We start from the raw sequence: 63,838 nt of genomic DNA, 5'->3' as shown, positions 1-63,838 counted from the left end.
AATATAAAACGCATTTCTTATTTATTACATTAAGAGCTTGGTGACTGTAGACAATGCTCTGCAGACAAATTCCAGCAGAAAGAGGCATACCCCTGAGTATGTTGCAAAATAATTTGGACAGTGTAGAGACCAAGGCAAATGAGGTTATTTACAACATTAGTGTGAGAATGGCTCATGAGTTTGGTGTACATTTAGGGTTCTTTAAATTTATAATTTTAAAAGATGAGATGAAGGGTGATAAACTGATTGTCAATATCTTAGCTTTTCTTTGTTGAGTACAAATACCTGACTTTCTGTCTGTTGTTTACTTTCCCTCAATCAATGGAAAGCAGCACTAAAGAAAAGGAGGTAAAATGCAATGTTTGAAATGTCATTCATGCCACAAACCTGCTCTTTTGCTGCACACAAAGCTGCAACCTCTGTTTTCTTCATCTAGCCCTGGACTCTCATGAATCCTGCTTCAACACTGAGTCTTCATCTTCCCTGAAGGTGGCTCCTTGATTTGCCATCTCCAGGCTTATTCTGCCAAATGAAAGCATGCTTACAGCTTGTGTGGATGCTGGGGCTCTCTGGGATTGTCTCCTCACCTCCAGGCTCTAAGGGCTGGTTATGAGGGGTGTCTTTCAACCAGCAACCAGCTTTCTTCTCCTCAAATACAGCTGATGCTGCCATAATCCCAAACCAGCTTCACTGTCAGAGCAGCAGTGACTACAGATGGCAGCTCGGTGTGTGTCAGGACGTGTTGGGGCTTGAGGTGGAATTACATTGGCTTAGTGCAACACACAAACCAAGGTGCACAATGTCCCAGCAAGGCTGAAGGAGAAGCTCCTGGTGCCTCCAAAGCCTGCCCTGGCCCCTTTGGTCAGTAGATGTCCCCCTGTGCTCTCCCCACCAACTCAGCCCATGGCTGAGACTCTTCAACAGCTCTGTAATAACCCGAGAGAGAAATTGGGAAAGAAATCTGAGGGTTTACACCCTTAGATAATTTTTACCCTCCAAAAGACAGCTGTGGTCTTCACATCAACCTTAGCAATGCCTGTACTCCAAATATTACATAATGTTCAAATTTGATCTCTTGATTGCAGATTTGGACAAAGAGGTAGCAGGACCCCAACAATGTAAAGGACAATTTAAAGATACTCTGCCTTTTTATAAGTTAATGAATAATGATTCTGATAATAATTAAAATTCTAGTTTAATTTTCCCAGAGTGTATCTTGGCCTGTAAGTGTCTGTAAATACTTGAATCCCCTTTCAAGCAGCATACAAAGCCCTTCATGCTGGCAGCAGAAGACCAGAGAGTGCAGGCTATGTGTGGAGATTTCTGCCAAGGCAAACTGTGCTCCCAGACAATGATAGCAAATGTGAAAGTTTTGACAAACAAACAAACAGAAAAATAGAGGTCAAAGTCCTGAATCCCAGCATATGAACTGCTAAGCATCTTCTGACATGGGAGGGTCAGTGCACATATGGTCAAAGTTGAATGTTGCACCAAGACTGTAAAGGTTGCACAGGGAAAGAGACAAAGAGGCTCAGTCTTCATTTCCATACAAAAAGAAAAATGGGTTTTGACTGTGAGAGGAAGCAGCAGTTAGTTGGGATAACTAACTATTAATAGTTATTAACCATAACTATGACTTGGCCTTCCCAGGCCATCCTTGGCCTCTCCCTTGCTCTGGGAGATGACATTCTCCTTTACCTGTCTTGCCTCTTCCAGGTCTCCTCCTTGACTGCACAATGATAATTTTCCAGGTGCAGAGGTTTGATGTGCTGAGTTAAAACCCAAATCTGGAAACTGGGGGAAATTGGAGAGACTGAAGTTGAATTCTCCACAGCATTTGTTGAAAGTAATAGGCAAAATCCACTTGTCTCATTGGTACTGAGTGATCAGCCCTGCTATGAGTTTAAAGGGAAGATCTTTCCCAGAAACAGCAGGATGATGATTCTTTAGTGTGATACTGTAATTTGTCAAAAATGAAACATTAAAGTAATGTAGGGATTGAGAAACTCACAAAATCAGCAATGTTTTGCAATGGAGTGAAGAGTCACATTAGAGCTGAGGAGGCTTGTTTGCTCATGCCAACTTTTTCTTGAACTATTTTCAGTTCTCATAAGGTTGTAACCACAAAAAAAGACATTTTAGCCTATCAAATCCATTTACTGAGATATGACATGTGGAATAGTATTGCTTATAGACAAAATTTAGTGGGACAAGTTCAAAATCTGCTCTGAAGCACATGTGTAAATCTGCCCAGGTAAATTCCCCTTCTCCCAAATCTAGCAGGGAAAGGACCACAGGTAACATCTTTTAGAAAGACAGCAGGCAGATGTGGAGCCCTATCTTTAACTTCTAGAATATAAGGAGAACTCTATAATTAAGAGGCTGTTTGGGCAGCAATTCCTGCTGCTCATCACTGCTCTGTGAGGGATCTGGTCTGTCCCAGCGAGGTGCTATGCACAGGTTGGACCCCAGAGCTCTTGGTCCTCTGGGCACCAATGTTTGCAATGTGTTGCTTTATTCCAGTTGCTCTCTTGTGCTCATTTGCAAAGGATGCATGCTGTGGACACTGGCAAGATGTACATATGGAAAGAAAGTCACTAAGATGATGATGATGATTATTATTATTATTATTATTACCTATTATAATAATATAAGGTAAACTAATAGCATAGATGAAGGTTCTAGCTTTGTACTGTTGAAGGTTCTAGTTCTACAAACCTTCTACTGTTGAGGGTTTGTACACTGTGTTCAGCTTTTACTTCTATGAGTAGTTTTAGAGGAACAAAACACCCCGAGTTTGCAGTGTAGGGCTGAGGTAATTTCCCCAGTGATTCACACTGTTGTTAGGTAATTTGTGCGCCAGGAATGGGAAGGCAGAGAGGCTGTGAGAAGCAGGAGTAGTGGGCAGAGTGAACAAATTCAGGAGTGAATGTGTTAAACGTTTTCATCAGAAACACACACAAAAAAAGGGCGGATTGTGGATCCGCAAGAAAAGTTTATAAAAAAGAGTAGGAAAGACAGAACACAGTTCGCTTTAATGTTCGGAAGGCTGTGATCGCTGTGGGCACAGCCCACTGCCGCGGGACCTCCGTCACAGCCCGCGATAAATCCACTTCCCCCGAGCGGGGCAGGCGCCTCCTCGCCGGGACCGAGACCCGCGGCTGCTCTGGGGCAGGACAGCCATGTCCACGGGCAAGATCTGCTGCCTGGTGCTGCTGGCCCTGGCCGTGCTGGCGGGGGCCGTGACGCTCGTGGTCATCCTGAGCCAGCCCCGGTGCGCTGCCCAGCAGTACCGGCACGGCGCCGTGGCTGCCGACACCGAGACATGCTCCCTCATCGGCCGGTAGGTGCACGGAGCTCGGTGTGGGGCTCCCTCATGGGCCGGTAGGTGCACGGAGCTCGGTGTGGGGCTCCCTCATCGGCCGGTAGGTGCACGGAGCTCCGAGGCGTGGGCTCCCTCATGGGCCGGTAGACGCACGGAGCTCCGAGGCGTGGGCTCCCTCATGGGCCGGTAGACGCACGGAGCTCCGAGGCATGGGCTCCCTCATGGGCCGGTAGGTGCGCGGAGCTCCGAGGCGTGGGGCTCCCTCATGGGCCGGTAGGCGCACGGAGCTCGGTGTGGGGCTCCCTCATGGGCCGGTAGGCGCACGGAGCTCGGTGTGGGGCTCCCTCATGGGCCGATAGGGGCACGGAGCTCGGTGTGGAGCTCCCTCATGGGCCGATAGGGGCACGGAGCTCGGTGTGGGGCTCCCTCATGGGCCGGTAGGTGCACGGAGCTCGGAGCTCGGTGTGGGGCTCCCTCATGGGCCGGTAGGCGCACGGAGCTCCGAGGCGGGGGCTCCCTCATGGGCCGGTAGGCGCACGGAGCTCCGAGGCGGGGGCTCCCTCATGGGCCGGTAGGCGCACGGAGCTCCGAGGCGGGGGCTCACGGACGGGACCCGCACTCAGACAGGTCCCGCTCCGGTGCCGCTCCAGCCGGGAGAGCAGACGGCGCCTCTGCCTCCGCGGATGATGTTCACTGTCATTGCAGTGTTCCAAAAATCTGCAAACCCTTGGCCTTTTGGAAGGTATAAATATTTGTAGTATGCAAGTATAATGCTGGTTTTAAGTGGAGAAGGGAGAAATTTACTTTTCGTGGCGTGGTAGATCTGTCGGATAAAGGACTTAGAGGAGCTTGCAGAGAGATGCAGCCAGGCTTCAACAGAGATGGGGAAGGGAAGGCAGGGACAAAAGGTATCCCTTCCTTTTGGGGGTCTGTTTCTGGACTGAAGCCTGCAGTAAGTGTGTCTGCTATGAAGAAAAAAGCAAAGAGCAGATTTAGATTTAGCAGATTTTCTACAGTCAAGACAGTAGAAGTATAAAAGACATATTTACACCACTTGGAAAGAAAGATGTAAGCTAAAAAATTTCTCAAGATGTCCATGTTGTACACCTTCAGTTTGTGTAAAACTTGTCTCTCAAGCATTTTGACTTCCATGTGATTATTTTACTATTGTTTCAATTACTAAATATCCATGAAAGCAGAAGGATGGAAGTTTACATGTGATGCTGGATGCTCCATGATGGATGCTGTGTGCTTTGCCTCATGGCTGGGGGACTGAAATGAGACATGGTGCCATCATATCACACTTTGCCATGTCTCACCTTTGATTCTGGCAGTGATGTACAGCATTTGTGAGCAGCTGGAGAAAATATACAGTGGCTGCACATCTGTCAAGCAGTGAGATGGGGTTTTTATGTGAAGCCACATGTTCTTCAGAAAGCAGAAGTACTTTTAAAATCACTATTAATGGAAAAAGAGGAAAAGACATAATTGGATTGCCCAAAGAATCTGCTGGGGAAAACCATTGCATTTGTTTTTGCAGCTTTTGTAAGCTTTAACTTGATGTAGTTTGTAATCAGCTGGAAGACGTTGAAGTGAGAGGCACGGAAATCTGCGGCCGGTGAAGAACTGAGCAGCTTTGTCTCGTTGGCTGCTGCTGCTGGGCTCTCCCTGGCTTCCTTCCCTTCTCTCAGCAAGGAGCTCCCCAGGCTTCCCCAGCCTCCACCACAGCTGCAGCTCCAGCCTTGCTGACAGGTCTGTGCTGTCCCTCCACTCCGATGGACCAACTTGAATTTCCTACAAACAGTCTGCCAATGATCCCCACAAAATCCTGCCCTTGCTCCACCTTCCCAGCTCATTTTCCCTTCCTTTTGCATCTGCACATCAGGTCCTGCTCTCTCCTCCAGCCCTGCCGAGCTTCTGGGATGTTCCCAGCCACGGCTGCTCTCCTCCTGTGCCGGGGCTCTGCCCTGCTCACCCTGTGCCTGGTCAGCCCTATTCCCCTGCTGCTGCATGAGTGCTGCTGCTCTTCCTGGTATCCTTTGCCTCCAGCCATTCTTGGAAATCTTTGTGCTCATTTCATGCTGTCCTTAGACTCAGAATGAGACAAACTCCTGTGTTCTCCCAGCTTCTTCTGTGCATGTCCTTGTAAAAAAATCATAATAAAAGTAAAATTGTTCATAAAAATGTTCCTCTGCAAGAGAGCTTGGGACCAGAAGATTTATATTATATTTGCCATTTTCCTTGTAGTCATATTTCTTTCTCCATCCCACTGGCCCACAGTGGTGGCTTCGTTTTTCTCTCTAGGAAGCTCACTGTGTGCTCTGCACTGCTCTGCATGTGATCCTGTTCATTTTCTCCCAGACATTTCTGTGCTGTTACACCTGTATGTCACTTTTTAAGCTGTCAGCTCTTAGCACATGATGCTCTTTAGTGCTCTCAGCACTATATTAGTTCTCAGAGCAAACTGCCAGGTGGGAAAATGATGTTCTTTCACTGGTGAGAATCCCTCAGCACAGGGGCTCTGGCAGGGCTCAGCCTCTCAGAGCCATCAGCTCTGCTCTGTGACCTCCTGTGTGACTCTGCAGGGTGACTCAGGCTCCCTGATGGGAGCACCATGAGATGATAAAAACACAGCTCCTTCCTGCCTCATCTTTGCTGAATAAGATTTTAGGAATTTTGTCACAGCAAGAGCAATAAAATCCAATTTCTGAGAGCAGTCCTGGCCATTAGGCCCTGCTGTCCCCACCTGTGAACTGGCAGTTCATGTGACACTTCAGCAACAAGGTGAGAGCAGGGCAAAGCCAACAAAGCCAAGCAGCCCTAGATGCCAGTCCCCAGATACCCTACAGAGCTGGTTTGTCCCTGCTCTTCCTCACTGACCTTGCAGTCCCTCTCTCCTGCTGTGACCCCACAGCCTCCCCTTTCATCCTGCAAATCCCCCAAAGCTCACAGGAATCCGTGTGGGGGATGCTCACAGAACTGGTCTGGTGCCTAAAGCCTTGGAATCTAAAAGCAGCCCCTAATCTCTGACTTACTCACAGATTTTTTTTCTTTAATTAAAAAATCTTGTTTATTTTCAAGATAAACTCAAACAACATGCTCTGTGAGTTGTCAGGAATGAAATGACATGATACTCTGTTGGTTTGAGATTCTTTTCCATTTGGGAGTCTTTGTGTGTTCCTAATAGAATTGTCAGTTGAACTCACTGAGAATAACTGAACTAAGTCTCTTGCTCGAGGAGGAATCTTGTATTTCAATGAGTGGGATAGTGGGCTGGGGAAAACTCCTCAGGGCTCATGTGTTTTCCAGCTCTGGAGATTGTGTTCAGGCACTCTGGATTTCTGAAATCTTTATGGAACTCTTTGGGTCCCTGCAGAAAGTGAGCAGTCTCAGTGAGCCTTCAGCCTGTCACCATCCATGTTGGCAGCTCCTGAGCTAAACTTTCCCTTAGCCATCAGTGCCCAGCTCTCAGTGCTCAGCAAGGTTGGGTTTCTTGCTCTGTTTGTTCTGCTGGAAATTGGGGGCTGAAATCAGCCTTGTACAGCTGCCTGGTCCAGAGACTAAAACCCTGCCCTGGGAGAAAACTTGTCCCTGAATGAAGTGAAATGCTTTGCTGAAGAGGCACGGGAGGCTAAAAGGAGAACCAGAGCAGTTTTTACCCAAGGATTTGGATTTGGTACCACAGCCCACCTCACTAATTTCTCCTCATGTCAAGAGCCCTGAGGAGACAGTAAGAGGAACTCAAACCTCACCTCCAGCTCTCAACTCTTGTTCCCTCCTGGAAGAGGCTCTTTTCATCAAGCATGCAAAAAAATCTCTACATTCCCTACCAGTGTGTGCTGTTTGAGCTCTGCCATCCACTGCTCTGCATTCCTTTGTTTCCCAAATTAGCAGAAGCAAGAGCCAGCATAAGGTCAGGGACACATTTAGGACAAATGTTCATTCCCAGTGATGGGATTCACTGCAGAAGGAGAGCTGACCTAGCCTGGCCCAGCAGCCATCTCTGATCCCACTCCTCCAGTGCAGCCTCACACAAACCCTGGGAACCAGCCTTTGAAATCAGCACCCCGGGGGGACAGGGTGTGGGGAGGCTGAGAATGGTGAGACTTGCACAGTCAGAAAACGTCTGCAGCCCTGAGAAACTCAGCTCTAACCAGAGAATCTGATGCAAAAAAATCCTTTTCAGTGATGGCCCAGCAGATTTCTGAAGAATGTTTGCATCCCAAAGGATTTGGTTTCCCTTCTTGTGCATTTTAAATTTGGTAACTGGCGTTTTTTCACAGAAGCAGTTATTGCTTTTGCTCTTCATAAATCCTATGGAGGCAGCTGCTGTGTAATGGGTGGTGTCCCAGTCCCCAGCCTTCTTTAGCAGAAAAAACGCCATCGTTTAATTAATTATTAAATTTAATACATTAGCATTTCCAGTGTGTTTAAAGGGGCTTCAGGGCTCCCTCTAGCCTAGGGCAGAGCAGAGGTCTGGTCTGCAGTCCAGCACAGCCCATCTTTGCTGTGAGCAAAGTGCCACCATTCACCCTTTCCAGGGAAGGTGAGTCCCTGTTTGCTGCTACTGGAATGGGATTTGGTTGTTAACACCCTCTTCTGCTCCTTCTCATAAGGAAACTCCATTAATGACTAAACCCCAATGCTAATTGTCAGGAAGGATATGGGACAAAACATTGTTTATCAGATCTTGTCAGCTGCAGCACTCTGGGGTATCTCTAGGGAGACCTGGTGAGGTGCCACAACTTGATGAAGGGCTTTGCATTATAACTGAGCTCGTTGCAACAGAGATCCATCTGAAGGGAGCCAAGTAATGGGACATAAATCCAGATGTGGTTTTGCTATATGTAATGGCCCTAAATTCCCCAGGGCAGGTCTGTGACTGGAAATGAGTGAGCCATGCACAGGGAGGTACATGTGACACGCCAAGAGCCAGCTCTGTATTTTCTGTTGAATTTCAGTCTCTGGAGAGGCTGGAGGGAAAGGCATCAAGGCTGGAGGCCAGTGTGAATGTGCTGTGAATTTGGGTGAGAATGGTGCTTTTCAGGCTTTGGAAATGTCCCTGATGTTCCATGTTAAGGTCTTAATACATTGCACTGAAATGTGCACTATACCATCTCCAAGCTTCTTTTCAAAGCTGTTTTTCCCTGCCAGAACCATGCCCCTCCCTGTCAGAACCAGATCCATGCCTTTCCCTCTCAGAACCATGCATTTCCCAGCCAGAACTATGCATTTCCCTGTCAGATCCATGCCTTTCCCTGTCACCAGGCTTTGTACATGTGTTCCCTCACAGGCCACTCTCCAGGGGCTCTGGGGAACACTGTCTCGGCTCAGTGCAGCAGTCCTTCTTCCCTCTTTTTCCTTAAATTTTCTAATTTTTTCCATCTTTCTAACACTTCTGGCTCTTCTGCAGAGGTGACTGAGTTTTTTAGGAAGCCCTTGTGTCAGCAATTGTTGAAGACTGCAATGCAAGATGTTTTCCATTACCATCTGTATGGCAGATTATCTTTGTCAAGTGGGCAGTTTGCCTTATCTCTCTCTTTGAGTGATCACATTCACACCTCCCTCATGAGGGGACATTGCTGATAACAGCTATTGAGTGTCACTGCATGGCTGGTAAGAACTACAGCATCCCATTGGGAGATGTGAGCCCAGAGGGAGGAGCCAAGTATTCCTACCCAGATATAATCCAGAGGTTCTGAGACACCAGCACGGCTTCTGCACTGGATTCCCCAGAGGAACAGCAGCTGCCTCTTCTCCCACTGGATCTTCAGAGGAAGAATACATCCTTCTCTACAGATCCCCCTGCTCCAACAGAACCACCCCTGACACTGCAGGAGGGCTGAGCCACAATTCCAATGGCACTGCCACCAACACCCTGACCCACAGGGTGTCAGGTTGGGTTCTGACTCTGTCACTGTTGTTCTACTATACTGCATTGTTTATTTTATCCTTTGATTTTTTTTCCCTTTCACTATTAAAGAACTGTTATTTCCTGCTCCCATATTTTTGCCTGAGTGCCCCCATAATTTAAAATTTATAGCAATTCAGAGGGGTGGGGAGGATTTACATTCTCCATTTCAGGGGAGGCTCCTGCCTTCCTTAGCAGACTCCTGTCTTTCCAAACAAAGACAGCCATTAACAGCTTGGGTTCAGAAAAGCACCTCCCAGGGACATTGGTGTGGTGAGTCCATCCCCTGCTGCAAGGGCTGGATGGGTGACCCTGAGCCTCAGTCTCCATGGTCAGATGTTTTTTTACAGCCATGTAAACTCCCATCCTTCTGCTTTCATGGACATAGGCATTTAATCATTGAAAGAACAGTAAAATAATCACATGGGAGTCAAAATGTTTGAGAGACAGGTTTTACACAAACTGAAGGTGTACAACCTGAACATCCTGAGAACTTTTTTAACCTACATCTTTCTTTCCAAGTGGTGCAAATATGTCTTTTATACTTATACTGTCTTGACTGAATTTCAATTAAATCTGCTCTTTGCTTTTTTTACAGCCAGGGAGCTCCCAGGAGGCCAAAAGCCGTGCCGAAAGAGACAGCTTGATATTCCCTACTATTTCTTTTCTTCCCACTCGTCCACATGTCATTTCCTTGCAGGCATGGTTCTGAGGCACTTGGGGAAACAAAGGAAAGCCACATCAGCCTGCCTGCTGGCAGCATCCTGTTCCTGAGCCAGCAGGTCACAGCTATTCCGTGGATGGAAAATAAACATCAGCCTCTGTGTGTGCTGTGTTCCCATGCAAACCCTGGGATCAGCTGCACTGCAGCCACTGAACTGCTCCAGTCTCCCCTCTGGCTTTGCCTTATCTGAGCAATGACCCAGTGAAGCAGTCAGGAGCCTTCCTAGCAAACCCCAGTGCTGGCTGTGCAGGAAATGCCACCCCATTTCCACTGCAAGGAAATGATGGCTTTCAGATGTTCTTGAGGGAAGCATTTGTTGAGACAGTTTCTGTAACAGAACCACCTCATTGCTGTCAGCAGCAAGAGGCTGCCTTAATGTGTGCCTTGGTAGAAGCAGTTGAGGGTTCGTTTCCTGTTTGGTTGGTTTTTTTTTTTTTTTGGTTGGTTGGTTTTTTGGGGATTTTTCAGCTTTTTTTTTTTTTGTTTCTTTGTTGGTTTTATCTTTGGAAATACAGGGAGCAGGCTGGGCCATTTTTGTGCTAATAAGCCCAGAAGTCACATTGTGGGAACAATGAAAAGCTAATTGACAGGAGTTTTCTCAGGAGTTTGCTTCACATGGCCCCAGTGTTCCCACTTCAGTGCTCCTGTCCAGTTGACCAGCATGTGCCTTTATGAGGAATGGCATTTGGGAAGCTAGAGATCAGTTGGTTGGTTCCTAGTATGTGGGAAGCCCATTTCTGTGCTCAGAGCATCCTTCTCCATGTCTTGCTGTCCCTTTCAGCCCACAGCATTTGTGAGCAGCTGCAGTTCTCTCTCTCCCATAACTCTTTCCCCAGAGCAAGTCCAGCCTGCCAGAAGGTCTGGCCCTGGCTGCTCTTTCCTCCTGTAGACCCTCCTTTCTTTCCCTCTAATTGTTCTTTTTATCCAGCTGAGGAAGGTGCCCCTCACGCCCCACACTGCATTTCTCCAGCTGCTCTCCTCAGCTTGCAGGGGTCCCAAGGAGGCATTTCCATGTGGTTCCTCCATCCTGACATTCCTGGATTTTAACAGTGTCTTTTTTCTTCCCTTCCCACCACAGGGACATCCTGAAAAGTGGAGGCTCAGCTGTGGATGCTGCCATTGCAGGCTTGATCTGCACTTCAGTGATGAACCCCCAGAGCTCAGGCCTGGGTGGTGGGGTCGTTTTTACCATCTATAATGCCAGCACAGGTATGGCCTCTCCATGGTGCCCTGTCCCTCTGCAGATACACAAATCAGAATCCTGCCTGCTCTCTCAGAGCAATATTTTGAATATAAAAGCTACATCACAAAGCACACTTGTGCTCTTAATCCAAAGCATCCAGCACAGGGAGCTCTGATTGTCATTTCACAGCAAGAAATGTGTGTGTGGAGGAAAGAGCTTTGATAGAAAATGAGCTGAGTTTGCCCCTCCTTGCCCCTCCAAGGCAATCCCAAAGTCACACAATCCCTGCAGGCAGGTGTGAGTGGCTGAGAGAAGCAGGCAGGCAGGGGTTTGTGCTGGCTGTGTTGGGCTGGCAGTGCCAGCTGAGCCCCTGGGATGGCACCTGAGGGGTTTGTGCTGCCCCAGCAGCTCTGGCAGTGCCTGCTGGCCCTGGGGCTGTCTCACCAGAGCTGCTGTGACTCCCCATGCAGTGCTGACACCTCCTGTCCCAGGAGATGCATCTCCACTTCAGAAATCTAAACCTGGCAAGGTTCAGTGTCTGCTGGGGAGCCTTTCTGTGCTTGGCTTAAACTCCACTGTTGTTTGGTTGCTTTTATGTCTTCAACGTGGGAGTTTTTAAGTCTTGGCTTCCAAAAACCCCCAGAGCTTATATATCTAATAGTAATATCAACAATAAGCACTGTAACAATATAATCATTTTAAAATCCCTGCCAAGTAGTTTCATCGAGTCACAAATCTGGCATTGTTTGGGTGTATCTTATGCAAGAGCCTAATTTGGCAGACCACCTATGTTTTTTTTCTTTTTTTCCTTTTGGCAGACCACCTATATTTTTTTTCTTTTTCCTTTTTGGCAGACCACCTATATTTTTCTCCTTTTTTCCTTTTGGCAGAGCCATGGAACTTTGTTTCCTGACAACAATCCTCCTGTGCTGCCTGAGTTATGCTGCTGCACAGAGCTGAGGCTCTGAGTGCACCAGGGAGCACTGTGGGCTCCTGCAGCACAGCTGGCTCTGGGACTGTGACAGGGACAAATACAAGGCAGAGAAGGAGTAAAGTGATAGGCTAGACCTGAAATATGAGTGCCTGCAAGTGGGGGTTTGGGTTTGTTTTTGTCCTTTCAAGCTCCCTGATACATAGAGGGCTTCAAAATATGGCTTCAGATATGAGACTTGCCTCATCATCATTTGGTAAATGGCCCTCCCAGGAGCATGAGGCTCACATTATGCCTCTGACATGTCTTATCTGTAGAAGAAGTGCAGGAGGCAGCATATCCCAGCCCATATCCCAGCCATGATCCCCGGGGGGAGCCTTCACTGCCTGGAGACAAGCCCTGGCCTTATCCCTGTACTTTCAGTACCTTTGGTGGGCACTGCTTGGTTTGCTCTAAATAAAAGCACAGGAGTGAAGGACAAGTTGTGCTGACAGCTGACTCCGCAGGTGCACTTGGCACACCTGGCAAAAGGCTCCAGAGCAGCTCAACTCTGGACCAGCAGCACGTGCAGTGATGATTGAATGGTGATGTTCACCTGCTGCAGGAGGACAACATGATGTATTTCCCTTCTCTTCTTTCCAGGGACAGTGGAGGTGATCAACGCCCGTGAGACAGCCCCACGAGTGTTTCCTCTCAACCTCTTGTCTGGCTGTGGTGTTGGCTTCCACATTGGTAAGGACAGAGCTCCTGTGTGCACAGAGCTCAGGGTGGGGAGCTGAGCACCTCACTGGCTTGATCTGCAGTTCTGTCTAGTTTAACACCCTCTGCCTGGACTGCTTTTTGCAAAAGTAACAAAAAAGATTAGGGCCATAAACACAAAAAGTTCCTGGCAACCTGACCAGCCAGGCAATGGGGAGCCAGCATGAGGAGAAATCACAAGGTAACTTCCCTCTCTAGGAAGTCTGCAGTTCAAGACTGGATTTCCCAAGGCTCTCATTCCCCAGAAGTTCTTACAGAGAAAAATAAGATCAATAGCTTTTGGGGAAAAAAGGAATCAATCTTGTGTGCTTGCCATGTCCACAGATGGGGGAAACATGCTGGCACAAAGGGGTTGGGTTGCTGGGCTCAGGCACTCTTGCTTTAGCAGCACATCTTGGATCTTTCCACATTTCTTGCTGTGTTCATTCTCCTTCCCTGGAATGTTGTCTTTTGGGGTGTATCCTAGATTCTGGAGATGTTCTTACCCTTGGAAGAGCCTGAAAAGGAATCAGGAGCAACTCTGGTTGGAAGGGACAGCTGCAGCTCTGCTCAGAGCAGGGTGATGTCAGGTGTTGCTCAGGCTGCCCAGGGTTAAAGAAGGAGCATGTCAGACATGTGACAGCTTGTCTTGTCTCATTTTAAAATTTCCCCAGGGATGTAGAATTTCACTGCTTTCCTTGTTCTGATGTTTGCCCAGGCCCCACCCCAATGGAGTGCCATTTCTCCAGTGCCCAGCTGTCACCTCCCTTGCTGCAGCCCCTGCCTGTTGCCTGTTATGTTTTCAGCACACCTCAGGCCTGGCTCCAGCCTCTCCACACCCCTGCTGCTCAGTAACAGAGAAATACATGAACAGGAAAAGGCAATGAACAAACCCAGCCTGCTTTTGCCTCTACCAGCTCAGACTTGGACTGGAGAGCTTTCAGAGAGGTGGGACCCCCAAACCAGGGTTGTGTGGGTGCTGTATGAGTGTGACAGTGCTGCTGTGCTCCCCAGGTCCCCGCTGGATTGGTGTCCCTGGAGAGCTCCGGGGCTATGAGGAAGCCCACAAGCGCCACGGCCGCCTGCCATGGAAAGCCCTGTTTGAGCCAACCATCAAGCTGCTTTCAGAGCCACTGGTCATTTCTCCAGTTCTGGAAAAAATTCTCAATCACTCAGCCTTCTCTGGACCAGGGAAAAGCCTGTGGTAAGAGCCATGGATGGCACTGCAGGGTGAGGGCCACTGTTCCCTCAGCTTCAGATGATTTCTCTGACATTGGAAAGTCCACAGCATGCATAACCCAGATCAGCTCCTGGGAGGAAAAAAATGTCATTGGCTTGGGCAAGAACAAGCTCATGCTGTAAAAGTGATGTGTTGGGATCTCTAGCTGGTCAGAGTGATTCCGAGAAAAGTTCCAAAGTCTCTTTTCCCAGCCCGGTGCTTGAAGAAGGAGTCAGGGCTCTTCATTTCTTGGTCTCAAGGTTGTTCATTGTTTCTTATCTATAAAAAAATTTCTCCTGCCCTGCTGAGGTCCATCCAGCAGGACAGTTCCAGGCACTCTGCCTGCCCCCAGGCTGTGTTATGTCTTTATACTAAAAACTACATGTACAATGTTTACAATTCCTTCCCAATACCTATCACCTATGTTAGACAGTGAGCTTCTACTCTAAACCAATCTGTGAGTGCCAACATCACAGCAGAAGATGGAGGCCAAGAAGAAGAAGGAGAAAGGCTGGACACACCCAGTTCCCTCCATCTTGCCCCCATACCAAAAACCCTAAAATCTACATCTCCATGTTGTGATAACTTCACTAATATTCTACTTAAACTGTTGTGGCTTGCTGATCTTTATCTAAGGTTGGTAATTTGCTCCACGGGTCATAATCAAACCCACAGGTGTTTTGGGCTCTGTGCCAGGGTCCCTGAGCCCCCTGGCAGGGGTCCTGGACAGCCAGAGGGGTGTCCTGGGTGCTGACAGTGATGGATGTTCTTGTTGAACAGCCCGCTGCTGTGTGCTGGTGGCAGATTCCTGAATCTCGGCGAGTCATTCCGGTGGCCAGCGCTGCAGCGAACGCTGCGAGCCGTGGCGGAACAGGGAGCTGCTGCGTTCTATGAGGGAGAGATTGGGAGGGCCCTGGTGGAGGACATCAGCAAGGCTGGTGAGTAACAGCTACAGGGAGTCCTGACACACATAAAAACTGGCCTTTCTCCCAGCCATTGGGTCACAGTGAGCCTGGACCAGGGGAAAGCCAACCCGTGCCATTTGTTTGTCACTTGGGGTGGTGCCTGACATGGGAAGAGGCCACCTTTCCCTAATTCCTGTAACTTAGGCCCAGAAGCAGGGCTGAGACCACCCCCTGTCTGGCCTTTGCCCACTGTGTTTGCCCCTCTGATTCCTTTAGGCTTTGTGACATGCTGGGTTTGGCAGCACATGAGGATGTGTGAGGGCAGTGCTGTGCTGGGTGGGAGGAATTTGAGCTCCTCACAAGCTTTACCAAGGCTCTGATGTAGGCAGATCTAAGTTTCTGTGCTAATGGCAGCTCCTGGGTCTCTCTCTGTTGAAGGGTCCAGTCTCTCACTGGAGGATCTTCGGGTGTACAAAGCACAGGTGTCCTCAGCTCTGAACATCACCCTGAACAACCACACCAAAGTGTTTGCTCCAGGACCACCCATGGGAGGTGCAGTGCTCATGTTCATCCTCAAGGTATTGGAAGGTAAATTCCTAATGGAAAGGGGTCAGCAACGGGTTTTCAGAGAGTGTTGCTCCAGAGTGATAAAATGCAACAGGCAGAAATGGAGTTTTTGAGCCAGAATGGGTCCCAAAGCAGCAGTGTGATCATGCTATGCAGCAGGAGGATGAACTGGTTCACTTGTACAGTGGGTCAGCATCACCACAGCTGCTGCAGAGGCCAAAGGATGCAAGGCTTTCCCAAAGCTTCAAAACAAATTGAAGTCACAGTGGAAGTTGGTACTTGGTTGTTTCTGCATCTACATCCTGCTAAAGCAGAGGGGAAACTTGATAAGAACTGGGACGGGAAGAGGAGGCTCCTTTCAACCTTTGTTTTTTTTACACTTCTTGAAAAAACAATGTCTCTGGTCCATTAACAAAATTATTCCATCCTGCTCCACAGAGTATAAATTCCATAAAACATCACTGGCAACACCTGAGGAGAAGATAGAAACCTATCACTACATTGCAGAGGCCCTGAAGTTTGGCAACATGCTGAGACCCCACATGAGTGACCCAGCCTTCTCTGAAGCCCAGGTGAGCTCCATGGTGTGTGGGTACAGTGCTACAGCACTGAGCAATGCTCTGACATGCTCCTTTGTTGGGGAAGGTGAAACAGGAAAGCCTTATAAATATGATTGTCTGGCAAAAGATTTTGAGAATATAGAAACTATAAGTGAGATTGAAATGAAAGCAAGCTTTGAGATCCCTCAGTTACTGAACAACTGGAAAACAGTGGTGTGGCCAGCTGAAGGTGATCCCCTTTTGATGGAACAACACCCTCTGCTTGCAGACAGGCCCAAGGGTCAGAGCAGACCCTACAGCTTGGCAGAAGGGCCCAAAGAGGAGTTTTTAGGGTTTAAAATGTAGCACAGTATGGTGATGTAATGATTCTTACAGGCTGTATGGAAATGCTATAGGATTTGTATCTTGCACTAGATTGGTTAGTGAGAATCAGAATATTCAACACAGAAGAAGATTTATTGTATTGTAACCAGAACTTAGCCCTCTTACCCCTTTTATTCTCTTACCCTTTTACTCTCTCACCCTCCCATCCTCTCTGCCCCTCTCTTCTCTCAGCCCTGCCCCAGCTGTGTTTGGCAGCTCCCAGCAGGGCCCTGCACCCAGGCCCTTTGCAATGAACCCCAAGTTCCTGACCTGGCCTCAGAGATCTCTCGTTTCTGTCCATCCCGACCATCCCACCCCCTGACACTCCTACACTCCTTCTGTGCAGCCTGGAAGGAATGAAAATCCTTAGAGCTGCTGCTGAAGAGCAATGCAGCTGATTTTGCCAAGGCAGGGCAGGATCAGGATCAGGATCAGGATCAGGATCAGGATCAGGATCAGGATCAGGATCAGGATCAGGCTGTTACTCTGCAGCTTCAGCTGCAGGCAGGCACTCACTTGCCTGACAAAGGCTGTGCACAGGTTGAGGTGCCCTGGTGCTGAGCTTGGTCCATTTTCTGGGATGAGAGTGGCCTGGGACTGAATGCTGCCACCCCAAGCTCTGACTTGGGGCCTGTGCTTTGGTGCCCAGCTCAGTGTCCTTGCTGTGCTGGCAGGTGCCTGTGGAGACCCTGCTGTCTGAGCAGTTTGCTGAGTCTGCCAGGCAGAGGATAGATGCTCGTGGTGACCACCAGCTGAGCCACTACAGCCTGCTGGAGCCCCTCCTCAGGGAGCAGCACAGGAGCCTGGGCACGAGCCACATCTCCGTGCTGGCTGCAGACGGCAGCGCCGTGTCGGCCACCAGCACCATCAACTACCCGTGAGTAACCGGGCCGGGGACACTCACACAGGCTGGGCACCTGGGAGGGCTCGCTGGCAAAGCAAAACCTCTGGGCTTCACTGGTTTAGGCAGCTTCTGAGCTGGGGGTGTTTTGTGGAGAGGGCCAAAAACTCCACAACTTTGTGGAAGTTGTGAAGCTGGTATGTTTATTACAGCGCTGGATGCATGTGGAGATGACTCTCCTTAAAAGACATGTGTACTTCTGGGAACTTCAGGTCCCTTTTTATCCCCCTCTGTAGCAGACTCCATAGAGCTTACTAGAGCTCCACAGAGGATTGAGACTTAACAGTAGGAGCTGCTGAGTCATGATGAGACAGCAAAATAAGCTCCTGTCTCTGACCCCCCGCCCCATAGCTCATCTCTGTAACCCCATAGGCCACTTTTGCCCTACCCCTTACTATTGGACAAGTTTGGATGCCCCTACACCCTATAAAAAGGAGCTGTTTTAGCCCATCTGACAGAAGAGCTGTCACTGGACCCTTCACAGACTCCCCAAGAAACCATCACTGTGGAACCGCCAGGACCTCTCCTTGTCCTCTCTCGCATCTGCTGCAGCCTCAGCCAAGGGCTCCCTACCTAGCAAGCAAAGAGCTGAAATCCTGGGAGAGCTGATATCACTAAAGAGCTGAAATCAATGAGCTTGCTAAGGGTAACCACAGCTGTGAGCTGACTGGGTACTCGGGCACTCTGTCTCCCAGAGGGACTGAGTTATCCAGACTATCCTGCATCGCTGAGTGATAAGGCCAAGATCAAGGTCTTATCACCCCTCTCAAATAAATATGCATACAGTTTCACAATAGGTTCATACATATTCATTTTTACAAATTTCGCGTCACATTTGCTGCTAGTTCTTCTTTATCAGAGAGAATTCCTAGGTCAGGTTGAGCTGCGCTCACAGCAGTCTCTCTGTCTCTCTCTATCACCCTCTGTCTCCCCCCCTTATCTCTGTTCTTCACTGAATCAGTTTCCCTGAGCCTAGGCTTTGCACTCAGGCTACATAGCTATGTTTTCTAACCACAGACTCAAAGATGTGTATTTCACCTAAATCAAAATGGATTTCTATTCTGGAGAATTTCTACTCTGTCTCAGGAGTGCCTTTTTCATGTGACAGCCAAGATCCATGAGCATCAGCTCCAAGGGCTGCCATAATTCAGGAGGATGCAAGAAATTGCTGAGGCTCTTGCTGAATTTCTGTGGCACCTGTAACAGGAAACTCATCTCTGTCACCAGCAGCAGCACAAATTCCTTTTGGACACCCTCACTGGGACACTTGCAGGCTGGGAGGAGACACAAGTTACTCACAGGATGCCATGTGCAGTAAATGTCATTCACAACAGGAGAACCCTGGGCACTAAAAGGCTTCATCTTTCCTCCCTGCAGGTTTGGCTCCCTTGTGTATTCCAACCAAACTGGGATCATTTTAAATAATGAACTTGCTGACTTCTGCATAGCAAACAGAAGCATTAAACCAGGTGAGCATCCTCATCCTCAGAATAAAGCACAGGGCCAGGGGATGGACACACAGGCTGTGTGCGAGTGGGCAGGTGTCACAGACATGTTTTATAAAATGTCCTTTCCTTAGGATTTTTCCTCCTGAGAAGCTGAGAGGCCTCAGGAACAAAATGTAAACAATGATTATCTGCTGCTGTGGAATGCAACAGGTGCATCTGGGATTGGTTCATGTGGTTATTTCTAATTAATGGCCAATCACAGTCCAGCTGTCTTGGGCTGTCTGAGAGTCACAAGATTATATTATCATTTCCATTTTCTTTCCTTTGCTTTCAAGCCTCCTGATGAAATCCTTTCTTCTATTCTTTTAGTATAGTTTTAATATAATATATATCATAAAATAATAAATCAACCTTCTGAAACATGGAGTCAGATCCTCATCTCTTCCCTCATCCTGGGACCCCTGTGAGCACCACCACAGGCAGGAACAACCTGTAAACTTACACTTGTAAGTTTACACTCTTTCCTTTCCTACATCTGGATGAGAGCAAGTTTATTTCAGACTAAAAGAGGATAAAGCCCTGTAGTGAGTCTGTGTCTACTCAAATATCTCCTTGTATGGAAATACAGGAGTTTTGGCTTCTAGCCAGAGAAATCAGAGGTTAAAAAAAAAAAAAAAGCTGAAGCTGATCACTGGCTGAAGGGAAGGGAAGAAGTGGAGAAACTACTGCTAAAAGAAGCCTGGTGATATTTTAGGCTCATGTCTGATTCTGAGTACAGAGCTGTGCAGGCTTGCACTGAGCTCTGTGCGCTCTGTTGGTGCAGACATGGCTCTGTGCCATCAGCTGTCCCTGCTGGGAGAGGACACCAGTGCTGCTGGGGCAGGATTTCTGCTGAGGGCTCCTCATCTGGTTGGATGAGCTGCAGCAGGTCCTGAATACTTGTAGGATGCCCTGTCCTGCATCAAGAGAAGCTTGTTTAGCTTGTGCCAAAAGGTCCCATTTTCTTGGGAGATGGGCTTTCAGTACAAGGAAAATTTTCTGGAAATCTTGAGCATCTTGAGGAAGGAGCAGCTTTTTTTTGTGTGGGAGACAAAATAAAGGCAAGGTAGAAGAACCTGTGCTCCTCCTACCCTGTTCAGAGCCACATGGAAAGAATAATATCTCTGCTTCTGCTCTAGGAGAGAAGCCTCCCTCAGCAATGGTGCCTTCCATCCTCCTCTCCAAGTCAGGGGACATGCTGGTGATTGGAGGAGCTGGGGGGAGCTGGATTATCAGTGCCACCACCATGGTAAGTGAAACCCACAGCAAGCTGCCAGGTTTTCCAGCCCTCCCAGATTTCTAACCACGGTCAGTCCCTACTCACCTCTCCTTGCATCTTGACTCCTCGGTGCTTTTGTTAATTTGCACTTTAGAAGTCACTAAAAGTTGAGACTGTAGGCCAGGGAAAGCATTCTGGGAAGTATTACATGCTCATCCTGTTCTTTTACTTCCCCCAAAAGTCACCACAAAAGGAGGACACCAGGCTGGCAGGACTGTGGGTCTGCCTCAGTGCAGCCTGGCTTGGACAGGCCAGGTTCCATGTCCAGCTGGGCAGTGTGGGATTTGTTTTATTTTGTTGCAGGCAATTATAAACAAGCTGTGGTTTGGTTATGACTTGGAACACGCCATTTCAGCTCCTGTCATGCACACCCAGGGGGACAGTGTCCTGTTTGAGGACTCTTTCAGCCAGGTGAGTGGCCTTGGTGGGGAGCAGATTGCTTTGTAACTCTCCTGGGTAATCTTTATCTTGCCTCTGGCTCACCTCCTTCTTGTTTAAACCTCAATTCCTCAGCCAGGCTCCACACACACATCCTCCTGTTTCACACCTGGCAATGTTGAGATCCCAGGCCCCTGCCCCACTCACTCCATTTCCTCTTCTCTCCCCCCACAGGAGGTTAAGACTGGCCTGCTGGGAAGAGGACATAAAGAGAAGCAAGATAAACTTGCAATGAATGTTGTACAGGGAATTTCCAAGGAAGGAAAGTGCATCTCTGCTTACTCTGATAAAAGGAAGCTGGGGAAGTCTGCTGGGTATTAGTGTGAAATGGCATCACCATCCACAAAGCCACAGGAGATCCAGAACATGCTTTGCTTGGATTTGCCACTAATTCCCATCAGGATGTCTCCTGGAGCATGGGCACAGCCTGGGATTGCCTGCAGGTCACCCCAGGCAATACAAGGAGAGGTCAGCCAGCCTTGTTTAGAGCTACACCTTTCATTATGTGATGCACATAGAACACATTTCTTGAGCACATCAGTTACTCAGGAGGAGAGAATACAAAGTGTGAAAGGAAAACTGGTCCAAACCCCACTGAGATCACTGTGAAACGGCCCAGCTGCGTCTTCCATTCCTGATGGAATCTCAGTTTCTTTCAGGCTGTTCCACAATAAGCCTATTGCTGGGGCTCAGCAATGTGAAATACAGAAGTATTTTAGCCACGAACAAGGAGCATCTGTAGGGTCAGGATTTTAAAATCTGAAGCATTCAGGCTTAGAGCATGGATTTGGAGAGGGAAGAGATCAAAATTCCACACTCTCCCTCTGTTTTCCCATCCAAAGAAGCCCAGCTTTCCCCAAGTGGCAGATGAAATCACACCATGGCACAAGCGCTGCCCTGCCTGCTGCTCTCTGCCCTGGGGTGCAAAGCTCCCCCAAGCACAAGCTCAGGGGAACTGCACCAACACCTCCTCCAGCCTGCACACTCTGAGACAGCCTCCCATGGGGGCATGTGTGATTTCCCTGCTCCTGGGACCAACAGCTTCAGCTGAGCTCCCCGGAGGTGCCTCTCCCTGTGGTGAGATGGGTCTGTGCCAGCTCCCCCTCCTCAACACTGGTACATCAGCTTAGGGAAGGCAGGTCAGGAGGGCAGTGGAAATGCTGCTTTTGGAAGCTTTAGAACTTCCTCCAAATTGCAAAGTGTACATGATCAGGAGATGTCATTTGCAGCCCTGAGCCCAGCCTGGCCCTGAGCTCAGCCTTCTCACCAGGACTGCTGAGAAGTGATGCAGCATTATCAGGCATTAGCAGAATTCTCCCATATCCTCCATGCTCCAAATCCCTGTTTACCACAGCCTGTTGTCTCTAGTGTTCCCTTCAGACCACACAGAGGGCATTGTAGGACTCTAAGAACTATCACAGAAAAGGAAAACTTTTGGAGAAGACCTGAACACAAAAGGTCCTGGATTTTGCACTTGGATGCAAAAGGTCTTTTGCAGTTAATCCATAGCCTTGCCCTGCTCAAAATTGCCAAGAGAATCAAACATTCGTGAAAATAAAGCCTAAAACTCAGAAAACCCCCAAAGTTCTTCAAATATACAAGGTCAAATTCCCAGAATCCTCCAAAATTCGATTTTCTGAAAGCTCCTGAGCCTGATTGCCCTATGGGCACAGTGCTGTGAAACTGTGAAACCAGAGCCAGGCACCAGCAGAGCCTCCCCCTCACACACAGAGCCCATGGGACTCCCTGGTCTCCAACAAATAGAATCCCTCTGTAAACATAAAACAAGCACACACCATTAAAAAACACAAATTAAAACAAGACCAGCCAGATTTTACACCAGTGTTTTTACCCTCAAAGCCTGTCCAAAAAAGCCATCCATTTACTGAAATCCCAGCCTTCACTTGCATTTTAGTGATGGTGGGAGTGAGGCTGCCCAGAGCCAGACGTGTGTTTTCCTTCACAAGTTGTACCCCAAGGACTGCAGCACTGCCCTGCTGCAGCAGGGGATGATTGATGAGTTACCAGGTCCTGACCACAAGCTGGAAATCGAGTTACTCATGGACAGAGCCAGCTCCATGCACTGCCCTGCTCCCTCCTTGGCCAAGTGGAATTCATCTTAAATCCCCCAGCTCAGGAAGGGCTGCTGGAGGGTTCTCCATTAGAATGGTTTCTCCATCAGAGCTGCTCACTCATTGTGGAAGTGGCCTGGCAGCCTGAGAGGCAGCATCACAGTGCTGTGAATGGGAAAGGAAACAGCCCCAAATGCTGGGGGGCAGTTTTTATGTTCACTTTGGCTATGACCAGCAAAGAAACCAAATCTATCTAATTTGGTGAAGTTTTCTGCCTTGATGAACGCCCCTGTCCCAGCTGGCAGCTCTGGGGTGCACGGTGGTGGTGTCAGGAATAGCAGCTGACAGGGGAAGCCCTGACAGGGCCAGACACGTCTGCAGCAGCCCCAGACACAGCCCAGACAGGATGCTGGCTCTGGCGAGATCCGGGGGTATTTCCAGCTAACCCCACTGAGCTGGGAGTTTACAGGCAGCAGCTGAGAGTGGCACTGCTGGAGACAGGGACAGCACCCCCAGCTTGCCTGCTGGGCCACCTTCAGCACCCTCTGGTCCCTCTCCATCATGTTCCACTGCAGAAAACCCAAGTCACCAAGTAACAAAGTCTTCCTTTACCTTTGCTTCTGACACAGCTTAGGGTGAAGCACCCTGCAGCACTCCAGCCTGTCACCTTTCCAGTGCAGCAATATCACAGCTTCTTCCCACCACAAAGACATGGAAATATTATCTTTAGTCCAGCACTCACTGCAGTTTAACTGCTTTGCTATTAACTTTGCAAGTGAGCCACTGAAGCAGTTTAAAAACCCGTGACAGATGTAATTTGCAAGACAGAAGGGAATAGGAGTGCAGATGTCTCAGCACAGCAGAGACTTCCAGAATACCTGGTGAAGCTGAGACTGTACCTGCTCTGGCACCTCTGCTCTTACCCTGCCACCTCCTCACTGCTGCTGAAATCTGTGTGGATCGAGAGCCTCTCAGTTTGGTCTCTCCACATTCCTGCTCCTCCCAACAAAAGAGCATTATTTTTGTACTGAAAGCAACATACATGGACTTTTAAAGCATCATTGTACAGAGGCTGCTCTATTTTCTAATGAAGTCTTTGAGTTATATTTTAATAAAGTGTTTTTAAACCTGTTTGGGATTTTCTCCTCTAAACCTGTTGCCTACCCCATCACACAAGCACAGGAGGACTCCATGCAGGTGTTTCTCCAGTTATGGAGAAACACCTCAGATGCTGCTGGAGAAGCTGAGGGATGGTGCAGCTTGTGCCACTTGTCTCTCACAGCTGAGTTTTGTTCCCTGGCAGAGGCTGGGTGGGTGCCAAAAGAAACTTGTACTAATGTCAGACTGAAGAACAGGGGCAAGAGGTGAACCCTCCAGCTCACGATCTGAATTGCCTTTTAATGGCACAGCTTCCTTTCACATCAGCTGGAATCAGCCATGAATGTGTCCTGTTGCAGGCAGCCCTCACCAACACTCTGTGTGCCCCCAGGAGCAGAGTCAGCATTCAAGAGGTGGGACATGGAATGATGAGGGACCTCAGGGACCATCTTGTTCTGCCCCTGTCATGGGCAGGCATGTCACTCACCAAACCCTGTCACTCACCAAACCCAGTTGCTCCAAGCGCCATCCAACCTGTCCTTGAGCATTTCCAGGCAGGCACAGCCAGGGTTTCTCCGGATAAACCTCTGCCAGGGCCTCACTGCTGTCATAATCAAGAATATAATCTTAATATGTACCCTAAATGTACTCTCTTTCAGTTTAAAGGCATTCCCTCTTGTCCTAGCCTGAAGATTTTCCCTGCATCCCATAAGCTGAGCAGTTTGGAGGTGCAGTTGGAGTTTTACAGCAGGAACCACTGCCTGACATCTGGCTGCTGATGCACAGGGTGAGTAGTGGGATGTGGTCTCCAAGCAGGTGGCAGAAGTGCCTGCTCTGTGTACAGATATGTCCAAATGAGATGCAGATAGCTACAGCTTGCACAAGTATCCACAGCTTTTTAAAAACATAGGGAGTGAGTGCAAGCTGTGGCTCAGTTTAACAAATCCTTCCTCTGCAGCTGTAGCCCAGTTTAATAATTCCTTCTTCTTCCTTCCTTTGCTTTTCCTACTGCTAAAAAACAACCAAACAAAGCAACTTCTGCAGAGTCAAGAATTCAAATGCATTTTGTAAGAACAGTTGTAACTAGGAGTGTTTTAAGCTTTCCACAGGGGAAGCTTTTAAACACAGGTTATGAATAATAGGGGAATTTTCTGACTAGCAAGAGGAAATTCAGGAACATAAGAACAAGTGCTGCACCACAAACTGTTAGATGCAGCCCAGCAGCAGCCACTCAGACCTGTACCAGAAATCAGGATTGTCATCAGGTACTTCCCAGAAATCAGTTCCCTTCCTATTTTAGACTAACTGTAGTGAATGTAAGATTCCAATAAGCTTATTTTGCTGTGTAGTGATTTTCTTTATTTCCCAGGTCACACCTAGCCAAGAAAGAATTCAGCTAGTCCCAATTCCAAAGGCAGCCTGACACTGGGGAGCACCAGAAGTGAAATTACAAGAAGTGGAAAAGTGAAAGTCCTAGTTTGGCAATAAGGGGACAGAGGCTTGGCCCCAGACTGGTCTCTTGAGGGAACAAAAGGGAACACAGTGAGTAGAGGTCATTTACAGTCACTGTCTTTGCTGCACCTAAAGCAGCACCACCAGTAAGAGCTCAGGAAAAGGAGCCAGAGCACACCCAGGACACGTTTGGTAAAAGCTTTGGGTCAAATGATATAAGCAAACCTGTATGTCAAAGTCATGACTCTGATTTATGCATCATCTGGCTCTCACTTTATTCTGTGAGACTGGGCTCTCCTCAGCTCCAGACACTTCTAGGAAAGAGGCTGCATGATGCCTAAAACTTCAGACTTTCATTTTCTTTTCTGTATTTTAAGGTTCTTACGAACTGACAGGAAGTTTCCACAAGCCAAATAGATGAGAGAACTTACAGCCACTTGTGTATCAAGGATTTCAAGAACACCACTAGAGCATGACAACCCCTGGATCATTTGGGTTTGGTCTTGGCTAAGTTGATGTGATGTGATGTATTGCTCCCGCACCAAACCCCCTCATGGAGGTACAAACACTCTCAGCTGCTCCATAACAGACAAGGATTTCTGAGAGCTCCTTAAAAGTCTGGTTAACAGTAACTTACCTTTAAACAAGAGTAGCTGCATGGTGTCCTTTTTTAGAAATTTAATTTCCTCAAACTCTGATATTTCATGCCTGCAGTATGACATCATAAAATGCAAAGTGCAGAAAAACAAGCTTGTATTGGATGTTTAACTATTGTTGCTTACTCATGACTTGATCAAAGCAGTGAAGAAAAAACAAAAGTCTCAGAAGAGCTTCTTTCACACAGACTCTCACCATCCCTTTTTGCAGCAACTGTGCAGGCAAGGAAAATGTGTGACTCCGTATTTATTTATTTTAGTTGTGCTCAGAGTTTTACAGGTAGCATCTTCCCTTTAGACCTTCTCAACAGAAATATAAAAAAGTTTGAAGCCATTTTCCCATTTCCCCCCTCATCTCCAAAAATCAACTGGGTGAAATGCAGAAACATCTTTTGTTAACAGAGTGGTGAGTTTGGCTTGTCCCAGTCTAGAGCTGGGCTTCCTGCTATGGCACAGACCTATTAGTTTGTAACTTAGAAAACCCAGCCCCAGAGTCCTGTAACTCCCACCTGCTCAACAGGAAACAAATATCTTCTCTAGCAGTGACAGGGACACCGTGCAGGGGAAACGCTTCCTGCAGCTTGAGTGAGCAACTGGGCACCCAATCTGTCTTCGTGGGATGGAGAGGAGGCAGGGAACAAACTCTTCGAGGCAGAACAGACTCTTCAAGTAAGCACTGCACGTCCTGGTGGACGCGCCTGTCCTAGCAGACGGCTGTGGCATGAGGCACTTCGGTCATGGCTGTAGAGAACTGTCCCAGTTCCACCAACAGAATCACAGGTAAATGCGTTCTCTTTCCTGTGAGAAGTCCCTGAGTTGCAGATCTAAAGGATCTTCCCCCCAAACACACCTTGGTGTCACTAGAGCAGGAGCAGAGCAGGTCAGTAGCCCGCAGGGAATCCGCCTTTGCGCGAGTCGGAGGCGGCGGCCCAGCCGCGCTCGGTGCGCAGGATGGCCTGGACCACCGCGCCGCTGCTGATCCGCGCCGTGTCGTGCCTCCTCTTCCTCAGCTGCTGCTCGATGCCCTGCAACGACAGCGGGGTCAGCGCACAGGGAAATGCACCTGCTGCAGCCTGCAATGCACAGCACACAGGGAAATGCACCTGCTGCACCCTGAAATGCACAGCTGGGTGAGAAAACTGCACCTGCTGCAGCCTGCAATGCACAGCACACAGGGAAATGCACCTGCTGCACCCTGCAATGCACAGCGGGGTCAGCACATGGGGAAATGCACCTGCTTCAGCCTGCAATGCACAGCACACAGGGAAATGCACCTGCTGCACCCTGAAATGCACAGCTGTGTGAGAAAACTGCACCGGCTGCAGCCTGCAATGCACAGCTGTGTGAGAAAACTGCACCTGCCCAATGCCCTGCAATGCACAGCTGTGTGAGAAAACTGCACCTGCTGCAGCCCTGCAATGCACAGCACACAGGGAAATGCACCTGCTGCACCCTGAAATGCGCAGCTGGGTGAGCACACAGGGAAACTGCACCTGCTCAATGCCCTGCAATGCACAGCTGGGTGAGCACACAGGGAAACTGCACCTGCTCAATGCCCTGCAATGACAGCTGGGTGAGCAAACTGCACCTGCTGCACCCTGCAATGCACAGCTCTGTGAGCACACGGGGAAAATGCACCTGCTGCACCCTGCAATGCACTGCTGGGTGAGCACTGTTCGATGCCCTGCAATGCACAGCTGGGTCAGCACACGGGGAAAATGCCCCTGCTGCACCCTGCAATGAATGCACCTGCTGCAGCCTGCAATGCACAGCTCTGTGAGCACAAAGGGAAACTGCACCTGCAGGAAACTGCACCTGCAATGCACAGCTGCATGAGCACAAAGGGACACCGCACCTGCTGCATCCTGCAATGCACAGCTGGGTGAACAAACTGCGCCTGCTGCAGTCTGCAATGTGTGCTGTGTGAGCAAACAGCACCTGCTTAATGCCCTGCAATGCACAGCTGTGTGAGCAAAATGCACCTGCTGCAGCTCTGCACCCTGCATCCCCCACAACCAGCCAGGTGCTCAGGGCCTGTGTTGCACAGGGCTGTGTTGTTCCTCCTCTTCCCTTTGCCCTACTTTTGAAGGAGTGGAATTCAGAATTTGATATGTGTGGTGCTCAGTGTGGGTTACCAACACTATTCTTGGTCACAGATATTCACACACTAACAGCCAGGACTGATGGATCCTGTCTGGCAGTGGTGGAGAAGACAGGACTTGTAGAGAGCAGGGCATCCTCCTCAGTGCTGGCAGATTCCAGCTCTTACCTTCATAAGAAACTTATTAACAGAGGAACTTCTGCAGAGTTTGATAAGAAAACTGCATTATGTAGGACTGTTTTCCCAAATAGAGAGGCACAGAGATATGAGATTGGTACACAGAGGCAGATACAGAGGCATGAGAGATGTCCAAAGCCTGTGCCTGCCTCAGGCCTCTGGGGATGTGCAGGTGCTCAGGGTGAATGAAGCTGCCAGCTCAGGTGAGGGGTCTGGAGAGCAAGGTAGACCTTGCCATCAGCTCTCCAGCTGACAGTGCTGTGCTGACATCTCTACTGTGAATTATTTTCAAGCCTGTTCCCAGGTCCCTCTGGGCCTTCCAGATTCATCATGAGGTTACACAACAGGACAAGAGCTCCCTGAGACTGACTGGATTGAGACTGCTGGATGGCCTGGGCCCTGATGTGATTTGCTGCTTTGCAATTCCTTTGTGCCAAGCATCACTGCAAGCAGATGCTCAGTGTCAGACACAAGTCCCTCTTCAATGCACTGGCTTCACCCCTGTGTGACTGAGACTGAAGGTGCACTTTGCACAGCTCATTGTGACCCAGCACCAGACCTGTACCAACTTTACTGCTGCTCACCTGGGAACATTTGGCCAAACCTGATGGTTTTCCACAGTGCCTGCCCTCCCAGCACCAGGGGCCCAGCTCATACAAGTTCATGTATGGCTCTGGTGAGACCAACCTCCTCTATTTGCTGCTCCAGCTCTGTGATGTTGGGAAACAGCTGATCGTGAATTCTGGGCTCCTCCACTGCGTTCTTCACATCATAACCAAACCAGAGGGAATTCATGATTGTCTGTGAGAAGCAAAAAGCCTCAATGTTAATTACTGTGTTCAGAGAAGTCTGACAGGCAGAGGTGCCTCAAGGATGCTCACCAGAGCACACCAAAGGCACCATTTCTGGGTTATGTGGCTTTCAGAGGTTCTTCTCTTGGCCAAGCAAAACACAGGTACATTGCAGCTTGTATATGTTCAGGGAGATTCCCACATGAAGAAGCCATGAGTGACTAAAATGAACACAGCAAAAGGATCAGATCCCTGAGCCATGGTGGCTGGGTTTATGCTGCTGGAGCCAAGCACACAGCAGTCACCTCAGCAAACACACCTACAGCTTCCTGCTATTGTACAAACAGTTCCCCTGGGCCTGGCTCCTCTCTACAGCACTGAACTGCAGGCTGGAGCTGCTGGGAGGTGAGAACACTCAGAGTCCAGGGCTTAGGAACTTGTTTGTAGTGGTTTTTACAGAATTCTCCTCTACCTCAGCCAAAAGGCCAGATCCAGCCTGGTGCTGCTGCCACAGCAGCTCACAGAGGCCCGGCCTGTCAGGCCTGACACCATGCCTGAACTGAGTTCTTACTTAGTTTCTCTGTAGGACTTTGATCCAAAGTTTGGGATGTTGGATGGGAACAACTCTAAACTAGGTAAATAGGGAGATGGAGATGCAGAGAACAGAACTCAAAGCAAATCCTGTGCAAGTGGTAAGAACAACTTGCCAGCGAAAACGTCACTAAAGGAGGCACTGGAGTCACTCAAGGGGGCAATTTAATGGCAGACCTTTGTAGCCCTGGCAGGAGTTGGTGTTGGAGGTCTGGCCCTCAGAATGCCAGGCAGGAATCTCCTTTGCAAGCCCTTGGCCCCAGCAGGGAGCCACAGCCATGATCCTGTCACAGGTGCAGACAGGTGTCCCCCCAAATGCCGCCTCTCCCATTTTGCCCCATTTGCCCACACCCTCACGTACCAGTGCTGTTGCTGTCGTTATTTTTGTTCCTCCAGAAGCACCGACCACCATCCTCACCTGTTTCATTTTATCCACCAAAATGGAGGGGCACATAGAGGACATGGGCTGTTTACCTGGTGGGGACACAGAGGCAGCACAGAGGCTCAGCTTTCTGCCTGCAGCTCACAATTTCCAGCTCTTGCTCCACATCTAAGACCAGAGGCTCAGTATTCACCTTCCTGACTCAGCTCATGTCCTGCTCAGCCCTTGGGGATCCCACCATCCCCTGCACTCATTTCCTTCTTGACTCTCTCCCATCCCTGTCCCCTGCAGGTCCCATGACACAGATGCTGCAGTGTGAGCATGCACAATGCAGCCAAAAGGTTGGGTCAGGAATGCAGTTTACAGCTACCTGGAGCTATGAAATTTGCTGGAGAAGGAGGGATCCCAAATCCATTGATGATGTAAGGTGAGCTGAAGTCATCCATTTCGTCATTAAATATGATTCCACTCACGTTGGATCGTACATCAGAGCCAAAGCTGGGGAAAACAAATTGTCAAAGTCAGGTCAAACCCACAGCAAATCCAGGCAGAGCTTCAGCTGAATTTACTGCAATGTGAAACCTGGGATTTGATTGGAGTAACGCTCCACTCCCTCCCATTGTAAAGGACATTCTGTCACCCCTAGGGGGAAGGAAGCAGTTAATACTGTGAGTACACAGCTTCACACAGAGGAAAGGCAGCCCAGAGCCATTCCTACACCTCCCCTGAGAGGATCCCGTGGGGAAAACCAGCACAGCACCTCAGGACAACTACTGCCCCTTCCAGGTGGGCAGCACTGCCCTCCATTCAGCGGCAGCACATTTGGGAATGACTGGGGCTTTGCTTAGATGTGTCAAGCTGGAGACATTTTCTATGGATAAAAATAAGCTTCACACCCTGGCTCCAGGCCATATGTGTGAACACAGCTCTTTCTGACAGCACTCACAGCCAAACACTGCGCTCCCAGGCCAGCTGCATTAGCTCAAATTCCCTCCAAAAGCCTGGGAAATCAGAACCAGCAGCAATAGCTGTGCTCATGAGAAGATCCAGATGCAGCCAGTGTTGTGGTGGGATTCAACAAGAGAGAGGACACAAGCACTGAGAGAAGCCTCAGTGTTGAGCACTGACTGCAGGCTCAGCAGAAGCACCCATCCCCAGCAGTGCTGACCCACAGCCCGCCCCAGAGGGGACACTCAGAGGTGTTTGACACCCAGAACCAGCGCTAGGAGGATGGCAAAGGCCTACAGGGAAGGAATGTCTGAGCTCCTACTATTGGTTGATGGTGCTGGTGGCGGACACAGCACTGCCATCGTCAGCCACAACGGAGACGTGGGATGTACCGGCATTGTCTCCAGTGTAGTACACGGGCTCGTAGTAGCCCACGGGGTGCGAGGTGCTGTCTGTGATCTTCCTCCGCAGATTGTCCGCAAACAGCTCGGATGTCATGTTCCTGATTGCCTGCCAGAGAAACCCAGGGCAGCCACTCAGCACGTTGAGGCACGTCCCCGTGTGAAAAATGCATGTATTTTATGGTTTGATTTTGGCAAATATTAAAATGAATATTATATGTGTTGTTTTAGAAAGTAATGCTGTATTAACTCTCTTAAGTACTGTGTTAAATATAGTTTCAGGTTATAAAAATTGTTAAAATAGAAATGATGCTATGTAGGATACTTTTTTTAAAGAAAGGACTTGCAGTGAGATAGCAGCCCCAGGACACCTGAATCGTTCAGGGAAAAAGAATTTATTGCTCTCTTATCAGAAGAAACGAACTTCTTCCCACCTCAAAGGTGCTGTTAGGATTAGAACGAAGACATTGATGATGATCAGACAGAATCGTGTGTTTAAATGGAATTTATGCATCATGTATAAAGTTTATGAATATGCAACAGCCTGTTGCTTTTAAGGGTTAATCCTCTGTTAACGGGGGTCCTTTTTCATGCACATGCTGCCCAGAAAAAGGTACCTAGACATCTGTAACTCTTTGTCTCTATTGTCTCATATTGTCCTAATTAAAATTGTCCAAATTATTATTACTCTAATTATATTACTATTTTTATATAACCATTTTATTACTATGAAACTTTTAAAATTTTAAAAACAAGTGATTGGCGTTTTTCACACTCATGAGAAAAAATTATCCCATACTTTACACCACACAACAGTGGCAAATCCCAGCAGTGAGGCTACAGGTTCCCCCCAAGGGTCTTCCTGTGGTGGTGTTCACTGGGGTTCCAGCACAAGGGAAGAGATGAGAATCTTGACTCTGTGTTTCAGAAGGCTGATTTATTAATTTATGATATATATAATATTAAAAGAAAGTGATATATTAAAACAATACTAAAAGAATAGAAGAAAAGGATTTCATCAGAAGACTAGCAAGGAAAAGAAAGGAATGATAACAAAAGCTCGTGACTCTCAGAGAGTCTGAGCCAGCTGACTGTGATTGGCCATTAATTAGAAACAACCACATGAGACCAATCACAGATGCACCTGTTGCATTCCACAGCAGCAGATAATCATTGTTAACATTTCGTTTCTGAGCCCTCTCAGCTTCTTAGGAGAAAAAATCCTGGCAAAAGGATTTTTCATAAAATATCATGGTGACAGTCTTCCTTCTTGGAAGATGGACACTGTAGCAAAAGATCATTTTAAGCTGTCACAGGAGCAGCTGTTAAAGTCACCCCTTTGTGTAGAAGTTGATCAGCATCCATTATTGCAGTGCTATGGAAAGCTGCCTCCACACTGCTGTGAGGGAAGCAGGGCTACCCTTGCTGCAGGGACAAGAGGAATGGGATGGGGCAGAGGACAAGGACAAAGCAAGGTCTGACCTGAGTTTTGTAAGTTGAAAAATTGTGTTCATCAGACTGGGCTGCCTCAGAGTGTGCTGCTTGTTGCAGGCACAGCAGTAAAGCCCAAAGTGCAAAGTTGGGACAAGCAGTCTTATCCCTTCCCACCTGCTGCAGCATTTTACTACAGGCAAGCCTCTGGTTAGAGAGCCACAAGGATGCTGGGAATATGGTGAATAAGGCTTCAAACACTATAAAAGCAGGCAGAGTTAGACCTAAATGTACTCCAGCTTTCCTGGTGAATTGAGGAGTTTGCTTTTCCTTCCAGCAGGAAGGTTGCCTCCATTTATAGCCCTGACAGCTCAGCCATGAGCCACAGAGGACATCACTTTCTGACTCAGAGCTGTTTCTGTGCCTGTCACAGCAAGGGGCACAGAGCATGCCTGACAAAGTGGAGTCACCAAAAAACTTTCAGCCATGTTCCAGTCACATTTGGTGTTGCAGAAAGAAAAGGTTTTTGCCAGGTACCTCTGTAATGTTGACAAATCTGGGGTCTCCCAGCAGAGTCCTCTTGGCGTAGGCGAAGCGAAACGCCTCCACGATGCGGTGGTAGGTCAGACCCTTCTCCTCCACGGTTCTGATGCTGGCAGCAGAGAAATTATATCCTGGAAACAGAGCACAAACAAGTGTGAACACAAAGCACAGGGTCCATGGATTGCTAATGCACCTGTGCCAAATGTAGAACCTCTAAGCCCAGATGCAGTCACTGGACTGTCCTCATCTCCACATGGAGAGCTCAGGAGCTCTGGTAGTTCTGAGCACTGTGGGAGTCACCAGCAGAATTTGTACTTGCAGAGGTGATTTCCAAAGAAGTCTCAAGTAAATGTTAGGTTCCACCCATACAAGTATCAGGAAAGCTCCCCCATCTGGAAAATATTTTTCCTCTTGCACCTGTATTTCAGGTAGGAAGGCAAGATCCCTGAGTTTACAGCAGAACAGGAATGTTTCTGCACCTCTGATCTCTCCTGGGCTCTCAGACCTCTCACCTGCTGGAGGCCTAGCCCCCAAAAAACCTTGCTCCCCCAAAAAAGGTGATGTCTTTGGAGCTCCCCCAGCTCCTGCTGCCTGTGGGGCACTGCTCTGTGGCACTGTCACCTTTCAATATGTTCAGAATGAGGGCCAGGACTGGGCCACTCAGGGGGGCACTGGGTGTGTAGAGGGTGAACTCCCCGAGCTGGATCTGTATGGGGTCCTCGATCACTGTGGCATTGTAGTCCCGCAGGTCTTCCAATGTGACAATTCCCCCTGGAAAGAGAAGGGAAATGGAGATGTGGGTTTGTGTCATCTCTGGTGGGAAGGGGAGGTCATGCTCCACCACCATGAATCACAGCGTGGACAAATCCAAAAGGCAACAAGGTGAGGAAAGCAAAGATGTGTGCCCAGGAGATTTACTCCTTGATAGATCCATCTCATGCTCAGATAGCCTAAGCACAAAGTTGGGCTGATTTACAGCAGCCACAACTCTGGTGATCCATCTTTTTTTTACAAAGGACACCAGGAGTGTCAGGCTACTACAAAATGTCCTTATGAATTCTGTTTACAGGAGGAAAATGCACTTTTGGGTGCAGATGCTTTGTGGCACCCCAGAGGTAGAATAATTTGAATATTCTTTCTTATCTGAAGGGGGAAGAGAGTGAGTAATTATCCACCACAAATGAAGCCAGTAATTACTCACAGGGAGCTCACCAAGCCCAGTGCTGGCTGGTGGGGATGGGATACTGCCACCATCTAGTGGCACCGAGGGATCAAACAGCTCAGAGCTCACAGGACCACCACGGATGGAACATTTTAGGCACAAACTCGAGGCATTCAGGCTCTGTGAACAGCCTGAACTGCACAGACTTGGGAGGCTCTGTGGCCCAGCAATGCACAGCAAACACTCTCGATTTTTGAGTTTCAAACACATCTGTTAAAGTGCCTCTTTTGGGTGTCCTGCTGCCACAGATCTCAGAGGCAGCATTTCAGGGCTGGTCTCTCCCCAGGTTCTGCAATCACTGGCTGCTCCTGGGGCTCTGAGCAGTGTGCTGCTTGGGAAGGGTGTCCTGGCCCTCACCTGCATTGTGGATGTCAGCAATGATCTGCTTTGCCAGGCTTCCTGTGTAAAAGGCATCTGCTCCTTCATTGGCTATGGTGGCGTAGGTCTCGGCTAGTTTGGGCATCTTGATGGTTTCACCCTCCTGCAGGATTTTCCCTCCTTTGCAGAACACTTCACTAGCAGAGAAAGGAGATGGGGAAGATCAGATATGAGGGTTAAGCTCAGAACTATGTGTGTCAGTGGCAGCTGAAGCAGCATGAGTGTTCATGCTTGGTGCTTCTTGGAGAGAAGGAAACTGCCTGAGCCATGGGCTCCTCAGATCCTGGCACTGGGACACAGAATTGAACAGTGTTTTCTGACCTGCAATTCCACATGCTCAGTGTGCTCCATGGAGCCTGCAGCAGGGATTTTCACCATGGCACCACCCTCCCTGCCCACCCCAGGGGCCAACAAGTGCCTCAAGATGCCCAGGAGGGGCCACAGTCCTTGCACTCAGCAGTGCAGTTCAGAGCACAGCCTGTTAAGCTATGAGGTTCACAGATTCCAGTAAATGCAGAAGTGTTTCAGTCCCTGTCTGATAGATCACTTTAAGGTAGATTGTTTTCTCTCTAGCTTCCCATGAAGGATCATGATTGTGCTGCTGTGGACCTGCCTGATTGAAGGACAGGAGGCAGGCCAGGGTGTACATTATCAATTAGATAGGAAACAAACCTGCAGCTGGCAGAGGTTTTAGGAAAAGAGAGAATTAAGCATGTTTTCCATGAGGGCTGTGCATAAACAGTAAGGGTTTGACTGTAAGAAGTGAGGAGTGTTTAAAACCCTCCATGCTCAAAGTCTTTGCCAAAAGTGGATGGTCAGAGGCACTGCTTGAGGAAGGCTGATTGCAGAGTAAGAGATGATCCCAATTCCCACTGCCTGACAGCAGATGAGATGTTCAAGGAGACTGCAATTACTCCAAATGCAGGCAGGATCAGCTTGGCGCACTCACAGCATGAGGAAAAGCAGGGATTCAGAAAATCCATTGCCATTGGGCAGGCTGACCCCAGCACGTACTCCAATTCCACCTTGCTCAGACAAATGGGCTTCAGGAGCAGAATTTCTCCCCCTTTAAAGGTCAGGACTGAACATTCCCCATGATTTAGCACCTTTAGGTATCTGCAGTGACCCCAGCAGGCACAGTGAGTGTGGTTTACTGCAGGGTACACTCCTCATGGACACTGCACTGCACAAACACAGGGAATTTGCAGATTGGATGCAGCCACCCCAAATTTCTCTGCATAGAACAGCAACTGCTCTACCTACCACAGCAAGGGATTGCTTTCAATTGCCTCCTCTTTTGATTTGATGGCTGCAGCAAGGCCTTTCCCAACAGGGAATCCTTCTCTGGCCAGCTTGATGCTGGGCAGGAACAGATCTTTCCATGCCAGTTTGCCATGCCGTTTGTGAGCCAGCTCATAGCCACGGATTTCTCCTGGAACAGCAATTGACAGTCCCCCTGGAGCAGAAAAGGAATGGGGTAAGTCTCCCACAGCAAGAAAAGAAAGTGTTTGATGGAGCAGGAGGTAGGGCAGGCATCTCTGCCAGCCCTGGTTTAGGCAGGGCTTGTGTGACCTGCTCAACTTGTGAGAATTAACAGAATTAACAGAATAATTTGATCTGACATTTGTGCCTACGTATTCTGAACCGCCGAAACCCCTCTGTGCTCTTGCTGGTAACTCCAGTTTTGGGGTCATTTCCCTCTGTAGGTTCTGTATCAGAGCAAAGCTGCTCAGAACACAGGAGCTGTCATGGGAGAGGACACAGACTGTCATGTACTGGAACCAAAACTTTGTTACAGCATTGTAGCTACAGCTGGAACAGGCTGATGCCACATCCCACAGTGATGTTGCAGTTTGCTTCAATCCCATTTTCTCTTGCATCTCCTGGAAGTTCAATACACTGCTCAAACCCCCTCCAAGATGCTTGCTTAGAAGACTGACCATGAAGAGGACTAGTTAGTATTTCTTTCTATTTCTTATTAGAAAATACTTTCCTGAAAGGAAACTTCTCTGGACATCCCAAGCCTGATGGGGCTTGTGGTTGAAGCCACCACAACAAGTAATTTAGGGAGAACACCTGAACTGACAAAACCCAAGGTGATCCACGCAAAGATTAATTCAAAGAAGTGGAAAGCAAAGATGGCACATGTGGAACAGGTCACACTCAGTGCTTTGCATTCACCTGCTTTTTCAAGAAGTGAAAAGCAGAAAGTGATGCCGTCCCTGACTAGTTTAAAGGGCATTGGTTTTAGCTTCTTTGTCAGGACAGAGTTTGCAAATTGTGCAAGAGGATATTTCTAGGTGAGAAATCCTGTAGGTAGGCAAGAACCAACCATAAGGAATGTTCTCAATGCAGATGTGCTGGTAGCAGGGAATGCTGAAGCATGCCATACCTTTCAGAGAGAGCTGTGTGTTGTTCCCAAACATGTCCTCTGATGCTTTCTTTGGAGCCACTTCTCTTGCATTAATGATTTCCACTTTTCCTTTAATGACAGAGCAAGGAAGATGATGTTTAGCTCTGGACTCTGCACACAGCCATGGTCTCTGCTGGAGGACTCTGACCAACGTGAGCCAGGTCCTTGGCAATTATTTTTGCCATTCCCCCAGAGGCTGTGAGCATCATCCACCTTCTCCAGGTAGGGTAAATCACTTAGATAAAGCTGTCCAGCTGTTCCAGGTGTGTGAGGCCGTGTCCCTTACCTGTGCTGCTGTAGATGGTGAAGAAGAGGCCCCCTCCAATGCCCATGCTGTGAGCATTCATGAGCCCCACGCACAGCAGGGCTGCGATCGCGGCGTCCACCGCCGACCCTCCCTGCTTGAGGATGTCCCTGTGAGCAGGAGGGAAGGGGACATGAGACAGTGCCTCAGCTCCCTGTCAGCACTGCATGGCACATCCTCTGAGGCACATCTGTCCACTCCCAGCCCATGGGTTCCTCAGGAAGCTCTGAGCTTCTGTCACCAGGGAGAACAGACCCTCAGTGGTCAGTGTGGCCTCGTCAGAGACACATCCAAACCAGCCTGAGAACAGCGAGAGGTGACAGAGTACACCTGGGGACAGACATTCCACACACATTCATTACACTGTCATGAGAAATTACAGCTTGCTCAGGAGCCTTGAACCTGCAGCACTTGAGACTAGAACTGAAGGATACCTCAATAAATGTTTTTATTTAAAGGAGGTAGAAAGAAAATTCTTGATCTCACTGATTGTGGATCCAAGGAATCTTTGCCTGCTCTGTTGTCTGTGAGCAGCTGCAGTAAAGCTGGTCAAGCATGGTAAAAGCCTGGGGTTTATTAGGATCTCCTCTTTCTACAGGTAGATTAGGGATTGATTATCCATGCTTGATGGATGTTCATGGGCTGGGCAACTGCAGGGATTGCACCTGAACGTTGGGGCAGCAGCAGTTGTGTCTCATGGCAGAGCTGTCAGAGCCAATGAGAGGCAGGGCACAGTGAGTTGGTTGGCACAGATATATTATATGAAAAATCCTTTCATTAGGATTTTTTCTCCTGAGAAGCTGAGAAGCCTCAGAATAAAATAAAACCAATAATTATCTGCTGCTGTGAAATGAAACAGGTGCATCTTTGATTGGTCCATGTGAGTTGTTTCTACTTGTTGACCAAACACAGGTCCAGCTGTGTTGGGACTCTGCTCAGTCACGAGATTTTATTATCATCCCATTTTTCCTTGCCAGCCTTCCGATGAAATCCTATTCTTCTATTCTTTAGTATAGTTTCAATATATCATTTTCTTTTAATATAATAAATTTTCTTCTAAAATTTTAATACAATTTAATTTAATTATATATAAAATATAATTATATAAAAATATAATTATATAAAAATATAATTATATATAAAATATAATTATATATAAAAATATAATTATAATTATAATTATATAATTTAATATAATAAATTTTCTTTTAAAATAATAAATCAGCCTTCTGGGACATGGATTCTCAGAAGATTCTCATCTCTCCCCTCGTGCTGGGACCCCAGTGCACCCCCTCCCCCAGTGGGTACCTGCCAACGATGGAGCAGGGCCCCGCGTCGGTGGCCACGGCCGCCCTCCTGTAGGTGTGGGGGTCCCCTGAGCGCAGCCCAAAGAACAGCCCCAGGAACAGCACCAGCCCCAGCAGGGCTACAGCCACCACTGCCACCACCACACAGCGCATCTTCATCTTCCTGTGGGGAGAGACACGATGGTCAGCCCTGCTGCCACCTCCTTTGGTACCCTCAAACCATCAGCTATCACCCTTACAGCAGGCAGGAAACAGCACAGAAACCTCCAGATGCACAGGGGAGAAGGGAAATCCAAGGAGCAGAACACAACTGCTGCCAGTCATGGCTGACACCATCTTCAGGACAAAAAAAAATTTAAAAATTAAAAAATTTAACTTCACATAATCTGCTTTTAAATGCCAGGTCTGTGGAGGAGTCTCTGTCTGGAAGAGACTAAGAATACACTGCTTGTATTGTATTGCTAAGAACCAGTGCAAAACACATCTAGGTCATTAGGAATCAGCCTTGGCTGAAGCCACAGTGTGAGCACAGCACCCATTCCTGCCTGGGCCCTTGGCCAGAGCACCTTCCCAGTGATCCCCAGAGGGCCATGGCCAGTGCTCAGGTCCCCACGTGCCCAGTCCTGCTCTCAGCTGCTCATCTGAGAGTGAGCACAGAGCCCAAGGAGCTCTCTGGGCACACACAGGGATGAGCAGAGAGCCACTGAGGGGATGGACACTCACCGCCACCCTGCTGGGACAGGCACTTCAGCAAATACAGCTGCTACAGCTACTCTTTGATCCATTTTCTTTTCCATTACAAGACCACTCCAGCAAAACAGACCCAAATTAATCATACTGCTCTCAGAGACCACCTCCCCCCTTTGTACTGCAGCTCTGGGTTTTTACCACAGCTCCAGCACAACAGCCAGGATGTCCTTTACCTTACCAGAGCCTCTGCCATGCTCAGGGCAAAGCCAGTCCATGGAACTGTGGTGGAGAGCAGATGCACCAGCCCCAGTGTGGGTGCCCAGCAGCCCAAGGCAGAGTGAGCTCAGCAGGCAGAGCAGCCCTGAGTGCCCAGCAGCAGGCACACACTCAGCATCAGGCAGCAGGGAGTGTGCCAGCACTGAGCTAAATAAAGGAAACAGGCCAGGCCAGCCAAACCAAAACTTTTCTTAGAGGGGGTGATTAGCAAGCAGCCCCCCCAGCCTCACCCCCTGCCCTAAACCAGGGGATTTGGGCACATTTGCTGTGCAAGCCCTGTGTCTGTGAGTCTCAGCCTGAGCACTACAGATGCCCATCTCCATCCAGGTAAAGCAGCTGTAAATCTTCTGTATGTGCTGCTCTGTAAACAAGTGTCAGCTGAGGGTAGTAAAAGGAAATGGATGAAACCTCTTTCCAGGTTCTAGAACTCAATTTACACTCAAGCACTTTTAAAAGAGACCAGTGGTGTGTTTGCAGAGCAATGACTGTGCAGGGAAACAGAGGAGCCATTATGTCCCCAACAATAGCTCACACACAGCCTCAGAGTTTAAAGACAGTTTTGTTTGTTGGCAGAGGTATTTCAGCTTCAGCACTGGCAGTCTCCTCCAAGCTACACAAGAAATGCCATGGGATCTTTTATCTGTGTCCCAGCTCAGCAGAAGGTACTTTGTTTGGTCTGAAGGCTGCTCTGTGCTGGGCTGTCCTTCAAGCCCTGTAGTGCTGATTTAACCCCTGGGCTCCTGGCTGGGGCTCTCCAGAGCTTCACTGCCTCCTCAGGGAAGTTGTTCTGACAGCAGGAGAGAAAGGAAATTCCAGGTGCTGCCTCTGCTCTCAGCTCCTCCCTGGAATGGGATCACACCTGTGAGCATCCCACAGACCCAGGAGAGCTCCATGCTGTGTCCTGCTGCCTGCTGAGTGCACACACCTTGGAAAGGGCCCTCCAACCAACTTCATGTGAGCCAGGCACAGCTCCTGGCCTGCCAGGCATGAGGATAATGCACCTCTGGGCAGCAGCACACAGACACAGGCTGCCCTGCAGACTCTGACCCTGAGCTGCACCGCCCCGTGCCTCTGTAACTCCAGGGAATGCTCTTGAGGAAGGTCCATCTGTACAATCTGTCACACTGATCCTGCCCAGGAAGCAGCACATGGATGGGCTCCACACCTGCAGGTTTCTCCTCTCCAGCAATGAGCAGAGAGCAAGCCCGGCTGGGGATAATCCTCTCCACCTCTGCAGCCAGCTCAGCTCCCATGAGCTGCTCAGCCCATCCCAGCCTGACCCCAGAGGGGAGCACACCCCAACCATGGCCCAGCAGAGCCCAGTGTGTGCTTGGTTTGATGTACAGAAATCAGGAGAGGGATCAGGAGCCTGCAGACACCCTCTGCTAACACAGCTCTCTGTGCTCCTTGTGCCCTGGGCAGGCACACTGCAGGAATTTGGAGCAATGGTCTGTCTGAACCTTGCCTCTGAGCTGAGTCCCCATTATGGTTTATTAATGGCAGTGGAGCAGCAGCTGCAGGGCTCCACCTGAGCAGGCTCCCCAGTCTGCTGAGGCTGCCTTTAACCTCCCATCCCTGCCAAATCCAGCTGCTTGGAAGCCTGGTTCCAGTCACAGAGTGCTTTGGCAGCAGCAGCAGAAGGTCTCCAGGAGCCAGGGGCTATAAAGCAATTAAAAGCAATACAATTATTTCTCACTGTTATAAAGGTCCACCAGCAAGTGCTAGCCATGGAATTTACAGAGCAGCCTGCTTGCTTTACCTGCACTGGGAGAGGGAGAGGACCAGGCAGCAGCAGGGCTGTGCTTGTACCAGCAGCACCACTGATGTGCCCCAACATGCACAGCCTTATTTAAACACGACACTGGGCTTGAATTGAAGTACCCCAGTGCAACAGGGGGTGGCTAGCTAGTGACAGGCAGGAGAGGCAGGCCCTGACATCCCTGCCAGGAGGGCTGGGGTGTTCTGTAGGGATGAGGAACCTGCCATGGTCAGGGAACGCGCCAGGGGAATTGGAAGAGGAGAAGGAGAGCAGTGGGGGGAGAGCAGTGGGGATGGAACTGTGGGATACCAGGGCATGGCAAAGGACCCCAGGCACGATCAGGCACTGCTTTATTCCCAAATGAAGCAGTAAATGAAGCATCCACTGACAACACTGAAAACTTTAACCACAAACTCAATCCCAACAGGTTTCTGCTTTAAACCATCTTGCAAGAGCTCCACACCCCTGCACCATCCTGAGAGCTCCCTGTGCTCCCCTCACAGCCCAGCAGCCACAATTGGCCATTTGAGATATCCTCCCCTGCTTTCCCCAAGAAATGCAAGGGGAGTTTGGACATCTGGACTCTTGTCACAGGACACAGGCCATGCTCTGGTGACACATCACAAATTGTGACATTCCATCAGGAGATGTTTGAATTGAGCTCTTACACAGTCTGCAGCTCCACCAGTGAGAAGGGAACTCAAACAGAGGTTCAGCCAAGCCATGAAGGAGCCCAAAGAGGCTCCTAAATTCAGACCCAGGCACTGCTCCCACCTGAAGCAGGAGGGCAAAGCAGTCCCTGGACTAAAAGAGCAACTCCATTTAACTCAGTTAAAGCCTTCCTCACTGACGGTGCCTCCGTGCTGGCTCCTGCCCGGGGGCCAGCAGCCCCTCTTGGTTAATGCCAGCATTGCAGAATCTGTGGGACACAGCTTGCAGGAGAGAGGCCTCAGTGGGGATCAGTGCTCCCTGCTCATTGCTGAGATAACCAGCATTGAAAAGAACTGAGCACTGAGTCTGTGAGTGGGGGGGATGCTCAGCTGGGCCCAGGTGCTGCTCAGGAGAGCTCCTGTGGCTCAAAGAGAGCTCTTGTGATCTCAGTTTGTGACTCCTCCACAGGCACAGGCTTTGCTGAAGCCCCATGGCATGTATTGTTCTGCCCAATGCAGATCAAACTCTGAGTTCACTGAGAGAGAGGCAATAATTTCCTCTTGAGGCAACTTTTTCCTCAAAAATCCCTCATGTCTCCCTGCAGAAATTTTAGTATCAAATCCAACATTTTTTAAGACACTTCAGCATAAGCTATGAAGTGAAAAAAAAAGAAAGGTGGAATAAACACAGAATTCCCCATTTCCCGTGGTTTTCACAGTGTTTCCTAGTTGAGGACCTCCCAGAAATCCACAACTGGTGAACTCAATCTCAAAAGTACAAGTTATTAAAGTAGTACAGAATGAGTTTTTATAAACCCCATTAAAAACATTATTGTTATGGTCACTCCCAATTTAAAGTCAAAATGCTTCATCAAAATAGCTCGGTTCTCCCAGCTTTGCAAAAGATGTTTTCAGGTGCTCTTTTGCCATTAAACTGGAAGTTGTTTACTAGACCTGGACTCATTCAGACTGGTTAGTCTGGTCCCATCATTCTCTTTTGGCAAGCTTTCATCTGCTTCCTAAAAAAATTCCCATTTTCACACATTCTGTTGAATAAGAAACCCCACACAGCAATTTCAGGCTGAGGGGAATGGCTCAATGAAGGTAATTCCTGTTTCCCCCTTACCTCTCAAGAGTATTTGCAAGTTGATCCTGTCCTTTTGCACAGACCTGTGTGCACTGACCTCCTCTGAATGTCCTTTTAAAGGAAGTGAACCCTTTTCCAGGAGCAAAACATCCTTGTAGGAGAAGCAGTAACCACTTCTCTTCCTCAAAAGCTCTCCAAAACTTGTATTTGGTATTTGTACTGCCCTGCTCACAGAGATGAACCCATTGGAACTCATTATGTTTGAATTCACAGTTCCAGAGGAATGCAGAAGTAATCATTGACTAGGTGAAGAGTCAAGAGCCCACACCTCTCAAAATGCATATTTTAGGATCCACGAAGATTGTTTATCAACAGCAGAATCATTCTGTGCTCCTGGATTTGGTGACTGTGTGGTACAAATATTTTTCCTCACCTCACTCCTAGCTCTGAAGTTCTGATTAAGCAAGTGAGGAAATAGAATGGACTCAAGCTGCACCAGGGAAGGTTTAGATTGGATTAGGAAAAAATTTAGGAATTTGGATTAGGAAAAACCTAAAAAGTTTTAGATTGGTTAGGAAAAAATTCTTCACTGAAATGGTGGTCTGGCTGCCCCAGAAAGTTGTAGAGCAACCACCTCTGGAGGGCTTTAAAAACTTGTGCATATGGCACTTGGGGACATGGATTGGTGGTGATTTGGCAGTGCTGGGTTAATGGTTGGACTCAATGATCTTAAAGGCCTTTTCCAGCCTAAATGGCTCTGTGATTCTAAACACATGGTTGTCTCCCCATGGCCAGGCACCCTCACACCACGACAGACTGGATTTGGCGTCTGTCTGTCCCTTCAGCTCAAACCCAGCACTGCCAGACTGAGCTGTGACTACCCCTGGCGGCAATAACCTGTCTGCAGGGGTGCCAGGGCACCTGCTCAGCTCCACAGCTGCCTCTCAGCCAGCACAGCCACCCCACCTTCAGCTGGCACCACACCAGTGCTCCAGCTGCAAGGAGAAATGCAATGCCTGTTCTGCCCGGCCTGCTGCCACTGCAGCACCCGCTGGCAGGCAGCACGGCAGGGCGGGAGAAACCTGCCCTCCACCACTAAATCTCACTGAGGGTTTAAGCAGCAATCCTCCATGTCTGTTTGTGGCAAGTCTGGAGGCACAGCTGCAGCTTCAAGGCTGCAGCTCCAAGGCTGCAGCTCCAAGGCTGCAGTGCAACACAAAACCCAGGCTGAAGAAAGGAGCTGTACAAACTCTCCTTGGATTTATGGACTCATCTACTAAAACTTAGGCCACTGAGTCTGTCCAGAAACCCCAGAACCTCCCCTGAGCACAAACTCAGTGCCCATGCAGAAATGCTGAATGCCTAACCAGAATTAACACAAATCACAACTTGGGCACACTGAGGATGCAAGCCCACACGTCTTCCAGCCAGAAGGCTCTCTGCAGAGCCAGCATGAGGCAAAGTCTGCCTGGATGGCATTCAGCACAGAGATGCTGTCTCTGGACCCACAGGGGTCAGGAAAGGTGTGAATGCCCCAATTCCAGACCAGCCCAGTCCCCCTGCCCCACTCCAGCCTTTGACACCCCACATCTCCCCTTGCTGCACAGCTCTGCTACACTGACTCATTAACAAAGTCTGGCCAAGCTCCAAGATTAAAAGCTTTAGGGTGATATTTTCCCTGCCTAAAAATACATCATCTTTTCTATAATAGCCGCAAAATGAAGTTCTGTTTAACATTTACATGTGGAAAAATCAGTACTAAAAACCATGAGCATTTCAGCCCCGAGATATTTGGAAGGAATATAGTCTGTGCCCATTTTTCAAAGGTGACCTTCAAATACTCCTTTCAAGACATTGTATGAAGAGAACAGGCCCCTTCAGTTATATTGCTATTATCCAAGAGGTCTTGAGCAAAAAATGGAAAATTTCTGGAAAGTAGATCCTGGCACAGAAAGTACTCTGCAGGCTCAGAAGGATTTGATGTATCTGCTGTTCCTACCAGCCAGTCTGAGCTACACATCAGAGTCCAGGCCACATTCAGCTGTTCATACACACTCCTCTCACTGTGTCTGATTTATTGATCTGAGACTCGTGGTGCTCCACAGAAAAGATTGTGACAGGAGCACCCAAATATCCTCTGCTAAAGCAGACAGTGTGGAAAGGTGTCTGGTCTCTGCCCCAAACAAATCAACCTGCACTTTTAGCCTGTCACACCTTTAATATTAACAGGGGAATTTAAGATGCAGTCCACTGAGCAGAACCCTTTTCTTAATTTACTGACCCTGCAGGTGTGATGGTACCAGGTTTTATTCTTAATATTTTCATAGCTCTAAAGTTGCTACATCCCTGAAGTGGGTCTAGGTCAGACAAGAATCTCCCTGTCACATTTGTCTCAGAGGGTGCAAGGTGACAAGGAAAGGCTGTAAGAAAGCCCAGCTCTAAATCATATTTATCCCACTGTAATATTTCACCCTCACAGCTGAAAGGCAGGGCTTATGTCAGTGACCCAACAAAATGAGGCAAATTCTGCCCTTCTCCAAGGACAATGCAGTGCCATGTTCTCACCAGCACAGAGCTGAACGAGTTGGATGCTCCTCAGCAGGTTACTCTTTCACTTTTATGCACAAGTGGAGTTGAAGATGGGGTCAGAGAAAGTTGTGAAACCTGAAGTCAGTGCCTGCAGTTCCAAAGGGTGAACTCTGCTATGTAAGGCTGTGCTATGCTCATTATTTCAGCAACCTTATTTCAGCTGTACACAATATTTGGCAGCTATCAAGCATCTCTGTCTAGGCACTAATTTAATAGAGAGCCCTGTTATAATTCAGCCTTACAAGTTTCAAGCTGCAAAGCCACACCTTGAGCAGTAATGCCATGTTTAATGCAGGTGCATTGCTGACTTGCTTTTCTCAACCCATTACAAATAAAGAAAAAAAAAAATCTCCTGAAGGACTTTCCACCTCCTTCCAAGTGGTCACCTTCATGGCATGGTCACCTTTAATTTCCCAAAAATTAGCAAGTGCTGTTACATTGAAACTTGAGCAACAAATTCATCTTTCAGAACAGGAAGCAATGCCTTCACACCTCTTGTTACAGAACTTGCAGACACTGAAAAGCATCAGGCAACCCGAGACACTTCTGGGGAATTTTTCTTTTTGTTTCTTTCCCCCCACCCTTGTTGATTTTTTCTGTAGGAATTACATGAAGCAACCCCAGCAATGACTCAGAAAGCACAGACCAGGTCAACAGTTTAGACTCCTACTTTTTATGGCAGAACAAGCAACCCAAAGCCTGCATTTCCCAATGTTTTTACATCCCAATGCATTATTGGGATAGATGCTGTTACAAGATTTTGCACCTCTTGTTGCAGGTTAGCTATTTTTCCCATGAGGAAATCTGGAGCAGTGTTGCAATCCAATACTACCTGAACATGAGCATCAAAAATAGCACCTTGAGTGCCCACTAACACTGAGCTTTTCATAAGCACACGAGGCTTCTTCCTACTAAATAACACATCCCTTTTTGACCTCTTACTCTACTCTACCATGTGGAAGCTAACTGCCAGCTGTATGGGTAGCAGACAATTCCAATTTAGGCTAAATATGACCCAAGAAACACTGATTCAAAAAAGAGATCACAGCTGAAAATGCCTTGGAAAAGTCACCAAGGGAGACTTAGAGAAAAGGTACTTTAAGAATGGAAAACATGCCCAGTGTGCAAAAGGTTGAATTGACCAAGAGCAGGGACACAAAAGTTGCCTTACAGAGCTGAAAATACACGAGCAGATGTTTGTCTACAGCCCAAGCACCTCCTTCCCCTCCAGTGAGAGCTGCTTTCACTGGAACTCACCTGCTGAAATGGAGCCACCCACTAAACCCCACATGCTTTCATTTCAGTGACTTTTTTCCCATTATCACCCACAGGTGCACACTTTTCCCCGGGACAAAGGTAAGCAAGGGGAAGATAACCGGTACACAGGGAGGTTTATTAACCTGTTCTTGGCAGCCACACTGGTTAACCAGTTCTGGTTACATCCTTCTGAGCCAGGGGCAGCTGCAGCAGCACTGCTGGGACAGAGTGAACCACTGGGGCTGTGAACCACTGGGGCTCCTCAGTGCTTGGAGGTCTCTGTTGCAGAAGAAGCCCTTCTGCTTCTTTCTCCCTTCCACAAAAGGATGGCTGTCCTCTGTCCAAAGTTCTGCCTTCTTTTCTCATTTTTCCTCAATCTTCTCTCTCTGCTGTCTCAACTCAATCTTATTCATTAATTTTACGTCAAGATCTGCAGTTTCCAAAACCTACATCAATCTGTGCCATTTATCCAACAGCTCTATAAAGCCCTTTAATCTTTGCAAAGCCCTTCTGCCAGGCCACCAAAGGGGCTGCAGAAATGTGTTCTTGCAGCTGGCAGAGCTGCCTTTCCCCCAGCAGCCAGCACTGAGCTCAGCTGCACAATCCCACGCAGCTTCCCCTCAACCAAATAAAAAGGGACAGGGCTGATGGAGGCAGGAGAAAGAAAAGGTAATGACACAGGGAAAGAAGAAAACCTAAACCAGTGAAGGGAAAAGCAGAGAAAGCAGGAACAAAGGGGGACAAAATAAATGAAGATAAGAGGACAGAAAAGGTGAAAGAACAGAAAAAGGGGGAGCTGAAGGGCAAAAAATGAACTATGCCCTCTCTCTCTAGGCTAGTGGTTTTCCCCAGTCTTGCCTGACTGCAGCACTTGGACCTGTCCTGCACATGCACATTGAAACTCTCAGATCACAGGTGAAGTTTAGACTTTCTTGGTGCTCTGCAGAAGGGTTTGTGTAATTTTTATGTAAGGTTTATGTAATGTTATACCTGCCATGGCAGATAACTGTGTATTTTATAGAATGTAGAGCATCTGGATGGGTGGGTGAGGCCACCAAAACCCCTGGATTCCAGTTATAATAAATGAACTCAAGGCTGAATTCACTGAAGAGGTTTCAGAGACTTCAGCTGAAGCTGGAAAAGAGCTGCTTTCAACTGAAAAAAACCCTGTAGCTACCTGCTTAAATTCACCTGTTTTTGCTAAACCAAGACTCTACAGGCAGGTGAATACCTTAATGAGCACAGAGCTGGTTTGAATGGCTTTGCCTCTCCTGACCTCCCTCCTGTTTGCTGTGGACACCTGGATCAGGAAATGCAGCCCAGCACTGGGACCTCGAGAGAAAAACCCTCTGGTCCTGGGGAGCCCACCCTGACATGTGAGAGGGGATCCAGCCCAGAGCAGGAGCAGGTCTTTGTTTCCTGAACACACATAGGAGAGGGCCATTCTTTTCATCTGGTAATGAGCAGAGAGTGTCCCAGGTCTTCATGTGTCTAAATATTCATTTGCCTGGGCAGAATCTGCTCATTTTCATACAAATACAGTTACCCTTGATAGTTCTTTGCAACAGATATTTTTTTTTTCTTACAAAGAATTTAATGTGAACTGCTTGATTTATTTCAGAGTATTCCTTCCTCCTTCACGGGCCAGTTTCCACACACAGAAATGATGCCCTGACTGCTCTGCACCAGGAGCTATGCTCTCCCCCACAGCATTGCCCTTCCACCCTCAGCATCATCCCACTGTCCCTGCAGCTTTTCTGGTTCTGCACCTGCCTCCTGGCCTTTCCCCAGGTACCAGGTAAGAAACCTGCCAGTGCTGGACCTCCCACACCAACAGGGCTTACACTTGTCAGGAAGCACAGAATGATAGGGAAAGAAGAGGAATCCAAGATCTGTGGATTTCAGCCACTTCTTAGACCTTGACTCCTCTGATGAGCACCACCTGCCAGAGGGACATGGACTGAAGTAAGAATTTCTCATCTTTAGGGACCCCATGAAATCTGCCTTCCCATGTTTGTGTAGCTCTGACCTCTCTGGTTGTTTTGGGAGCCTTTCCTGCGTCAGCTTGCCAAAACAGCATTTCTCTTATCAGCAATCCTTGTCATTTATGCCACCTGCAAAACTAGGGTCAAATTGACACTCAGGCCAATGACCCTGCACCAACCTTTCTACAGACCTTTATAACCCAAAAAGGAGCATCAGCTTGGGTGGAAGATAGTACCTTCAAAGGTACTATCAGCTTGGGTGATGGATAGTACCTTCAAAGGGTTGGATGGGCCATGCAGAGGTGAAATGTCTTCCCCAGTGATGGGACTGAGATCCCAGCTCACCAGACTTCCAGGTCCTTGCTCTCATCTCAGCCTGTCAGAAGGCCCAATCCTTGAAGCCACGAGTCCATCAGACCCTGCCAAGCCACAGCAGCTCCTCACAGGGTGGCCCAGCAGCTGCTCAGGGAGCTTGGACAGAGACCCTGCTGCCTTTGCTGCCTTTGCTAACTGAGCCAAGCCAAAAGCAACACAGCAGATCAGGTCCTGTCCATCCTTGCAAGGGACAAACACTTGCTCTCCAAACCTGAGCCTGCAGGCTTGTGAAATAAAGGCAGCCTTTAATGAAATAGGATTAATGAGCTGGAGAGGTACGCAATAAAGGGGAAGAAACAACTCCTCTATTTCACGCCCCAGTCCAACCAATATGCAGATGCCAAGATAAAACCAGCTGTTTACTCACTACTTTAAAAGCTCTGCAGCTCACCTTCAGCCAGTGACATCAAAGGAAGGCTCTTCTGCCTGGTTCTTCTGCCCCTTATTCCTCAAGAGTTCCCAGGAGCCAAAAACAGGACCGGTCACACAGAGCTGAGAGGCAGCAAGGCTTCATATATGGGAGTGGTCAGGAGGGGAGGGTGATGTAATGAAGCCCTATCTTTGAGCAGTAAAGGCTTGCCACCCTTCCCCCTCCCTGTCCCTGGAGGATTGCTGCCTCACAGGGCAAGATGAGAACAGAGTGGTCCAGCGCCTTCCGTGCTGAACTTTCTCACGGCAAAGGGAACAGTGCGCAGGGTGGGGAGCAAAGATCAGACTTGAATGGAGACAATACTTTGATATTAGGTAGTCCCAGGAGTGAATCTGTGCTGGCAGAGTTGTTTCTTTTCTTCACGCATCAAACAATTCTCTGCCAAGTTGCTGGTTTTCCCTGGCAAAAGTCCTGACAGGGAGGACATTGTCTGCATATGGTGACCCCATACCCATCCTGACAGAGAAAATCCCATTCCTACACTCTTCCAAGGTGGCTGATGGTGGAGCACTGCCCAGCTCCATGGCCAAAAGGGCTGAGAGATTTATAGAGGAGAAGAAACGTGCATCCTATAAATGGTGGTGTCTTGGACACTGACTTGAGAGGCACATCCTCCCCTTCTCCAACAGAGGAAATCTTGAACCCTGTGAATGGAGAGGAAATCTCTCAAGGATGTGCCACTGCTGTCCAAAGGGAAAATAGTCATTTTTGACTTCCTTCATTTCAGTTTTGTTGACCACTCACTGTTGGAATGTTGGGGGACACAAGACAAATGATGGACTTCAGACCTCGTTAAGATAAGAGATTTGATAACAGAATGCCTTGGCAAAAGCAAACGGAACTTTTAAAATTAGACCTGGATTGCAAGAAGATTAAATCAGACAGGTTTACCAGGAAAAGAAAATCCCATTAAACTCTGCAAGCAAGAGATGTTGTTATATGCATAAGTTTGTGTATGTGATTTTAACCAATCATTGCAGTGCACATTACCAGTCTCCCTGCAATAGTACATTGTGTACATAGTGTATCCCAGAATGAAATTGGATTCTGATCACCAAGTCAGCCTCCCCATCTCTCTCCACCACCACCAACTCACTGCACGGCTTGTTTGACCATGAAGAGCCACTCAGGCATTAGGATGAGTCTTGTCTAATTCAAAGGTTGGGTAGGTCAGTGATTGCTGAATAAACAACCAGCAATCAGTTGGGTAGGTCTGTGATTGCTGTATAAAGGGAGAGTCCAGGGCTAACAAGAAGTTTCTGTGTGCTCTCAGATGAGGCAATTGGGAAAGGTAGGAGCCAGTCCAGGCTTTCACAAAGTGGAATTCACAGAGTTACTCTCCTTTACCAGGGACTGCACCAAGATCCACAGGATCAGGCAACAGCAGCCAAACAAACGCCACCAGTTCCGAGAACCAAAACCTCATTCTGACAGGAGCCTCTGAGGGTAATTCTCAGATTTGGGTGGGGAAGGCAGATCTGGGAATGAAGAAGATCTGGGAATGACCCTTGCCAGAAGGGCTGCTTGTGCAATGCTCAGTGAACTGAACTGGAGCAGAGCTGTGCCTTTACCTGTTCACAGGTCACTTTTACAGCCAGAGATGTCCCCTGTGCACACAACACTGTGCCATGTCAAGCAAAGGAGCCCCTTACAGCCCTGCAAGGAGCACATCACAGTCTGGGTCTCTCTTACCCCCTGGAATGGGTCTGCTTTGGTGGTGTCAAGGGACTTGAAAGCAGATACACAACTGAGAACCCCTTTTAACTGCAGCCAAAGAATGCTGCCAAAGAGATTTTTTCAGATCCAGGACAAAATAACTCTCTCTTACAGATGTAAGATGTGCTCTACTATATTTGCACTCTCCTGCAAATTACATAATCTCAATAAACTACTCCATCTTGCTCTGTTGTTTTGGGGAGGGCCTGGCTTTGGAGCTATTGGCAATGAAACATAAATAATTAACATTGAGGTGTTCTGCTATCATTATCCAAACAGGAATCTGACCCTTTTCAGTACAACCTCAACTGCAGCAGACCCCATCCATCCCATGGAAAGCCCCCCACTTGCTCAAGGTGCAGCATGGTTTTTACACCATTGTTTGGAGACAACCTAAACACGCTGGGCGGGTGACAAAGTAAACTCTACCCAAACTGTGAACATAAAGAGGAAGAACAGAGTCAGAATAGGTCTCTTCCCTTATTTTTCCAATGATTCTCATGGTAAGAGACAGAGACACAGGGGAGACTGTGCAAAGCTGCTCCAAAATATGAACCTCCAGTACTTGCTGCACCTACAAGATCTCCAAACTCTATAACCAGTCCAGACTGCTGAATTCTTATCACCATCACCACAAAAAAATTCACTACTTAACAGCATTTTAAGGCTACTCTCAGGGCCAGGGAGCCTTACAAGCCCACATGATAAAAGCATTCATATCCCCACTTCAGAGGCAGGAAAACAGAGACAATCTTGCCCAGGGCTTCAGAGCAGGTCAGTGCCTGGGCTGGAATAAGGAATCTTTCCCCAGATCCCTTAACCATGTTCCTAGACATCGCCTCTCTTCCCTGTCAATGCCTGATATTTACAGTAAATCCAGAGGCAGCTGAAGTGAGAGCGGAGCTGACACCGATCTGCTCCATGGGATGTTGGGCTCAGTATTCCTCATGGCTTTGGGCTCTCCTCCACTGGAAACAGGAAATTAATGAAAGGTGAAGGCAGCACCCTCCATCTCCTTGGGAAAAATGACAGATTAGATTGCAACAGAGGTGCTGGGGGAAGGACAAAGTGTTTGTACTTAATGGAAAACTTGCAGATTGTTACAGAAAGTTTCTGGGTAACTAATCACTGTTAAAGTCTAACCCAAGCAAGAGGGCTCTAAAACCAGAAGAACACAGACTTCAGCAGCAAGAGCCAAGGTCCACTTTCCATTCTGCTTAAGGATCAATAGGACTTGGAGATGTGAGGCTCGGAAGTTATTCCTGGACATGAATGAACACTGACCCACAGAGATCTGAGTGTGCAGCCCACCCAAACTTTGCCTTGTGGGAGCTGTGCTCCTCGGGAAGCCCCACAGCTCCTTGTTCCTTTCTCAGGAATTTCTGCTGAAGGATCAGCTCCACTGCTCTTGGAGCAACAAATGAAACCTCTCAGCATCAAATCCAGCACGTCCTGGTAAGGCAGAATCTGTCCTGGGCTCCCTCAGTGTGGCAAGATTTCACTGGGACCCCTGGCAGGGTCAGGGTGGAGCCTCTCAGGGAGGGATGGGCACAGCAGCAGCGCAGCCATCCCCAAACCTGCCCTCCCCCCTTGTCACCCTGCTGCCCCAGCACTGCAGGGCCACTGGCTCACACAGGGCTGGGAATCAACCCAGCCAAGAGCCTCTGGTGGCTGTGAGGGAAGGAATCCCACTGAGGCCCTGGGAAGCTGTGGATAAAGCTCTGGTGTGCACTGAGTGGCTATGCACATCCTGGCTGCACTACTGCCAGGCTTCAGAGGGCAAACCTGCCTTGGGAATGAGCACCCAAAGCAAGAGTCCCATGGATCTTTACACTGGGAGCCCTTTCCCTGCTGTGGGCAGGTGAGGAGGGTGCTCAGCAGACACACAAACAGCTCAAACAGCACTGCACAGCAAAGGTGCACACCATGCAAGACAGCTCACGCCCTAAATAAAAATCTGGACATACAACTCTTTTATTCCTGTGGTTGTCAGCACTTCAAACTCTCTGGGTTTGCTCTCCATCCTCAGGAAATAAATGAATTTTTTCTTTCTAAAGAAGTCACTCACTGCAGATCCAATTCTGCCCTGGTGCTCCAGGCTCACATTTAGCCCAGCTAAGGCTTGGGCAATACAGTTCATGTCTGGGTGGCCATTTGCAACCCACCAGTTTTGACCTTAGGACAGAAATGCAGAGCACAGGTCAGTGTTGGTGCACACCACGAGCCACAGCCCACCTGTGGGACAGGCTCCTCTCACAGCCACCACAGCAAAGCACTGGGCATGTTCAGCTTCACCAGCCCAGGGCTGCACGCTGAAACCACTGTGATGTGCAAAAGGGCATCACAAAGTTCCTACAAAAGGAGATTCCTGTCTTGACTGGCCTGAATGCAGAAATCTGGCAGATCTAGTGCTTGCAGCACCTCCTTCTTTGGGCAGAGCATAACACAAGGCAGAGGAAAGGACAGGTGCTCAAACACCAACCAGTCTCCTGTCCCCTCATGCTGCCAGGAGAACAGGGCTCACCCCTCAAGTACAGATCAGAGAAAAGAATCCCTGCCTGCTTCACCTCCTGCCTGTCCCAGTCTCCTCCAGGGTTTGTTTGTTTAGGTGCTGCCAAGGGCACCAGAAATGGCCATTTGCTTATGAGAGATCACAATACAAACCTCTGCCTCAAAGCACTTGGAACATGAGCTGGAAAGTGTGAGGGGGCCAGCTGGGCTGGAGGCAGAGCCTGCACCAGAACAGCTCTGGGAACACACCCTGGGCTTTGGGAGGGGCACACAGGCTGCAGGGCTGGACACACAGGGGATGGACACACAGGGGATGGACTCACAGGGGATGGACACACAGCCCTGCACAGGGGCTCAGCAGCTCTCCCCCTCTCTCTCCCCCACACAGGGGCTGCTCAGCCCCTCTGTGCTGGCATGGGGCACATCCTGGTGCTTTCCCACAGCTGTTCCCATCCCCACTGCCACTGGGACCCACAGATGCTCTGCCACGTTCCCCCTGATCCCTGGGGAGGGCTTGGTTTGCTTGCCCAATGTGCCAGGGCTGCCAGAATGAGCCAGTGCCACCTGCATGGCACAGCACAAAGCTGCCTAAACCCCCTCTGTCCACCTGAGCCCCTTGAGCCCCTCAAGAAAGGGCAGAAATGGCAGAGCATGGGATGCCACAGGCAATGCACTCCCAAAGACCAGGGTGTCTCCCACTACAAACACTGACACCTCCTCAACTTTCAGAGCCACAGCAACCAGGCACAAATGGACTTTTGCAGGGGTAGAGTGGCCTTCCATGGGAAAGGAGCTCACCTTCCCCTGCAGAGAGAGGCAAAAGAGCTTCCCACAGGCTGGAGCAATGTTCCTACTCTGGGAACATTGTTATATGGAACATGGTTATATTTATAACCATATAAATGCTTATACCCACAGCATCAGAGGCCCAGCCAACAGCTCTGGCCCTCATGCTGTGGGTGTAACCATTTTCTGCTGTGCCTCTGCCTCCCACCTTGTCCCCTCACATTGCCCCACAGCACTGAGGAGGAGGAACACCTTGCATTGAGGTCAGCCTGACGTGCCACAGGGGTTTGGGGGAGCCAGACCTTGGGGCTCAACAGGGCTGCTTCCTTGTGAGAGCTCCCACAGAAATGAACCTTGAACTCCAGCAGGGCAGGACAGAATTGTGCCGAGAGAGAAGACTAGATAAAAGAGATTATCCTTTTATAGATATGGATTTTTTTAAAGAGAGCAGGAAGGAGCAGGAAAGAGAGGCAGGGTCCAGGACCTGGTCTGCCTGCTCAGATCTGAGGCTCCCAGAAAAGCTGGCTGCTCTTGAAAAGGCTTCCTGGCTCCCCCCATGCCACCCTGGCTGCCCCACTGGCCTCTGCCACAGAGATCCCACCAGCCTGGAGCTAATTTGGGCTCCTGGGTGAGAACACAGAAACACAATAGCCACAGGGATGAAAAGCAATGGGGAGGATGACGCCCAGGGGACTTATTCTTATCAAAAACCAACAGCATATCAAAGGGCATCTGTGAAGACAGGGAAGAGCCTTTTGTAAAAGGCACAATTGAGGCAAATCCTGCCGTTTTTACATGCTGCAGCTTTTACACTCTCTGAGGAACCCCATGATGTCCCAAAGGGGGACCCTGTGCCAGGCCATGTGCCAGGCATGCTGCACACAGCAGCCACACACCCACAGCACAGTTGCTGCTTGCCCTGTGCATGTGCTTTTTAATTACAGCTTTTATTTGCAAAGCATCTCGTACAACAGAAAAGACAAATTGCATTACTCTCAGCTTATTAAAATCGCACTCAGATTTTCTCAGCTGCTAATTACAGCCAGGCAGCAGTGTCAGAGTAATTAAAGCTGGGATGGACGTTTGGGGACACAGCTGTCACACACACAGCCCCTTCCTGAGCCCAGCCCTGCCCAGCACAGCCCTGCATGCCACGAGAGAAGATGAAGATGATGATGATGATGAAGGTGAGGCCTCCTCAGCACAGGGGAGGGGATCCCCCTGCACCAAACCCCCCCAGTTACAGCTGGGCACCCACCCTGACCCTGCTGCAAGGGATTCATGTGGCCTTGGGGTTACAGCACTGAGGTGTGGGGAGTGAAAGGGTTTTCTTCTGTTTCTGGGGCCAAATTATTGTAATAAGTCACACTGCCTGTCCAAGTCTCCATTTGCCTTCATGAAAAACAGAGATTTTGGGCTTCCTTGTTAATTAAGCAGCTCTGGGAACAAAGCACAGAATGGATTCTTGCTGGTACCCAAGCATTTTAAAGCCTGGCTGTGGCCCACAACAGACCTGGGAGTGGGTTACACAGGGCAAGGTGTGAAACCCCAGAAACTGAGTTCCAGAGAATTGAGAGACAGCAATAAAAGAGTTTACAGAGCTGTGAGGAGCTGAACCTACTGTGCCTTGGCAGAAGGGCACCCCAGGTGTGCAAACAGCACAGCAAGCACCTGCCCCAGCTCAGGCAGCTCAGAAACAGGGATCACAGGGCACAGGACCAGGCAAGCCTTGGCCAAGTGGGGATTTAACCCCAGCACTGCTTCCTGCTGCCCAGGGGATGCTGTGGAGGGTATCACCCCCAGGAAGGCAGCGTGCTAATTAGGGAAGGCAGATAAAGACTGTGTCTCTTTCAAGATGAGTTTCCTTCCCACTGCATCCTCACAGTTTCAGTGCTCAGCAGGATGTAAACACATCCTTAAATGATTTCCTGGAGCCTGGTTTCAAAGATCAGTCCCTTCAAAAGCAGGAACATGCCAAGATCAATAGCAGAGCCAGGAGAGCTCTGAGCAGGCCAGCTCCAAAACCCACCAGGCTTTCCCTACAGCCAGTCCCCTACCAGGTGCTAAGGGGCTCTGATACCTTCTCACAGCTGAAAAGGCTCCCAAGACTTCCTAAGCAATCAGCCTTACTTAGGTACCAAGGGAAAAATAAAATCAGTAGGAAATGTTACATTTCAGAGGCAGCACAATGTGCCTGTGCAATAAATCCTGGAGAGGCAAAGCCACAGACAGGCTCACAAGGGAAGAGGAGCAGAGCTCACAGATACTGGATGTGATCCCAAGAACAAGGATATTAGTTTAACTACTAACCCCCTAAAATCACCAACAGGATATCCTGGGAAGCAGCTGTCAGGTGATCATTTTTAATCCAATAAAAGTTACAAGAGAAGAAGGAATGATCAAAACTTCAAGTGGCAAAAGCTCAGTGGGGTGTCCCATGGATGCCAGAGGCAGCATGATCAATATATTTACTTGTGATCCAGTAATGAAGTAGTAAAGATAACATATGGATCTAGCAAAAGTTGTGGGAAAGCTTCAAAACTTAAAAACATTTAACATATGGAGCTAGAAAAAGTTGTGGAAAACTTCAAAACTTGAAAACATCTGTGAAACAGGGCAAATAATAGCTGATGAAATTCAATATAGAGAAATATGTAATGCCAGGCTTTGATAAACCAATATGAAGGACAGATATATATTGATGGGTTTGAGTTAGAAGCTCTTTATACCACAATTAAATCTCTTACAAAGATTTAGGGGGAAAAATGCAGCAAGAAGGAAGCAAGAATTTGTTAGCTCCTGAATCACTGGCTCTTACTTAAAGCTTATAAATGAAACTGGGTCTGTAAAGAGGAAAAGTATTCCTTTGAAAAGGGTAAAGAGGACAGAGGCAGAGTTAAGAATCAAAGCTGGCAAATCAAGCTACAGCCATAGAAACTTTTGAAAAAAAAAAAAAATAAAAGGAATTTAGCTAAGAAATGGCATAACAAAGATTATGCTCAACACACTAAAAAATAAAGGTTTTTCAGTCTAGGGTGCTCACGGGTAAGTGCAGCGGAGAATTCCAGTCAGAGATCATTACTTTCATCCCTTAGAGCACGATGCCTGAGAAGCAGAGGGGTTCCCAGGGGTTTCCAGCCTCCCTGTCCCTGCCCGGAGCTCGGACGGAGCCGCTCTGGCCCAGCCCAGCCCGCCTGCAGCCCCGGCAGAGCCGCAGCCCCGCTCGCCCGGCCCGGCCCCGCTCCCGCTCCTACCTGGGGCCGCTCTCGGGGCGGGCGCTGCGGCATCCCAGGGCTCCCGCTCCATCCCGGGAGGGCAGAGCCGGCTCCGGGGGCAGCCGGGCCGCGTCCCGCGGGTGGGAGCCCGGCTCGGTGCCGCTCCTGCCGCCGGGCACTAGATGGCACAGACGGGAGGCGCTGCCGGAGCCGGCGCTGCCGCTGCCCGAGGGCTCCGACACGGGAATGGCATCGGCCATCCCACTGTCCCCTCTGTCACTGCCCGAGGGCTCCGACACGGGAATGGCATCGGCCATCCCACTGTGCCCTCTGTCACTGCCCGAGGGCTCTGACACGGGAATGGCATCGGCCATCCCACTGTCCCCTCTGCCCGAGGGCTCTGACACGGGAATGGCATCGGCCATCCCACTGTCCCCTCTGTCACTGCCCGAGGGCTCCGACACGGGAATGGCATCGGCCATCCCACTGTCCCCTCTGTCACTGCCCGAGGGCTCCGACACGGGAATGGCATCGGCCATCCCACTGTCCCCTCTGTCACTGCCCGAGGGCTCCGACACGGGAATGGCATCGGCCATCCCACTGTCCCCTCTGTCACTGCCCGAGGGCTCCGACACGGGAATGGCATCGGCCATCCCACTGTCCCCTCTGCCCGAGGGCTCCGACACGGGAATGGCATCGGCCATCCCACTGTCCCCTCTGTCACTGCCCGAGGGCTCTGACACGGGAATGGCATCGGCCATCCCACTGTCCCCTCTGTCACTGCCCGAGGGCTCTGACACGGGAATGGCATCGGCCATCCCACTGTCCCCTCTGTCACTGCCCGAGGGCTCCGACACGGGAATGGCATCGGCCATCCCACTGTCCCCTCTGTCACTACCCGAGGGCTCCGACACGGGAATGGCATCGGACATCCCACTGTCCCCTCTGTCACTACCCGAGGGCTCCGACACGGGAATGGCATCGGCCATCCCACTGTCCCCTCTGCCCGAGGGCTCTGACACGGGAATGGCATCGGCCATCCCACAGGGCACCCCCTCATATCCCATCCTGTCCGGCCAAAGCGCCGCCAGGGCTGCGGGGAGGCTGCATAACCCAGCAGGGCTGTGGCATCCGTGCCCCCGCTCCGGGATCTGCTGCTCCTCGCCAAGCTCAGGGCACTGAGTGTACCTGGCTGGGCTCGAACTGTGCCAAAAGGCAGTCAAAATTGAATATATAAACTGAATATACCTGGTTTGGCTTAAACTGCATCAAAAGTCAGTCAAAACTGAATATATAAACAGAATATACCTGGTTTGGCTCAAAGTGCATCAAAAGGCAGTCAAAACTGAATATATAAACTGAATATATAAACTGAATATACCTGGTTTGGCTTAAACTGCATCAAAAGGCAGTCAAAACTGAATATATAAACTGAATATACCTGGTTTGGTTCAAAGTGCATCAAAAGGAGGGTAACAATCCTCCCCGGGAGGGTCTGTCCTGTTTCACTGTGAGGCTGCCCCTTGGCCATCAGCCCCCAGGACAATGAAATAAATAACACCTGATCCCCGGAGGGTGCAGAGAGGCAGCCAGGGCAGGGACCCCTCAGTGGTCCCTGTGGGCTCAGGCCAGCTCTGAGGAGTGGCACCAGCACCTTTCCTTTGTCCTGTGGGATGATGTGCTGAGGAGGGAAGCCCTTAGTCACTGCTCTCTAAGCATTTGTCACAAGGGAGCTCCTCTAAAGCAGCTCACTCTTCCTCCTGGTTTTCTTCCTTTTCAGCGCTGCAATCGCTGAGGCAGGACCTGCACCCCAGAGCCTTCCCAGCCTCATCTTCCTCAATTTCTTTAAGGTGTGGATGAAATTCCTTCCCCACGAACGGCGTGGGCTGACGCGCTGAGGCACACAAGGGCTCGGCCACACAGAGCTGCTGTGGTCAGCACAGGAAAAGCCAAAGTGGTGACAGAAAAAAGGGACGGCAAGGTGGAGGTTTGCATGTTGGCCTCTGCTGTTGGGCCATTAGAAATTCACTTTATTTCAAAGGTTAACCCAGTTAGTGCCTCTGGTGAGGATCACAGGCTCTGACAGCCTGCCTGGAACGGCTCCATCCATGGCATGTGCAGGGGGGCACTGAGCAGCAAGCTCTGGGCACAGGGAGGGCACAAGTGGCACACATGGGTGTTATCCAAACCAAACCTGAGCCTGGCAAAGCCCAAAAGAGCTTTTGTGCTGAGCAGCTGGGTGATGCCAGGTGTTAATGACACAGACCAGTCTCCAAGGAAAAGCCTGTTTGCTTTTCCAGCAGCACTGCCCTTTCCTGTCTGGCTGCTCCTGGCACTGCCCTGCAGTGCACTGGGGCCAGGCACCACCTGGGTCAAACCCACAGGGGGAATCCCTCAGGGTGCTGTAGATGGGAGCCAAAATTAATTCAGATGCCTGCAGTGTAAAATTCAAATTCATCCATGGTCAAGCAGGGCAGCTTGGCTCAGTGGCTCTTACCTTCTAAAGGCTGGAGTGGGTGGCCCTGGTGAAAAAACCTGGAGAGAGACTCATGCAAGGTCTTGGGGACAGCTCCAGTCCAGGGTCCAGAGGCTGAGAAGAATAGAACAGCAGAGAAGCCCCTTCCACAGCAGGCTCTCAGTGACAGGCCCGGAGACCTGCTCCTGCTCAGCTACCTAAATCTAAATGCTGGGTCGCTGTGTGCTACAACCTGCCTCTGAAAGGCTGCTGGGCAGGGAAGGAAGTGCTCCAAAAAGGCTTTTATGCCTCAATTCCCACTCCAAGTTCTGCTTCTTTAAACATTTGGGGGATTTTTAGACAAGAAATCTCTTTTTATCTTTGGATATAAATGGAGAAGTATCGCAGACAACTTTTATGAAAAATCTTTTCCTTAGGATTTTTCCTCCTGAGAAGCTGAGAGGCCTCAGGAACAAAATGTAAACATTGATTATCTGCTGCTGTGGAATGCAACAGGTGCATCTGGGATTGTCTCATGTGGTTGTTTCTAATTAATGGCCAATCACAGTCAGCTGGCTTGGGCAGAGAGCCCAAGCCACAAACCTTTGTTATCATTCCTGCTGATTCTATTCTTAGCTGGCCTTCTGATGAAATCCTTTCTCCTATTCTTTTAGTATAGTTTTAATGTAATATATATCATAAAATAATAAATCAGCCTTGTGAAACATGGAGTCAGATCCTCATCTCTTCCCCCATCCTCAGACCCCTGTGAGCACCATCACAGCCACAGGGCTGGAAGATGCACCCCACAATGCAGGTATGTGATTCCCTTCCTCTTGGGACAGGGGGGTCTGGCCAGCCCCAGGGCTCCCAGAGCAGTGAGGAACATCTCTGGTGGTGCTTCCAGCCCTGCCTTGCTGCCAGGCACCACAGCCACTGCAGCAGCTCAGAGCAGGGCTGTCAGTCCAAACCTCACAGCATCTTCACAGCCCACCTTAATTTAATCAAGAGAAAATGAATCTAAATGAAATGGATGCAGTGTGCTCCCAGAATGGAGGTAACAGAAATCCTCCAGGCATCTCAGCTCCCAAACTGATTGACTGTGAAAGCAGCAGAAGCTCCGAATTCCCCTGTGCTGAGAAGTCAAGGAAATGCCATGTGTCACTGGAGCAGACTGGTGACCTTCCCCGTGCTCACAATTTCACTGTAACAGGTTGTTAATATTCTCTATGCAGGCAATAAACAGCCCAGCAAATCTGCTTTTATGGGCACTGCAAGAACTTGATTAATTTGTGCAATAATGAGCAGACCAGTGTCCATAATTACATAGCAGAACTCTGTCCTTTTGAATACCCATCACTGCCTCAGACCCAGAACACCACCAAGGGCCTCGTGGGCTGCAAAGAGAGCCTCAGCTGCAAGAAACAAAAAGTTTAAGACCTAATGAATGTTACGTGGGTTATTGCTGCCATTTCTCCATCAAATACAGAGTCCCAGCAGTGACTGCCTGAGTGCAGCTGGTGCCACCAGCACTGATGCTGCAGGAAATCCCTAAAGCCCAGCTGATGCTGTGTTCATCTTGTATCTCCCCATCCCCACGTGCTCTGCAGTTTCAGGAAAGAAATCCCCCTATTGGTTGTTATTAAGAGGAATTCTCCCCCAAAACTGCACTGTCATGGACAGATGGATCTTCTGCAGGTCTGCTGCTTCGTTCAGTCCAGAGCTTGCAGGTATTTGGGATATGGAGCTCCCACATGAAAAGCTCATGGCCAAACCGAGTGCATTTGCCCCTAGACACAGTGGAATTAAATCTGGAGCCTGCACTAGCTCTTTGTGCAGGCATTTCTCCAGAGCTGCAGCTCCCTTCCCAGCAGGAGTCTTGGCTTTGAGGGATCTGCCAGCAAGCTCAGAGCCACGAGAAACAACAACTTGGGAGCTCAGACAAGCTGGTTTGCAGGCAAACAAAAGCTGAAGCTGTGAAAGTGTGAAGCAGTCAATGCAGCGTCTGGCAGCACAGCCTCACCTCCGCCTTAATCCTCTTTCCCTTCTTAAACTCTAAATTAATCAATTACACCTCCAGCCCGGCAAAATCAGTCAGAAATGTAACCTCCATCATACACAAGGCAAACATAATTAGGATTGTCATTGGAAGCCAGCTTGACCAGCATACAAATGAGAGCAGCCCCGTGACGGGCAGGGACTTTGGGATTGGGGACACAGCCCGGCTGTGCCAGGGAAGGGCAGCTCCAGCAGGGACTGCCATGGCACTGGCACTGGCACTGCACAGATGGGCATGGGGAAAGGGCAGTGGGCACTTCCATGGCACAGGCACTGGCACTGCACAGATGGGCAGGGGGATAGGGCAGCAGCTCCAGCAGGGACTGCCATGGCACTGGCACTGCACAGAGGGCATGGGGAAAGGGCAGCAGGGACTGCCATGGCACTGGCACTGGCACTGCACAGATGGGCATGGGGAAAGGGCAGTGGGCACTTCCATGGCACAGGCACTGGCACTGGCACTGGCACTGCACAGATGGGCAGGGGGATAGGGCAGCAGCTCCAGCAGGGACTGCCATGGTACTGGCACTGCACAGAGGGCATGGGGAAAGGGCAGCAGGGACTGCCATGGCACTGGCACTGGCACTGCAGAGATGGGCATGGGGAAAGGGCAGTGGGCACTTCCATGGCACTGGCATGGGCACTGACACTGGCACTGCAGAGATGGGCATGGGGAAAGGGCAGCAGCTCCAGCAGGGACTGCCATGGCACTGGCACTGCACACAGGGGCCAGGGCACATCAGGCAGTGCCCACTCCAGGCAGCCCCTTTGGCCATGCCAGTGAGGAAGCCACAACCCTCCCCAGGCACAGATGGGAGCCCAAAGTCCCAGCCCAGCTGCACAGGCTGCAGACCCTGCAGGGATGGACAACACGAAATCCCAGGCCATGACTGCGAGTGTGGATTCATAAATGGGGTGAGCAATGTTTATCCCCTCCTCAGCCTAATGGGAAACTGAGTCACAGGGGCCAAGTGACAGCAAGAGCAAGGCTGCAGTGTTCAATAAAAGCATCAGCTCAAGCTTGAGCACAATCAAAAAAATCCAAGAGAGTGCTGGCAGCCAGAGCAAGATCACAAACCCAGCGTGCTCCCAGGCAGCTCCAGGGTGCAGCTGCAGCCCTGTGGCTGTCCCTCTGCAGCAGGGCTAGAGGAGAGGCAGGGACTTGGGTAAGGATGAAATGGCTTCTGTACAAGTCCAGCAC

The 63,838-nt window shown here is 49.2% G+C and overlaps 2 protein-coding genes across 5 annotated transcripts; one reads left to right on the top strand and one right to left on the bottom strand.

Moving 5' to 3' along the window:
* The first annotated feature begins 3,045 nt into the window (after positions 1 to 3,045).
* Positions 3,046 to 23,734, top strand: GGT5 (gamma-glutamyltransferase 5). Its single transcript, XM_059485046.1, has 12 exons — positions 3,046 to 3,343; positions 11,039 to 11,169; positions 12,717 to 12,806; positions 13,827 to 14,016; positions 14,812 to 14,969; positions 15,375 to 15,524; positions 15,942 to 16,075; positions 17,101 to 17,303; positions 18,705 to 18,796; positions 19,954 to 20,063; positions 20,397 to 20,504; positions 20,706 to 23,734. Exons 1-12 carry the CDS (start codon positions 3,183 to 3,185, stop codon positions 20,850 to 20,852), a joined length of 1,674 nt encoding a protein of 557 aa, XP_059341029.1. The 5' UTR covers positions 3,046 to 3,182; the 3' UTR covers positions 20,853 to 23,734.
* Positions 23,735 to 26,049: 2,315 nt separating this feature from the next.
* On the bottom strand, positions 26,050 to 58,010 carry GGT1 (gamma-glutamyltransferase 1). 4 transcript variants are annotated; one of them, XM_059485025.1, is made up of 13 exons: positions 57,953 to 58,010; positions 38,800 to 38,961; positions 37,474 to 37,601; positions 37,167 to 37,256; positions 36,038 to 36,230; positions 34,754 to 34,911; positions 33,796 to 33,945; positions 33,169 to 33,305; positions 31,122 to 31,309; positions 30,222 to 30,349; positions 29,831 to 29,943; positions 28,775 to 28,888; positions 26,050 to 26,834 (listed from the first exon to the last, which is right to left on the bottom strand). In XM_059485025.1, exons 2-13 carry the CDS (start codon positions 38,955 to 38,957, stop codon positions 26,691 to 26,693), a joined length of 1,701 nt encoding a protein of 566 aa, XP_059341008.1. In that variant the 5' UTR covers positions 38,958 to 38,961; positions 57,953 to 58,010; the 3' UTR covers positions 26,050 to 26,690. The 4 variants fall into 4 exon arrangements, with proteins under 4 accessions (XP_059341008.1, XP_059341009.1, XP_059341007.1 ...); XM_059485026.1 differs by lacking the exon at positions 57,953 to 58,010 and adding an exon at positions 49,858 to 49,948; XM_059485024.1 differs by lacking the exon at positions 57,953 to 58,010 and adding an exon at positions 43,300 to 43,447.
* Positions 58,011 to 63,838: the final 5,828 nt, after the last annotated feature.

Source organism: Ammospiza nelsoni, chromosome 18, assembly GCF_027579445.1.
Source record: "Ammospiza nelsoni isolate bAmmNel1 chromosome 18, bAmmNel1.pri, whole genome shotgun sequence".
Lineage (NCBI taxonomy): Eukaryota > Metazoa > Chordata > Aves > Passeriformes > Passerellidae > Ammospiza > Ammospiza nelsoni.
This window is presented reverse-complemented; position numbering and strand designations above follow the sequence as displayed.

What these genes read in the sequence shown, in the direction of transcription:
- GGT1 (XM_059485025.1), bottom strand. Translation starts at nt 38,957, where the DNA reads ATGAAGATGCGCTGTGTGGTGGTGGCAGTGGTGGCTGTAGCCCTGCTG. An exon ending in CACCATCTACAGCAGCACAG is followed by an intron (nt 37,257 to 37,473) that starts GTAAGGGACACG and finishes CTGTCATTAAAG; the next exon opens with GAAAAGTGGAAATCATTAAT. An exon ending in CATTCTGAACATATTGAAAG is followed by an intron (nt 33,306 to 33,795) that starts GTGACAGTGCCA and finishes CTCTGTTTCCAG; the next exon opens with GATATAATTTCTCTGCTGCC.
- GGT5 (XM_059485046.1), top strand. Translation starts at nt 3,183, where the DNA reads ATGTCCACGGGCAAGATCTGCTGCCTGGTGCTGCTGGCCCTGGCCGTG. An exon ending in ACATGCTCCCTCATCGGCCG is followed by an intron (nt 3,344 to 11,038) that starts GTAGGTGCACGG and finishes TTCCCACCACAG; the next exon opens with GGACATCCTGAAAAGTGGAG. An exon ending in TGGTGTTGGCTTCCACATTG is followed by an intron (nt 12,807 to 13,826) that starts GTAAGGACAGAG and finishes TGTGCTCCCCAG; the next exon opens with GTCCCCGCTGGATTGGTGTC.